We start from the raw sequence: 55898 nt of genomic DNA on the forward strand, positions 1-55898 counted from the left end.
ATATCACCCATAGCTGAAGCTCTCTGGGCAGTTTATCCTCACAATAAAGTACTTCTTCACGTAGCACAGAAGTTTGACAATGGATGCTTTGGCTGTAAGGCCAGACAGAAAGGATATGGATGGCCCGAAGGGGACAAAATGGACATTGTCACTGCCTGATGCAGGCTGCACAACATCTCTTGGCAGCAAATCCCATTTCAATCTCTCTATTTCATTGCTATACCACCCCACAGCCAAGGCTGAGGTGGCTTTAAAAGGGGGATGAGATAGGTTCACGGAGAAGATTTAAGGCTTGGTCCTCACCACGTCTAAACATCAAGATGTCCTGCAACTCCCTGCATGAATGTCAGAACACACGAAAAGCCCTGCTGGATCAGGCCCTGGGTCTGAGCAGCTCAGCATTCTGCACACACGGGGGCAAACCAGCTGCCCGCAGGATCCCTCCAGCCGGATGGGTGCAAGGCCTCCTCCTGCCCAAGCTCCTCAGCAGCTGCTTTGCACAGGCAGCCAGCATGGCTGGTTGCCATCGACAGCCTTCTCCTGCATGAGTTCATCCGCCCACCCACCCCGGTGGCTGGCATGGGGATGCTGGGACTTGCGCTGCAACACGTGTGGAAGGCCACCTGTCCAAACAGGCATGGTCCAACACTGCGAACAGAACCTTGGATACGATGGAGCTTTGTTCTCTTCTGCCTTCAGGACTCTTGTGAGGTCGCTTGAGTTAGGGTTATTCTGAAAGCAACGCCAGCCCCAGATTCGAGGGCAAGCTCAGCAACATGCCCACCTAAACTTGCGGGGCCTGAGGGCACACAGCAGCTGCAGTCGAATGAGCATCAAGTGACCCCACCCATCCCACCCCGTGTGGGTCTGAGAGCTGACAACCTAATTTTCATTGCTGGAAGGTTGCGGAAAATAAATGGCGGCAGGTTGGCCAGTGCAGACGTCAATGGCGGGTTCGGGGAGGGGACTGGGGTGAAGCCTGGCACCTAATGAAGAAAGCACGGCTGTCTCTGGGCCACTCAGGGATTTCCAGGACCCTTCAGGGAACTGAGCCTGTCCACAATAAAGGACGTTGTAGTCCAACACAACTGGATGACATTGTGTTGTGGAAGGATATGCCCATTATACCAGACAGACCCTCCAGTTGCCAAGGATGCAAGAGATGGGCTGAAGGAGCACAGACGCTCTTAGAGGAATCTTTGGCAGTAAAGCTACAGTCTCCTACTCATGGAGTAAGCCTCACGGAACTCTGTGGCCTTCTACACAGAGAGCATGCATGGAATTACGTGCAATTTTCAGAGTCCATTCTAGGGAGTGAATGGATTGACCTTAAAAAGGACTTCTAATTTGACATGCATAGGAAGGCACCATTGCGGCGATGGATTTCATTGACTAGGCAAAGAAGATCTGGGTGCAAAGAAGAAGAAATGAAGATGATTAAAGGCAGCTTAGGGTGCACTGCTATGTATGTTCGGTCAGAACAAAAATCACAATGCCCAATACACAGCATAAGAAGGCAGAATTCACTCAGGAAGGCAATCATGCTAGGAAAAGTCAAAAGCAGAAGAAAAGGAAGGCCAGCTATAGGATGGGTGGACTCCATGAAGAGCAGGGCATTTTGGAAGGCAGTCATTCCGAGATGCCGTGGTGACATGAACCACAGGACTCAATGGGAAGGTGTGGCAACAACATACCTGTGTAAGATGGTGCTGTTAACAGAGGTGCAGTCCCAAATTATCTCCATACGCCAGGTCATCATCTTGTTTTAGCGCTAGGTGGAGGAGGAGGAGGAGGAGGAGGAGGAGGAGGAGAATTACATTTCTGTATCGCCTATAGCCAAAACGCTCTGGGAGGTTCACAACATTTAAATCACGCATCCAGATTTCAGCCAGGCCTGACCTGACCCTGCTTAGCTTCCAAGGTTAAGCAGGGTCGGGCACTTCAGGCAATACAGCTAATAGAGCTAAAGGATAAGACCAGTGCAGCCCTCTCAAATCATATGCCCAAACAGTATGTTTTTATGGGCATTATGTAGCCCCACATAATTGGAGGGTACCAAGCAGAAAACTATTCATAGCTGTTTGTGCTGCAGCTCAAGGTCTGAGCAACACTCTGTTCGCTCATAAGGCAGCCTCACTTTCACGGAACAAGACAAAGGATCATCTGGGTGTGGGATAGGGGTTTTTTTTCACGATTTCATTTCTATGGCCAACATTAAATAACCTTTTGGCCTACTAAGATCTTCAAAAGGATGCACAGTTCAGAATATATTCCCAACAATCATAACAGATAAGACCAGAAGCAAGCGTTCTTGTTTGTAACCACAGGTGAACACAGTATGAAAACAAGGCTTCTAGTAATTCTCTGTTGGCACCCATGTCCACTGATGTAATTCTGCTGGGTAGATATGGAAGGAATCAACATAATTTAAGAGAGGTCTGGCTCAGTGAGGATAAGTGAATGGAAGTACAAAAGCCCACAGAGGGAATATACTGCTGAAAACCATTTTTAAAATTGTGATTAATGCGTTTGATGGTCCGTTTTGGAAATTGCACGAGACTGTGACACCATCAGTATTACAGATCTTGCCTTGTTACCTGCTGCCTTTGCCTACTGTATGCAATTTTCCCACCACTCTCTTGCTTTACATAATGTCTCTGTTTCTGTTTTAATGAAGCGGCGTGTACCTCTCCATTATATTGCACCTGAACACGTCTTGCAAGCACAGAGGTATTCCTTAGCTGCTCGGTAGTTCACCGGGGGAGAAAGAACTGAAAATAGACAAGGAGAAAATGACAGCTAGAGAAATCCTTTTTGGATGGCGTCTATGTCACCCTCCCAACATTAGTTTTCACCACAGCTGACAACACAACACGGTAAAACAGAATAACAAATAAAAATGGCTCCAAGATGCACCTGGAGAAGAGCGACTAATTTGAGGTATGCACCTCTCCCCAGCTGCAAACCGCCACACTTCAGACATCAGGGGGCACTTAGAGAAGGCAACTGGCTGATGAGCACCACTCATGGGCGGGTGGATGTGGGAGCAGCCATTCCTCCAGAGACGTGGCCCGTGGCTTGGCTCAAAAGGAACGCCTTCGCAGGGAAGCACCAGCCCCCGGAATTAAGTTCGGAGATGGGCCAGGAGTCAGCGGTCCTTTCAGTACCATTGAGACTGGCACACCATAACTGGTCCCAGTCAATACTCTAGAAGACCCAGCCTGTGCTGCCCGCAGTTTTCAGCATGACTTCAAGGTTACGGAAATGGTCGCACACAATCAGCCACATCCAAGAGACCTTGGAGTTATGCAGCTACCACACACTCAAGCGCCGCGGTCAGCGAGGGAGGTGGCGGTTATATTCTCGGGTGCACTGAGGCAGCACATTCTCACAACCGCTTCTTTCCGGGCAGCTGAGACCACATCCTCACAGAGCACACTATTATGAAGGATGTGGAACCGGAGGGATGGCCTGGGCAACCAAGTCCTGGAAGCCACAGCAGGGAAGTTCAGTCATGACAGCGAGGAGGTCCTTCAATGTCCCGGCTGTCAAGCAGCGGAGCTCTCGTGGCTTTTCCATCGTCCTCCCTGTGGGCTGAGCTAGCGCAAGCCCCGGCCCGCTTGGAAGGGCTCTGCTCATCGCACCCAGGGAGCATAGCGGTCCCAGTGGCTCATGCTTCTTCACCAGTGAGCTCTTACTGGTACTGGACTGCATTCCCCATGCTACCTTTGCCCTCTTCCCCAGTGCGGTTCTTTACGCCAGGCTCGCTTGTGAACCAGGTAGCCAACTGGCTTTGGCACAACAGCGTAGACCAAGAATGGCAGCGCTGGTCACACAAGCCGGCTCTATACCAGAGGCAGTGTGGCTTCATCAGGAGAATCATCCAGATTCCATTCGACCTGAGGGGTGGGCTATCCTAGGGGCTTAGGGTGAACCATCACTCTCTTAAGTTTACCATTGATCATACTTGTCCTTTAGGGATTGTACCGTAACACCATTTTTAAAAACATGCTGTCATCCAGATGGCGGCATTCTGGGCTAATCAACAGGCAGTTCATCGTGCTAGAAAGGACGCTTTTGTACAGCCTGAAGTGACTGATCCTGCTTTATCTTGGAAATTATGCCAGGTCAGGCCTGGTTAGAATCTGGATGGGAGACTTGAGTCCTGCATTGAGCAAGGGGGTTGGATCTGCTGGCTTTCTAGGCCTTGTCCAACTGTATAATTCTATGCAGTGCACCCTTCAGACGAATGAATGGGCCAGAAAGTAGCAATTCTGAGATCAGATATATTTAGAAGTACATATTATTTAAATCTGGATTTCTGTGAAGAATCATCCAGAAGGCCAATTCTATTCCATACAGCACTTGAATCTGCTATTTTAAACGTCTCACTTGCAAGTGATAGAAATTAATGGAACTCACTTCCTTTTAATGCATGTAGCATTGCTGGCATCTATATGGGAAAATTCCATTGCTTAAGCCCCGTTCTATATAAGACTATTTGCATACAGCAAAGTAACAGTAGCCGTTCCCATGCAGCAGGATAAACTCTTCAACTGCACCAAGCAGCTCTTGTTAATCCACTGTGGGCAAGAATCTGTTGCTTTAAGAAAGAGATGCCTGGAGGTGCATGCCGGCTCGCCTGCAGCCCGACCACACGGCTAAGCTGTGTCTCACTGCCGATGGCGCCAGCTTAATCAGCTCCACGGCATTGAGTTGCTATGTTTGGAAAGCCTTAAACTGAAGAGCAAAAGTGAGTTAAATGGGCCAACAGCTTCCTTTTGCTTAAGAGCGGAAAATAGCAACATACGCGATTTCAGCAGGTAAACGCCAAAGCCAAAACCGGGAGAAATTTTACAAGTTAGCAACACACACGAGAAAGAGTAATATTTTATTATGAAAAAGTACCAAATCTTAAACAAATTAAAATATGGCTTCTGATCTCATGCATAGCACAGTTATCCCAATGTCCTCCATCCTCCGTCAGAAACATGAATGGCTCTTACACGTGTTTGTAAGAGTGCACCTTATTTTCCTCAAACTTACATTCTTACAGGGTGTGAGTTTATTTCCACTGTCATGGCACACGTAGACCTTTACTTCTTAAAAACTGTGTAGAATCAATGTTAATACAACTGTAATTAACTAGCTGCATTGAAAGCTAAAGTTTGGTATTTTCTCCCACATATCTTACAGTTTACAGAGATATTTAAGATGCTCTTTTGCTTCAATATAACTTGGGTGTTGTATGTTTCAGTGCTAAGAGGCAATGAAGATATGGAAGGGTCTTAAGAGTGAAGATTTATATCTGGTAGAGGTTTACAAAATTATAAATGGTGCAGAATGAGTGCAGAGGGAAATTCTTTCCATCTCTCAAAATACTGGGACACAGGACCACGGATCAGCAGTAAAAGAATGAACCAAAAAGATAAGAAAATTCATATAGCACACGATTACATTTATGGAATTTGGTTTCACAATATGTGGAACTGTCCACTGGTTTAACAGGCATCAAAGACACACTCAGATTAGACATACTCATGTAGAACAAGTCTCCCAGGGGGTAACAGCCAGGACTAATCAGAAATTCCAAATGCAAAAAAAATATAACTTCTTGCACAAAAGACAGGAAAGAGGGGAGAACTGTGGCCTTCATGCCTTGTTTGTGAGCTTTCCAGAGAGTTTGTCAGACTGTAGTTGGAAACAGAATACTGTACTAAAACTTTTGTCTAATCCATCAAGGAAATAAGGCTTCTGCATTTGTAGACAAATTACAGAAGAAAAACTGTTGGCTCTTGCAGCTCCAGACTGAAATGTAGCACTTTAGGGAGCTGGACTACTATGATCTCCTGACATCTCTCACACACAAGCTGGTCCCTGTAAGAATCCATGGAACAATAAGAAAATAATCCTTACACAATTCCCATCCAATAAAGCAAGTGAGTAGCTTACAAAAGGGTTACAAAAATTCTTTCTGAACAAGTCATTCATATGCAGGATTAGTGCAGAGTCTTTGAAATAAGGAAGCAGGGCCAGTATATGTATTCAGCAGCCAGGGCAACATGTCCATTAAGGTTCCAAACACATAGGATCAGATAATTACTGTACAAAATTACTACTGATGTGATGAGGAAATATAACAAGAAACAGTTGATGGTTTGCAAATCTGCCTGCTGCTGTTTGTTCTGTGGAAAATCCTATTGAAACTTTACAGGGCTCTAGATCCGCAATATAAGGTTGTGCTTTGCTGCAGGGGTCAAGCGCAACCCCTGCATCTCCACTGAAGGTTAAGAAAGATTCTTGCCTGAAATCCTGGAGTACTGCTGCCAGCCAGTGCTAACAGCACTGGGCGAGATGTACTGATGGTCTGATTCAGTATAAAGCAGCTGCCTTTGTTCCTACTGGCCAGATTCCAAAGGTGTAGAGAAAGATCTGTGCCAAACTTCAGAACAAGGCAGAAGCATTTTCTTTTTCTTGTAAACCAAGACTTACCTAGTTGTATCGGTTTATCTCTTTATCTTATCTGTTGTCTCTCATTGAACTGCAAGGCAGACTGAGTGCTATTTTTTTCAGAATCTTGTACAAAATCCACAGCTTCTAAAAATATCAAGAATTTCCAAAGTTATCAGGAACAGAAACCCATTTCTTTGTTCTGTGAAGAGAGCTGATTGAAATTGCCAACTAATTGCAAGCAACTTAAATTGAAGGTATTCTTGACTCTCTATGAAATTGTACATGAAACTGTACATGGAATGGGCTTCCACGGGAGGTGGTTGAGGCCCCATCGTGAGGGTGTTCAAGGATAGGCTGGACATGCACATGGTGGGCATGTCGTGAGCGGAGCCAGCGGGAGCCAGGAGTCAGACTAGATGGCCCGGGAGGCCCCTTCTGACTCGCTCTGTTTCTGTGTGTCCAATACAGGTGAATTGTATTTGCATTCACAATGACAATGGTATTTTAGAAAGATTATCCATGACTATTATGCTATACACAGTGTTCAGACAGTCATTTCAGTAAAATACAAAACTGATTAAAAAGCACTCCCAGAATTTTTGTAAAAAGCATTTCCATGCATCTAGGTTTGAGCACTCTTACTGCCTGGATCACTGCAAACACCCCGGCTGGTCCAGGGGGCACCACTGGTGCCAGACTAATAGCCCCCTGAAGATCCCAAAACGTCTCAGGGATTCCAATCGTTTGGTCTCTCCACGCCCACCAGGGGAAATGTGCATTGCAAGCATTTTGCAGGTCATGAACTGAGGCACGTGAGGCAAAAGTCAGTCAGTCGATTGCACAGTTTAGAGTGACTCTTCCAGTTGCCAGCAGTGAATTGAGCACTCCTGGTCACCTGTTGTGCTTTCATAAGAATTAGAATACTGTGCATTAAACAAGCAGCAAATGAGTCACCACTTCCAGGGGAGGTGGCGGGCAGCACAAGAGGGGAGGGGAGATACTGCAGTGGCAACTGGAGGGGATTGGCTGATTCATCCACAGCAATGAGAGGGGAAAGTTCACCTCAAAGTTGTTGTCTTCTCCTTTCAGGCCACATATACAAGAAACGGCACCAAGCAGAATTTGCCAAATTTGCCATCACATCCGCCAAAATACACACAATGCTTGCTTTTGGCAGCATCTGGCATATATCCAAATTGAGCATCAGGAGTATTATCTTCTCCAGAGGGCTATAATTCATCTCGCAGCTTGGGGGGATGGTCCATGCCAAAAAAGGAGGAAGGTCTTCCGTGCACATCACGCTCCCGTTTCACAAAGGCAGTAAAGGATGAAACACAGTTTCCAATGAAATGGTCAGACTGGCCAAGAATGTACAGATCTATCTGGGCCACTTCAGGTTGCAAAAATACCACCTTTATCTGAAAAACAGGTAGAGCAGAGTTATTTATGCTGCTACTGAACAGAAGGGATTACCCCTTGGCAGTAGATGTGGGGTTTGCAAGAAGCTGTCTACCTATTCAACTTATCTCTTTATCTCTGTTTTAACTTGTTCAAACATCTTCCTGGAATTTAGAATTCCTCCAAGCGGAAGATATCCATTAACACAGAACACCATTTTTAAACTCGATCTCCTCTCCTCTCCTCTTTCCTTGCATAACCTGCCATGCAAGAGCGCATCAGAAGACCTTTGAATCAGGACTCAGCTACATCTACTGCAGCTGAACCATGTGCTCTGATCAAAACAACTGAGGCATTAGGTGAACCGAAAAGGGGAAGTATTACTAGCTTGCACATTCTGTGAAGTTGCCTCCAGTGCGAGGGCTGGGAGGGAAAAGCCAGGCCTGTAAAGCAGCTGCACAGTGTACGACAGAGTTGCTCCTTCCCTCACGGCAGGCAACTCCAGCTGCGTCACACAGGCAGCGTATCGTGCGAGGATACCATGAGCGCCTCCAGGCCAGTGATCGTGAACACGGAGGACGTTCTCTACACGTGGAAGGCCAACAGCAAGGATCAGCCCTGCACAGCAATGCCTCGAAGCAATGTGAACCCAACCCGGAGAGGGATCTGCAACCCACGCAATAATTCTACGTTTCCTTCGCCACACACTGTCAGTTTAGAGCTGTGTCACAGTGTAAAAGGGATTTCAGTTAGTTCGACATGCAGTGAGTTAGGTTGCGCCTCAGTGATTCCCTTGGGAGAGGAAGCGCTTACTGTCTTCCAGTCAAAAATAATCTCACAAAATGCAAAGGCTCCAAAATACAAGGTCAATTCAGCTCATCAGAGCACTTTGGCCAACATCAGGGAAGGCTCAGTTATGTCTCAGCTGCAGGCAAATCCTGCACCCCCCAGCATTAGTTGTACCTGGAATCATTTTTGACCCCTGACAAAAGTGCCACAGGCAATGAAAATGTTATACATGAAAAGCCTTGCTGCTGGCTGACCAGCCTCCTCAGGCCATGGGAGGCTTCAATCAACGTAAGAACAGCTCTCAGCAAGTAGCAAGTACAGGTAATTTAAAATTTAGTCCTTTCTGAGGGTATGCAAAACAATAAAACGACGTAACAATTCTTGGTCTATTGTCCTTTTCTTGACTTACTAATTTAAGATATCATAGCAAAATTTTCCCTCAGTGAGTTTTAATTGTTTGCTGGAGGTTTTAGCGCAGAAATTTAGTTTTAAAAACAAACCAGGATGATCCGCATTGAATCTTCTTTTGTTTAGGGCTATATGCTTGGGGTAGAAAAGTACACTATAGAACTAGTTCTATTCTGGGTCTTGGTTTATTGAGGAAACAAGTTAAAGGAAGGAGGCTGGGGACTTTCCACAATAGGCTACACCAGTGTCTAGAAGGGCAAATCTGCCAGACTGCTTATAAATAAATTACAGTACAAAATGTACGCTAGGCATATGCCAGTTATCTCATCATGTGGAATGATAATTAATAGGCCTCCTTATATGTACTGTGACAGAATTCTTTGAAATAAAGTTGCATTTATGTGATTTATAGGTGACAAACCATTTTCTCAACATATTCAAGTATCTGAAGATTGTAAGAAACAATGAAATAATCCCTGGATGATGAACTGCCCTACCATACGAGAGCAAATTTTTCTTGAATTCTGCCAGGCCCTGCCTTCCCATGCAAGCAATCAGTGACGAAATAGCAAGCACTGGCATCTGTGTGACAAACGAGCACAGGAAGTTTCTGGGAGCAACTTCATGGTGTTCGCCATTATCTTTACGGCCAAGATACTTTTTCGCCTATGGGAGCCTCTCCATTTACTGCAATCAGCTGGAGAAGCCCTTTGCACGCCCCTCCATCGAATGAAGAATGGTGGGTGACTGGATGTTGAAAGGCCGACCCCAAGATGCTCATTCTGCACAATCTCAGACTTTCTGCCACTTAAGAAAAAGACATGTGCCTTCTTTCAGGTACGTAGTCCTTGACCTGCAATGGTTTAATTTTAATTCTACCACTGAAGGCACAATCCCATGGCCTCCTGATGTTCTTTGAGGGCCACTATTATTTGGAGTCCCAGATCCAAGATCCCGGAGCAGGAACTCTTTTGGCCAAGCTCCTGCCCTGTTGCCTTTGCAGCGGATTTGGAAAGAATTCCCTGAGGCTGCAAATCCACCTCAGGGGCATGTGATGGATCAGGAGGGGAGAAAGCTGCTCTGAGGACTTTTGTCGATTCCTTTCAGCATCCGAACTGCCCCCGCCCCCACAAGAGCTGGGCACAAGGCACAGCAGTGGCAGAAACTGCCGCCGCCATGCCTTGATGGGGGAGAGGATGTATGCAAACCACCGTGGGTAGGTGAGCAACAAGTCACCCTGAGCACTGTCCAAGTGGGAAGGCAGGACAGAACCTTTAAACAGACGGTTTTTGCACCAGTAAGAGCTGGCCGGTGCAGCCACAGGAGGACATTACCTTTTGTTTGAAGAGCTGCCGTATTTCTGTGGAATAGGATTCAGAATCGCTAGCGATGTACACGGCTTTTGCATCTGTCTTCTTCACCCAGAGCCGAAGGGCTCGCTTGATCTCCTTCAGGCCTGGCAAACACATGTCCATGGTGAGAGGTGCTGCTGTGTCTCGATCATAGCCCACGCACTGTGGGGAAGCCATTAAGTGGGAACCAGCTGTGCCATCCTTCAACATATTGCATGCATTTTTCTAACACAGGGAGGAAAACAAGCAGTGTCACGGGCAGGTAGACTTGAGGTACAACCATACGCTCTGCTGAAGTGCACCGCTAGCAGTTATTGCAAAGGAGTGGTGGCATCCTTTTTTCAAATGTAATGCTGGCAGGGAGCGATTTTCCTTGGGACCACACTGTTTAGAGAAGTGAGGTTTAACCTGTCCCCCTTAACAGCAGCAAGAGGGCAATTTGGAATAGTTGGCTAACACAGCCAGCAGACAGGGCTAGTATCCTACCGACTGCCAGTTAGCTCCAAGTACGCTCACAGCCCTGGACAATCTGATTTAACTATGGGCTACGGTTGTCAGTGGCCACTAGCCACAATGGCTATTTAGGACTTGAGGAGCAGAAGCAGCATGCCTGCAGATCACTAATCGCTGAGGAAAAACGGATTATCCAAGGGGGTGCTGACCTCAGGCCTTGCTGATCTGCTCCAACAAGGCTTTTCTTACATTCTTAACTAGGCTCAGCACGTCATGAGTGGAGCCGGGGTCAGACTAGATGGCCAAGGGACCCCCTTCTGACTCTCTCCGCTTATGTCTATGTTCTCGCTCCTCCGTTTCATTCATGTGGAGATGAGTGCTACCAAGCTTCATTTCAACACCGGCCACTCGCATGCCACCCACAGAAGTCTACATAAGAACCATACCCAGTCTGAACCCACACGCAAATGGATTCCCACGTAGGGTCTGGCCAGCAATGAATTAATGTAGGAGCTGCCCTTCTCCACCATCTCATCAGACCACACCATGTACCGATGCAGGGGCCGAGACTCTTCCAGAACCGGAAACTGGGCTGGGGCACCCGGAAGGGCGACAACCGGATGCTCTGTGGGCGAAAACCTAGGAAGAAATGCAGCAGGTGGGTCGGAAATGGGGGCGCGCCCTTTCAGCTGTTCAGGAGGACAGAACAGTTGCCTAAGCCTGGCAACCAGGAAGCCTGTCTGGCTGCCTAAGCCGAGGAAAGGTGAGAGGTCTGCAGGTAAGAGAGCAGACCTGTCCATCCCTCACCACCACCGTCAAGTCAGCAAAGCCATTACAGAAGAACAGCACATGGGGAGAACAACGCAGAGCAAGGACTGGCACAGTAATACGGCAGTCAGCACCACCTATGGAGCTTGTATCAGGGGTGACCTTGCAAAGCACCTTCGAGCTCCTGCTGCTGAGGGCAACAAGGCTGAGGGGCAGGAGGTCTGGGAAAGGGCCGGGCCCCCAGATGTTATTCGCCCTGTCACTGGCCCATGGAGCAGTTGCTTCAGGGCAGGCTGAGGGGACTCGGAGTACAGCCTCACTAAACCTCACTCGCTGAAAAGGAAATCAGACACCTCACCCACCCCGCCACAAAACAGGACACGCTGAGCCCAAAGCATCAGTGAAGGTGCCTGCACTGATCTTCTTTTACAAAATCTTCGTAGAAGAAGCGTCAGCATACCAAAAACTATTGCTCCAGTGCTGCTCTAGTTTCACTATTCGAAAATCATTACTATTTATGTACGTACTTATTAAATTTATATCCCAGCTTTTTCTTAAGAACTCAAACCAGCTTGTATCATTCTCCTCCTCCTGTTCGCAATCAATTCTCCTGTTAACAACAGCCCTGTGAGGTAGGCTGAGTCTGTGACTGGCCAAAGTCACCTAGCTGGCTCTGTGGCTGAGTGGGGACTAGAGCCCAGATCCCGAGGCCCATAACTGTGCTCTTAAGCACTAATGTTTGTTCTTAAGAGCAAACTATGTTTGTTCAAACTATGTTTGTACAAAAGCAAATTGTGGGTTAATTAACTGACAAGTTGTTCATTACTTGAATCTAAATCAAGTATTTGCTAATACATAAACTAAATGGGATTAATGCATCAGTTGCAGATGATTAATAACCTAAAAACTACTTACACTAATAGGCAACCTTTGCTCTTTCTTCCATCCTCAGTGGAATTAATCTTTTGCTGATGTATTTTTATATTCTTTGGTTTTGATTGTGCATTCCCTACCTATTATTGTTAGTAGCAGCCTTGGATGCTTGGATGTTGTGTCCCTCTTTCCAAAATTCTTTTATACACTACAGTGGCTACGGAGGAATCGGCCTAATATCCACCCACACTTCTCCCCCAGCGTTAATGCCAAGAGGCACTTGCTACCTTGCTGGGACACGCACACAGCGGGCATGTTGTGAGCAGAGCCGGCTGGAGCCGGGGGTCAGACTAGATGGCCCGGAAGGCCCCTTCTGATTTGCTCTGTCTCTATGTTTCTATGAATGGGCTTTCATGGGAGGTAGTTGAGGCCCCATCAGTGAGGGTGTTCAAGGATAGGCTGGATGTGCACACGGCAGGCATGTCGTGAGTGGAGCCGGTTGGAGCTAGGGGTCAGACTAGATGGCCTGGGAGGCCCCTTCCGACTCGTTTTGTCTCTATGTTTCTATGTTACCTCTGGATCCAGTGGTCCTTGTAAGAGGCACTGAAGGAGAGGCCTGCAAACAGCTCTGACCGATCAAATTCCACAGCAAACTGATCCCAAAAGGGCCCGAAGGGGTTTCCATCCTGCAAAAGAAAAGGCAGCTGCTCATTCACTGCAGTGGTAAAGATGGAGGTGGGGCAGAGGAGCAGGCAGCTCTGTGGTGCTGAGGAAGCTATAAGCTCCTTCCTGGTATGTCCCACAGCTCCCCACACCCAAGCTTGTACAGATGTTCTCCAGAAACATCCCAAGGTTTGAGAAAGTAGGTATAAAGGCAAATTCTGGAACAATCCACATAGTGTTAACTAAAACAAAGTGGCCTTAGACGTGGCAATGAACAGCAGAGCGAATGAGCTGAAAGCTTTCAGCACCCATGTAAGTCCAGGGTGATGCCTGGCACCCCAGGCGTGAGAAGGATCCCCACCTTCATAGGGCAAGTCTTCTTATCAACACTTCTCTGAGCGGCTGCTTCAAAGCAGTATGCCACTCTTTTGCCAGGCGGCCAAAACACAGGTGCCAGCTTCTCCATGAACTCCTCCAAAGTGATGACCCGGTGGTACTCCAGGAGAGGTGCCAGCTTGAAGTACTCTTTGTACGGAACGTGCAGCTGCAATGGAAAGGACACAGAGACTGAGCCACATTTCCACACACGCAGGATGAATGCGCAGTTGCTCAACAACAGTGAACCCATCAGACTGAGGGAACGCAGCCTCCTTTCCGACGAGAAAGGGACAGGGACTTTGGCCATTGGTCAAGCAAGCCCACCAAGGACAAACTGATGTCCTCTTGCATTCATCGTTACAGTACGAACTCCAACTTGCAACAGAGCCCCGGCACTGGCTCATGAAGACTGGGGAGGGGTCAGAGTAAAATAATAAAACAACAGCACACACGATTCGACTTGCACCCAATGACAGCTGCTTCAGGCACTTGTGCACTGGGCAAGGAAACATGTGATACCGGAAGAGTACTCAGCGGTTGAAATGCACAGAGCCCAAATATCTAAAAGTTACTCACATTTGTGTAGGGAGGCCTGTGATACCGGTACTCAATCCAGGGGGGCACAGCTAAAGTCCGATTCACCATCTTGGCAAACGCCAAAGAGCCCAGAAAATGGTCTGCCTGGTTCCCAAATCTCCCTTGAAATAGAACATAAAGCACTGTTTCTCAGTCACCAGGCTGGGGCGGCACACCAGGCCTCACACAGCTTCGAAATGGAGAATACAGAGCTAGCAGAGTCAGATCTTTCACTACGCCGAATCCAATCAACAAGCTGGAGCGCAACACTGAACCCAAAGGCAAACACTCACAATCCCTGGGTTCCAAAACATTCCCATCCAGCACAAGCTTTTGGAAATTATATTTCGAGAAATTCCTACAGTACTTTGAATATTAAACATGAAATGAGAAGATTCTGAAGAATAAAACTGCAGAAAGTCAACAAGTAAGAACTGTCTCCAAATAACCAGAACTTAAAGCTTTACAAACATTAAAGCTTTTTATGACATGGGATTGGCAGAAGAAAGCTTTTAATATTTGAGGATTTGCAAGCAAGCAGAAAAGGGTATTAAGGCAAGTATTGATGAGAAATCTGGTGACCCAGACTTATTCACCTTTACAGCAGTAACTGAGGGGCTATTTTCAAGATTGTGATGAAAAAAAACCTTGTCATCAATTTGTAACTTTGCCATATATTTTACGAGGCACATTTTCCCAGCTTTTTCAAAATCATAGATTTAAATGTTTAATGATTTTAGTTTACTTTCCTATTTGTGTACTCCATAATGAGATGCATAGGCGATAAAAGTAAAATGTAGACAGTAATTCAGAAAGGACAGGAAAGGGAAAGATGAGGAACTGCCTGGGAGTCTTATTGTGTAACAAAGATGGGTCACCCCTAAACTACAGCACAATGGAACCCACATTTATACGAGTCAAGTGCATTTCTACTCAGAAGGCGTTTACTCCAGACAGAGGGGGCAGCCCTGCACTTACTTGCCTAAGAGTAAGTCCCCCTAAACTCAACAGGCTTACTTCTTCTGAGCTGGCCCACGCAGGACTGCAGCATGTGGCACTGCACCCCGGGCCCAGGGATGCCCCTGCGCTTTCGGGGCAGCCAAATCCTACGCACGTTTAGGCAGGAAGAAGCCGCAGGACCCCGCGGCAGAGCATTTCCGGCCTAGACGGGCCCAGCACTGCGCGCCTACCCCTAAAATACGGCGCTGCCTGCGCAGAGACGGAGCTAACGAGGCTATTCGAGGGTCCCGGGTCTCAGGCCGCTCCTCAAAGCGGCTCTGAGAAGCTGGTCTGCGGTTGCTGCCTAGAAGAAGCAGGAAACGTCCGTCCAAAACCGCTTATAGTTTACACGCTTTAAAAGCGGGGGGGGGGGCGCAAATTCTGATTACGACACCTCCGGGGGGCCGCGCCCCCGAGCCGCGGAAGGGGTGCGGGGCTCCCGCGCGCGCCTCACCCATGCAGGGGCAATAGAGCAGGTATCCGGCCGGGTCCCAGCCGCTGTCTCCGGCGCCCAGGTGAAGCAAGGCGGCCAGGAGCAGCCCGGCGGCCGCGGCCCCGCCAGGCCCCCCGAAGACAGCCATGCGCTTCCCGGCGAGGACAGAGCGGCGGGCGGCTGGGCTGAGCTGGGCCGGGCCGGCCGGGCCGGCCGTCTCCTTGGAGACCGCCTGCTCCCAGCATGACCCGCGCGGGCGGGCGGGCGGGCGCGCGGGGCGGCTTCCGGCCTGGCCCGGATGTGGCGCCATGGCGGCCTTGCGGGGCGCGAGCGAGTGCGCGAGAGGGAAATAGAGGCGGCCGCCCCGGTGGAAGTTCCGCTCCGCGCCCGCGCCCGCGCCGCCGGCCATGGGGCCTCCGCCGCCGCCCGCCCAGTCAGCGCAGCACCGCCGGGGCCCTGCGCCGCCCGTCCTGCCTGAAGGCGCCAGCTCGGGACCGCAGCGGGGAGCGACGCGCGGGGCGGGGTGAGCGCGGGGCCGTGGCGGGCGGTCCCTTCGGAAGTGCGCGGCGGGCTCGCGGGCCGGCGCCCCTTCCCGGGCCGCGTGGGGGCCGTCCTGTGCGCTTCTGCGCCCCGGATCCGCCCGCCTCGCAGCCTCCGAGAAGCAGGTTTCTGCCCCGAGGAGTTTCCAGTTGGAGGCCGCGCGCACGGGGAGGCTGCCCGGGGCGGGCGGGGCGGCAGGTGGCGAGGACCGCCAAAGGCGTTGCGGGGACGGAGGCCTCGTTTCAGCTGCCTGGAAGGGCTGGCACATGCATCCCAGAAAGAATGAATCCGAGCCTTTGAAGCACGCGGGCTATCTCGGTTTTGTGGGAAGAATCTTCTGCTGCGGCACCAGGCACCTGCTGCCTTCCCGGCTTTGGGGGAAATTGGGTTGGGAGAAGGGCAAAGGGAATTCTCTGCATTTCCTCTCCTAGAAGGACCACCGCTCAGTGGCAAAGCACAGGTTTGGCGTACTGAAGCTTTAAGGCATTCTCTGATGCTGCCATTTAATAGGATCGGATCCCTCCCTCCAACTGCCACCCAGGGAAGCTGCTGGCAGGCAAGAGACCATCCTGGGCTAGACGACCAAGTAGATTGAAGAAGGAAGAGATTAATAAATAAAGAGCTCTGTGGACCCCCCCTCCCCAAAGTCGGGAAAATCAGGGTGTCCCACAGATACTCCCCTGCTGTGGGGGAATTTGGGGTTCCAGTTCTGAAAGTGTGTGTGTTATGCTCTCCTGTGGCAAGACCCTGGGATGTAGTACCTTGAACTCTGCATGTCTTGGGAGGAATTTTAATCTTTAGTTCTTCCGTAAAACTTGATTATAAACTTTTCGCAACTGCACAAGGACTACATATCAAAATTTTAGTCAGGTAGCTTTAACTAGAGCTCTTGACTTAGTGAGAGATGAGGGCTCTCATCTTTGCAAGCTCACTGTCCCAAGTGCTGATGGGCTGTTCAGTTTCAGCGGGAGAAGGAATGGCATGAGAGATGGGAAGCACCGTGTCTCTGGCCGTATGCCCATCTCCCGGAGGAGCTCATGTGGCCTTGTCCTGTTTGACCTACTTGGATGGAAACACTTGGCTTAGCTGAATGGCTGTGTGCCCTGTCATGTTGCCAGATTCCTAGGCAGATGTGTAAGCAAGAAAATTCATACTTAAAAAAAAGCCTCTGATAGGTGATGTAAGCAGGAAATCTCACTTAAACAAGGACCAAGGGCAAGCTTTATGAATTATAAATGCAGTGGAATTCAGGACTAGGAGGCAGGCAGGTGGGCATGGGACTTTAGTTACAGCATTAGAGCCTCCAGCCTTTTGTCCAGGGGAAATTTTGGAGGGCCTGCTTCAATTTAAGATAATTTTACTCTGAGAAAGCAGCTGAGAGTTGGCTCTGACCCCATTATCTTGTGCAAATACCACCTCCTGCTTATATAAGTTATCTGTTTGTATGGTTCTTTAAAGGATATGTCCCTGCACCAAAGTACTTACAATTGAACAATGGAAGATACAGAACAAAAGCAAGATATAATTTTCCAGCTGTAAAATGAGAACAGTGAACTTGTCCTTTTAGGTCCATAAAGAGTTGTATTGAAATTATACACTAAGACTATTATGAACTTTAATATCAATTGTATACTAGAAAGGGCAGTTTAAAAAAATAAAAATAAGGTGTATATAGCCTAGTGCCATAGGGCATGCTCCCAGTTAAGTAGGTGGAGGTTTGTTACCTTTGTCTGCAAGTCTGTCCACTCTCACTGGGGAGAAAACCTCACTGAACACCATGGGAGTTATTTCTGGTGATACACGCATAGGTCACAGTGTAATGATGTATTTATAGCTATTAGTGCCAACATTTCAGATAGTTCTTATTCCTACATCTTAATTTCCTTTTAGGATAACTCACATGGGGAATGGTGTGACCTCCCAGGTGAATAGTTGTCAAGTCTGCCTGCCTGCCCGCCCCTCACTTCACTCTAGGGGCAGGGCTGGTTTGGGAACACCAACCACTCTTGCCCCAAAATACATTTTCTCAGCAGCAGTAATGCAGTTCAGCATCAGCTTTTGGGTGCACCTGAAAGACAAAACAGAGGAAGGATTGGGATAGAGAAGAGGCAGCACATGATTTAGTGCATTAACGAATATGAAAGGGATTTGTAAGACCATCCCTAATGTTTGCGTTAGAAAAGCTGGTCTTCAGGGGCCAGTAGGTATATTCTGGGCCTTACTCGGGGCAGCTCACATATATGAAGCAATAATTAGGTGGAAAACCGTGCTGGATCAGTTAAATGTCATTTCCATCACCTTTTTCAAAAGCGAGTGTCTTGCATTCATTCCAGCACTTATGTGCCAGCAAATCAAACCACAAGATAAACTGGTTGGAGTCCCAAGCCAGCACATTAAAAAAGGCAACACGATTACATTTCTGTTCCAGAAATTATGCACGTGCATGGATGTTTCAGATCATGGCATTACTCTTTCATCTGTGTACTGGGACTTCTCTTTCCAGGCCTGGATGATTCTGCAAGCTTGAGTCTAACATCTAGGAGTATTAACATTTTACTGTGTAGGATGGATGCCTAAAAGGGAATAATGACTCCTAGGGTTTCAATGGGGGCAGGGTCTTTTCCAGCTTTTTGCCTGCATGCACCTGTTTTCCTTAAACATGTCATTGTCTGTCCTAGGTGGATCCCTCTTCTTGTTGAAACTTTCTAAATGCGTGGATGTGACCGTACCAGTGCGATGCCCATGGGCAGGGATTCTACTTCATATGGCCCTCCTCCACTAGGCCTGCCATGACCGCTTTCTTCACGAGTGTCCCCAACTGGATTCAAGATGCAAAGCAGGAGGAGGAGGAGACGGGCTGGAAACTAGTGGCCAGACCCCGGGGCCGGGAGAGTGACAGCCCAGGGAAGTGCCAGTATGAGTTGTCAGGAGCCTCCCTCCCCAGCGTGGACAAGCTGAGAGCAAACCCGGAGCTGAGGCCGTACTGCTGCCCGCAGCTGCACTGTGGCAAAGCCTTTGCCTCCAAGTACAAGCTGTACAGGTACGCGCTGCCGCGGCTGACATGCTGGGTGGGGGCCCACAAGCAACCCCTCACTCAGCCACGCACCTGGCTGGGTGCTCTCAGCCAGTCGCTCTGGCTCACGGGGGTTGAGTAAAGCAGCGGGCGGCCAAAGCACGTAACTCTGTCCTTGGTGGACAGGCAGGCTGAGTCAGCTCGGGCAGTGTCCCCGTTGCAGCGTGCGCCGGCCTCCGCGCTTGCGCCTCTAGCCCCGTTGATGAGAAGCAGCAACTTGCCCTGGCATCTGCTGCTCTTGGGAGCCGGCGGGAGCCTCTGTCCCAGCTGCCATTTGCTCCTAGGAGTGCTGTGCGGTCCTGGAAGAAGACGTGCTGCCGCGGGTGGTTCAGGAACGCACTGGCCGAGCGCAGGCAACACAGGCACCCACACTCAGAGACTGCGCGTGAGGTCCGCTGAGCTGTGCCTGGTTGTGGAAATGCGTCTAGGTCGCTACTGCCTGCATGACGGCCGGCAGGAAGAGTGCTCAGCTGGGGCCCTGGTCCCCAGGCAGCCGTGAAGCTCACAGGATGACTTGAGCGTTGTTGTGGGTCCTGGTTACTGCACTTAAGAAAAAGTATTGTAGTGTTAGGAAAGTGGAGAAAGGGTGGCTGAAGCGATCGAGGAGCCGGGGCAGCTTCACTGTGAGGGAAGGATTCAGCAGCTGAGAGGGTTCAGCTTAGAAAAGGAGCGGATCCGGTGAGGCGCGCCACTTCTTAAGGAGTGTGGGTGGGAGGTGCCTTTGGGCACTCTGAACAAAATGCTGGGTCAGCTGGGCCCTTGGTCTCATCCCGCGTGGCTCTTGGATGGCCCACTTTGTGCCCAAAGACCAGGAGTTCCGCTGTAACCGTGGGGCAAGGTTATCCGTCATTGAAAGAGCTGGTGAAATGCACTGGCTCTCACTAAGTCAGGCTTCAGAGCATTTCCTTGGGGCTCTTCGGCGACCCGGGTGGCAAAAGTGGGCATGGGGGGGGGGGTTGTGTTGAATGAGACAGTTGCTTGGTGTCCTGTGGTTCCGTGAGTGATGCCCCACAGCAGGGGAGGAGCCGCCTGCCAGACGGAGCCTCCCCCAGCCCTTTTGGCGGAGCAGAAACAACATGTTTAATCTTTGCTTCTCTCCCCCTCTCGTCTGGGAAGGCACCTGGCCACCCACTCGGCCCAGAAGCCCCACCAGTGCATGTACTGTGAGAAGATGTTCCACCGCAAGGACCACCTCCGCAACCACCTCCAGACGCACGACCCCAACAAAGAGGCCCTCCACTGCCCGGAGTGCGGCAAGAACTACAACACCAAGCTCGGCTACCGGCGCCACCTGGCCATGCACGCCGCGGCCAGCGGCGACCTCAGCTGCAAGGTGTGCCTGCAGATGTTTGAGAGCACCCACATCCTCCTGGAGCACCTCAAGGCGCATTCCCGGCGGCCCTCCGGCAGCATGAAGGAGAAGAAGCACCCGTGCGACCATTGCGACCGGCGCTTCTACACCCGCAAGGACGTGCGGAGGCACCTGGTGGTGCACACGGGCCGGAAGGACTTCCTGTGCCAGTACTGTGCCCAGCGCTTTGGCCGCAAAGACCACCTGACCAGGCACATGAAGAAGAGCCACTCCCAGGAGCTGCTCAAGATCAAGACGGAGCCGGTGGACATGCTGGGCCTCCTGAGCTGCAGTTCTGCCGTGTCCGTGAAGGAAGAGCTCAGCCCTGTCCTGTGCATGGCGTCCCGGGACGTGATGAGCAGCAAGAGTTTCCCGGGGATGCTGCCCATGGGCATGTATGGAGCACATGTTCCGGCCATGCCCAGCTCAGGGATGCCCCCTTCTCTGGTGCCCAACCCTCTGCCAATGGGAATGAGCTACCCCCTGGAGTCGTCCTCCCCACCACAGCCTCCCCCAAAGTTCCAGCTCGGATCTACCTCATACTTGCCTGACAAAATACCCAAGACAGAGGTGGACAGCTGCTTGCCAGAGCTCCCTGGAGGCCTGTCCCTCATGGCCGGAGAGCCTTCCTCATCCTCTCCGCAGCCAGCCACCCTGGAGGAGACGCTGCTCTCCAAGAGCCCCGCTCTGCTTTCCGAAGCACTCTGTGCTGCTAACATGGACTTCTCCCACCTGCTGGGCTTCCTTCCCTTGAACCTTCCTCCCTGCAACCCTCCGGTGTCGTCGGGGGGGCTGGTCATGGGTTACTCGCAGGGGGAGACCCAGTCCCTCTTCACCGCTCTGCCCCCACAGGAGCCGTCAGGAGCCACGGCCTCCCTCGGCTTCGGAGCCCTTCATTCATTGCCCTCCGTCTTTTCTCCTGGCCTGGGTGCAAGCACCTTGCCACGTTTCCACCAGGCGTTCCAGTGAGGCAGCTGGAGAAAGCAGAGCTTCCCTGGGCACGTGCGGATGGACGGGGCACTGCAAGCAGGCCTGGTGAACTGAAACTGTTGCCCACGTGTTTTGGTGCGCGTCCCAGTCCTGGACAGTGAGTAGAGTCGCAGGGAAAGAACTTCAGGTATTTCTCCTCCTCTGTCCTTTCGTAAACCGGGAGCCCTGCGTCATGCTGACCCTCACTGGGGCTCCCCGCCTCATCCTGCGGTCGGAAGAGGTTGAATTGGGCCCGTCCCGTGCTGGGGCCAGGGTTCTGTTCTGCATTTCAGTATCGCGATATGCAGGGCGGGCGGAGATGACCCGCCTGGCCTCACACCCCGCTCCGCCTGTGCAGGTGGTTCTTCCCGCCGCCTGGGTGCCGATTAAATGCATCCTCCTTTGGAGCCGCTTTGTAGAGACCTGTTCCCACAGAACTGCATTTTTGTAAGCAGGGGTCCTTCCCTCACCGTTTCAAATCAGGAAGTTCCAGAAACGCCGTCCACGTTTCTGGCATAGCTAGCACACTGTTTACACAATGAAATCAGGCCACTCTGGTTTCACTTCACTACTTCTCCCATTTCTTCCCCTGTGGGGAAAATAGACTGACTTTGGATTGCTTTGGCCTTGGCCAAGCGAGGCGAGCACTCTGGATGTTTTCCCTCAGATTCCAGCGCAGGCTGGTAGGACCCGGCAGCATCACAGGCCGCGCTTGCGCCGCCGTGCTTGAGAGCAGTGTTTCCTCAAGCGCACGTGAGATGAGGAAGGGCCTTTCCTGTTCTGGCGGGAGCTCGCTGTCGGGGTGGCTTGCACACCCACAGTACCTGTTTGGTGGTCAGGCCTGGCTTGGAGAGGGCGCTTGGTCCTGGCCATTCAAGCACAACCTGGCTTGCTCCGGGGCAGGGCCCTCCCAGCCCAGGAGCACCAGGTCCTGAGAAGAGGTGGGTGGTTCGTGTCCTCCCCATGCCTGCAAGGTGTCACTCAGGAAGCCCCCAGGCCATGCGCTGAAGCGAAGGTGCCCACCTCTGGCAATCCTGCCCACAGCACGTAACCGGCTAACCTCAGGCCGGGTGGGCCAAGCTTCGACAAGGAGCGGGCTGCGGCCTCACCCTTTGCCTCGGGGAAGTTTGGTGACTTCCAGGTGGCAAATTTGAACCAATGATGTCTTTTCTGCAATAGGCCTTCAGGCCCCATTCCTGCAATGTTGGCTCGCCACCGCGAGCTGCAGCTGTATCACTGAGCCCTCGCAGATCCCCCTCCATCTCCCGGACGCCTTTGCCCCGCCTCTGGCAGGCTGCTCCCTCGCGCTGCCGCAGAAAGCCAGATCCCGAACCCAGGCAGGAACAGAGCGCAGGAGGGAACAGAGCATGGTGCGATGCGGGCCCGCCTCACGCCCCGCAGCGGCATTTGCCTGATCTGGGGCAGTCCGTGCGCGCTTCGTCTTTCTAGCAGGTTGCTGGTGTCGGGAGGGCGAGGACTTGGCTGCACCGCAGGAGAACTGGGCTCTCCCATGCCCAGCAAGCCGCTGCTCCGGCGTGTGCTGCCGCACCCCAGCATTGGCCCCTCCGCTTCCTCTCGCTCGGCGCCCGCGGGCTCCTCGGCTTGCCTGTGTCTCCACGAATACCTCGTAATGAAGCTTCTCTGCTTCCCCGTTTGTCCGAACTCCCACGCTGTCCCTCGGTGGCGTCCTCTGGGGCCTGCCTGCTTGCGTCGCACTTCAGGGGGGTCTCCCCAAGCCCCAGATATGCACCTCTTTATACCTCATATGCAGGGCAGGCAATGCCTGAGGCGCCTCTTGCGGCTGCCTTTTGCCTACCCGGGAATTCTAAGCCTACCTCTGCGCCGGTTCTTCCGGAGCAGCCCTTGGTTCCTCTGGATCCCTTCCGTAAGTTGATTCACAGGAGGTTTGCCTGCTCTCTCCTGCTGAGCCCAGCTTGCTTCAAGGGCTGGGCTCCCCCCACCGTGGCATTTTGCAAGTGTGTGTGCGGGAGCCCCCGCCCGTTCCTTGCACACTTGGCTAGCCTTTCCCAGCGTGTTCCTTCATATCAGTCCAATATTTTGTATAGATCCTTACCTCAGCAATTGCATGTGGCAGTGAGTTCCACAAGCCATGCTTCTTGACGTGTTTTAAGATGTTGCCTTTCTGATTTCAGTGAGTGCCTTGTGCTGGGTAACTAGAAGAGGTCCTAGGCTTCTCCTTATCCTTCGGTGTGTTGGATACCTCAGTTGCATCTCCTGTTAAGCTCTTCCTCCAAAACGTGTTGCACATTCTGTTTTTATGCAATGCTCATCACACCCTACCTCGACAGTTCGAAGCAGGGTGGCTTCTCTCACCCTGGGAGCTCTTCTCTTGCCTACGTCCTTTGATTGATAAAGGAGACCCGTCAGGTTCCCGTTCCTAGGCTTCTGGATGTTTGCCACCTTGACATGTGTCTCTGTGTCATTACCCAAGTGAAAAATGCTTACTCCTTCAGAGCCATCTCGGGCACCAAACTTAGTATTCACACTTATACCAAAAATGGCTCTGCTAGAAATTGGAGGAAACCGACAGGAGTTTTTCAAAGATGTAAATACGAGATGGCCGCATCAGCAGCTGCAATCGGCCAGGCAGGTGGCAGTCTGGCGTCGTGTTTCTGATGGAGACCAAAGCTGCGTGTTGCTGGAAGTCTGTAGTGCTAGGACCCCGTGGTTCAGTTAAAAGGGGGAGGGGGAGTTAGTGGCAGACTGTTCGTGGTCTTGAAATCAAAAGTTTGTTTGTTTCGAGAGCAAACAAAGAAAGTGTACGTGGAAGTGCAATGCTTCTCCAGCCTGAGCAGCAGAGAAATGTGAAAAGCGGCTCTCTGGTAGCACTTCAAGGAGAAGGCAGTGGACGCAGAGGCCGGAGCGGCACTCGGTCCCGCGTTTCAGGGCCGTTCACCGGCCGTCGCTGTTCAGAGAGCGAGTGGCAGCGCTGCCCTGGTGTCATTGCCCATGACCTGCATCCATTTTTCTCTTGCTTTGTGCTCCACATGAAGGAAGAATTTGTGTTTTGCTTTTGGAAGGCAGTAAAAGGCCGGTGTGTTCTTGCTCATACCTGCACATCTGGCCTTTTAAAGAAGGGGGAGACAGAGGTGTGAGACTCCCTTTCTCAAAGCCAGGAAGCAGCAGTTGCCTGAGCTTTACTTAAAACAGTCCCCTGGTGAACGGGCCAGCAGGCATCCAGGGAGGCCACCCGTTTTGTCTGCAGTGTATATATAAAGTTTGCCATCAAGTTCTTTGGTCAGGATGCATTGGGGGGTGTGGAGGGGGGGGGGCAGGCACAGACATCTATGAACTAGTGGGGGGTGCTTTTTCCCAGAATCTGGAAAGTCTGCAATGGGGGTTCTTCACAGTGAGATGAAAGAAGGCTCCCGGCCCTGCACCCTGGCTCTTCCTAAACTCCTGGGGGGTTGGAAGAGTTGCTTTTTCAAAAAAAGAAAAAAGTTTGCTTGGGGTGAAATTGATTGGACCTGCAGCAGTTTGCTCAGTGGCCTGATCCATTTCGCCACTGACCCATGGGCAGAGGCTACAGTCTCATGGAATTAACAGATTCCTGCTGCCACTAGCAGTTCCTGGGCCAGAGTTAACAGCAGATTAGCTAAGAAGCCCCTTAGAAATGGCTGGCTGCTCACAGCCGCTGGCATTTGCGCTTCCCAGAGCACTGGGGCCGCAATCTGAAGGTCTTGCCTGGCAGCTGCGGATACTCGATCACTTTCGGGGAGGAAGAGACATACTCCTGGAATACTTCTGGCCCTTACTGTGCCTGATGGCAGCACTTCAAGGTGAGGTAGGGACACTTCCTTTGTGTTAAACTACTGTATGTTGATTTCATTGAGCGTGTGGCTACATGAAAAGGTAACTACCTGTGTAATAATCATCCTTTCCAAATGGCATGTGGGTTTTTCATGCTTCAGTCCTGTCCTGCTCTTGACCCTAAATACATTATGTAGAAATATATAGGATTGTTTTCATGTGGTGTCTTTAATACTAGGGTGTCCATTGTGAGAATTTCATGAAGCAGGATGGGTCCTATGAGCTGAAGGGCTTTTCGTTCTTGCAAAGAAGTCAGCTTCCCCAGGACGATCCCTTCACTCCCTCACCATTCCCAGAGTTCACGACTGATGCTTGAAGTCACAATGAAATGATCCCACGTTCGTGCACTGGAACAAGGTGTTTGTCTGCCTGTGTGCTGCAAGCTGCCATGAGATCCTGTAATGAATTATTGAAGGCACAGATGCAGCCGGCGCGGCAGGTGCCAGTTCTTGCCATGCACGAACAAGTCCCCTCTGGGGACAGTCAGTCCCAGGAAGGCGGCACCTCCCCGTTGCCCCTTGGCGCCCGGGTTCGTCTTCACAGCCTCCCCGCCGAGTAACGGGCCCTTTGGCTTGCTTGGTGCCAGCGCTGTGCGTTCTCCAGCAGGGCGGCGGCCCCTTCCTTGGCCAGCCGGTGCCGTACGTCCTTTTGTGAATGCGAATACATTTCCCCACCATCTGAGGCTCTTCACGACCAACCTGAGCCATTTCTTCCCTTTGGGTAGCAAAAACTGCGGTGGCTTCATTGTACCAGTCGTCGCATAGGCTTCTCTGTGTAAATTGTAATGGCGTCCAGTCATGTGTGCCTCCCTTTAACTGGCACATCTTAATGCATTTTTTTTCCTCATTGAAATATCAAATAGCTTTGAAACTTGAGAGGAGTGCCTGCTATGTTATCCTGTCCCGGGAATCTTTGCTCCTACCCTTTTATGTTCAGAATATGCCCGTATGGGGTCTTTATTTCATGCCGTATTTTAGGGATTATGCATGCCTACAGAGACAGCTTCTAAATACATCCCTTACAATCAGTGGAATTAATTTTTAAAATACCACTATTTTTGAGACCTGCCTTCTAGAAGGTAGAAATGAAGGATGCACGCATCTCTGCTGAATTACCCAATTGCAATATATATGTCATTTTGGACTAGCATTCCACATGAATCAGTACTTGGATAGAAAAGACGCCAGTTAAGATGAGCTGTTGCCTGTGAACTCAGGAACAGCCTGGCTTGCAAGGTGTTGGCTACCTGTGCATTGAATACCTGCCTCCCCACACACTGGTGGCCCTGGGCAGGGAGCAACCAGCACCCCAGTTGTCAACAGAACTGTGGTCAAGTGGGAGTTTGCAGAGGAGCAAGGCAGACACAGGGTATCTCTTGTCGATCCGCCTGTCCTCCCGGTTTACTTCATCACTTTCTGCCTCTTCCTTGGGCCAGCTTACAATACTCCCTCTGCTGAAGCCCCATCCAAAGAAAACTGCTGTGTGCATTTTATGTGAATAAACCCAACATTTCCCTATTGTCCACCCAGTTTGCCATCATGGTTGGGCATCCTTCAGGCAAGATACCAGATCAGTACATTTTGGGGGGAGGAATTATCCAGGGGGTGGGGGGGTCCTGCCTAGTTTTGTGGTGTGCTCTCAGCCTCTAGCAAACATCTAATCAAAGCTGTTTTGTTTAGTTGTCTTAATACCTGGGAGCTGTGGTTTGGCTTGGGTTTTTTAATGTGTTTTATGTAACGTGTTTAACTGAGATTTTATTGCTCAATGTGATGCAGCCTTGCCCAGGACAGGGCCGGCCAGGACAACCCACTGCTTCTCGCCTGCCGCCTCTCCTGTGTATCTGCTGCTCGTGTGGGCTGCTGCGAGCTCTGAATTGCACTGCACCTGTGTGCACACAAAGGGGACAGGGCAGCCGCAGCGGGCCAGAGGAGTACGGGACGAGGAGGCTCAGTGACAGGTAGCCCCGACCCCCCGTGAGGAATCAAAGGCTCTTGTTGGGGTGAACTCTGCCCGGCTGTAGGCTTGGGCCCAAGCGGCTGAGCTCCGTCGCTGCAGAAGAAACATAGAAGCAGAGCGAGTCAGAAGGGGCCTCCCGGGCCATCTAGTCTGACCCCCGGCTCCAGCCGGCTCCGCTCACGACATGCCCGTCATGTGCATGTCCAGCCTGTCCTTGAACACCCTCACCGACGGGGCTTCAGCCACCCCCCGTGGAAGCCCATTCCACGCCCTCGGGGTCCCGACTGTCAGGAAGTGCTTCCTGGCATCTAAATGGAACCTGGGTTCCCTTAATAGCACCCCATGTGCCTCCAGGGTGCTTTGCACCGAGGGGGGGGGGGGGGGGGGGCGGGCAGAAGGCCTCACGGTCCGCCCTCACTGAGCAGGACCCTTCCTCCAGAGGGTGGGATTGGGACAGAGCCCCAGACTGTTCTGTCCCTGGGGTCACTTTCTGCAGGACAGCTGCCGCCCGCTCGGCCCAACAGCAGGTGGGCAATCGGCAGCCCCAAGCAGCTTGCGCCACGTGGGCCTTACTTTCTGCGAAAGCGTGTGACTGTGTGTTTACTTCCATGCTCCAGCTGTGCTGTGTAACAGCTGGATTTCTCCATCCCTGCGCCTCCGCGTGGGAGCAGGCTTCTTCGGCCTCCTGAGCCAGGCATGCCTGGTCTCCCGGGCCTGCCTCCCTCCCTCTGCTAGAGTTGCTCAGGCCATCCGCCTGCAGCCGGACTTCTCAGACAAATCTAGCACTTTTCTAAACACAGCAAATAACCTCCTCTTTATCAGAGTATTGTAGGACTTCTTCCAAGTCCATGTTTTTAAAACTGTAAAGATTGAAGTGCCATTAGGAAATGTCCATCATTGTTCAGTTAGCTTTTTCTTTTGTCTTACAGAAATTAAGTTCAAAATGAAAGAGGGTGTGTGGTTTTTTTTTAAAATGAAATTGCTTATTAAAAACGTTTGAAGCATTGGCGGTTCTTGTTTTTGGCAGTGCAGTAAAAAGCTCATTCGCTGGACTTGATGGACGCCTGGATGGCCGAGCACCTGCCCATCTGCAGTTAAGGCGGGGGCCACATAAAGGAGGGGTTTCTGTGTGTGGGGGGGCCTTCCTCCCAGGTGGGGGGAAATCCTGCAGCATTTCACCACTTTCCCACATAATTATTTTAGGAATGGGGAATACATACCCAATTGATATAATATGAAGTTATAGGGAAAGCATTTTTCCCTTCTCTGAAGCCTAGAAATGAATTGGCAGTTGTAGGTCCAAGCACCTGACGAGAAGGCAGAGTTCCCTGGAGAAATGGGACTCCCTCAAGGAAACGGGCGTCTCGAACGCAGCAGGGCTGCCGTGGATGGCACATCTCGGACGGCTTTCACTCAGGGCGGCCTGAAGTCAGAGGTGAGTTGATTGCACAGGACAAGTAGCTTCAAGCCAGACAGCAGGTCCTCCCCCCCCCCCCCCCCCCCACAGTCGCCGCTAAGCGAGTCCCCTGGCTTGGGTGGCTATAAAGGGAAAGGCCGGCCGGGCAATGAATTTCTCATCTGCTTGGGAAGATTCGCTGTCCAGGCAGCACAAGCGTTGGCTCTTACCTGCCCCGTTTTCTTGATGTCTGACAAGCTGACCCAATACCAATATATCAACTATCCCCCATATTTCTAATAATTTTTTGTGCTCTCAGTACCACCAGAGAAGGGGTTGGGTTTCTGATTTTTCTAAAGGGTAGCTGAGACACGAAGCCCAACATTCAGTACAGAAGCCATGCCTAGAAATCCTTTATAATTCTAATTAACCCAGGAGGAATAATTGCACTCCACGCAGGCTGCTGTGCAGAGCCATCCTAATCTGCATTTCCTCTGCTGGGGGGGGGCAGCTTTTCAGCTGCAGGAGGGAGGGGCCATGCGAGCGCCCCAAAGATGGGCGATTGTACCTCTGCAGAACGCCTTACGCAGCTGTCCTGTGGTGTCAGTCCTGATTTAGGAGAAAGACCTGGCACAGCAGCAGCGCGCACGTTGGCTTGTGTCTCACACCCGCTCCCCTGCAGCACAAAATGGTGGAGCAGGCAGTCCTGGGTTTGGCTGGGAGGCTCCCTTCTGAAATCCCAGAGATTCCAATCCGTGTAACTGCTGTTCCCGGCGGGTCAAAGATCCGAGCTGCTGCCGGGCAGCTCTGTGCTCTTTCTTGGAATGCCTGCTAAGCAGTTTGCAGGGAAGGAAGGAAAACCACTGCTGGAGGCGACACTGAAGCAAGCTGCACCGAGCAATCCCTGCAGAAGTGTAGTCTCTTTGGGTTCCCAACTATGGCTGCAGCTGGCCAGCCAGATTCATGAAGGCAAAGCTGCGTTTTACCCCAGAGCTGGAACTTTCCTGAGGAACAAACACACCTATAGCCAGCCTTACAGTAACAACAGTGAACAGTCCCTGAAAAAACACATCACGGTTCTTCTCACAGAGCCCAATGACTTACATGGTTGGCTGAAGAGAGTGGAGCTGCTCACAGGTCACCCGGGGCTGGTTCTCTTGAATTTGAGCCTAATATTCTAACTGTAGTAGCCATTAATGTTTTGACCTATAACCTACAGCTTAGGGCAGTGGTTTTCAACCCTTCCACAGCTGGGGAGTGGCGAAAACAGGAAAACCACCTTGTGGACTGCTGAGGCAGAAACAAACAGCACCACACACACAATACAGTATTCTGTGTATTCGTTTCCAAACACAATTCCAAAAAAATGAAAATTCTCCAAAACAACCAGAAACTGAGCAGCAAAAAATGCCAACAAAAGAACAGAATACCGAAATCCGAGCAGCGTGGCTCCCAGCCAGCTCTCACCAGGCAGTCTCTCCTGCCCCCCCCCCCCCCCCCCCCCCCGTCCCCCCCCCCCCCCCCCCCCCCGGCAGGACTGGTGCACCCCCATGAACGCAACGTCAACCAAGGAAGAGGAGGTGGAGTACAGTCAGTCCCCCGCAAGTGGGATTGCCCCCCCCCCGCCCACACCAATAAACCAGCAGGAAAACTGCAGACTGGCGGTTGAAAACCACTGGCTCAGGGGAGCTACAGTCCCAAATATTGTGGGTACAAGATTCTGCCTAACGCTGGCTCTTGTGCAAAAGTGTTTCAGGAAGGACTTTCTGACAAACGGGAGTTCCCAAAATGGCTTGCCCACAGTTGAGGAAGCAGGAAGGAGGGAACACAGATGCTGCGAGCAAGCAGCCCCCACCTCAAGTTTTCTCCAACAGGAAATGCGTGGGCTACTATGCACTATGATGGGTCCGGAGAAAGAAATCGGAGCGCCCATTGCTCGCTCACACCTGTGGCAGAACCTGTCTTCCTACCGAGTCAGTTTTGTACTTCCCTGCCCCTCACCGAACGTCCCGCCAACACAGAAAGTTGCGAGCTGCTTCCTGCAAGCCGCACCTGGAAAGCATGAGCAGGACACCTGTGGCAGGTGGCGGGAATCTGTTCGAACAACATTTAGGAAACAGACAACAGGACAACAGCATATTTATTTACAGTTGGGCTTGAACAGTACATTAAAAATACAAGGAAGATGCTGGAAGGTAAGAATAGTGCAGGTCTTGTCCAGAAAAAAAATCCCGGGTGGGGTCGAGTGGAATTCACGTAATACCCTAAAGCTAGTTCAAATCCAGAGCTCACAAAGGAATCCACAGCACAGCTCACAAGCACTACGGTTCCCGCTTGCCAGACCTTATTCTTGGCCGATGTGGCTTTGGCAAGATGAGCGAGAAAGCAACGGATGGGGGTTTGCAGTGGGGGGCGGGCGGAGGCCCTGCGGTATGCCCGCTGCCCCCACCTTGCGCCTCCCGCCGTTCTCTGAAAGCACCGGGCTGGCGAAGAGTGCTCTCGGCAACGAGGCCTTAGCAAATCCCACAGAAAGAACACAGCAGTCGGATCGCTTTGCAGTCACTGGAGGGCAAGGGTGGGGGCTCGGGAGAGGGGCATATATAAAAAGCACAACAGGGATTTTGTCATTGGCGGGAACTGCACATGGGCTTTCAGAAAAGCAATCCCAAAGGGACACCCAGAGATCCCGGAGGTGACTTCCCCCATGGCATCCTCCCCATCTGTCATAAGAACCTGTTTATAAGGTTGAAGAATTCAGGGATGGCTCAGCCCTGGGTCAAAAGATCACTGCAGTGTGAAGCTAGCCCATCTCATGACTGACTCACATTCACAGCAGAATTTCTAAAAAACCGTCCCCACTCTGTTTGCACATTAAAAAGGGTTTTGCTTGCCAAAGGAGTGGTTTTAGCCTTGCTCCAGTAATCCGGCTAGTTCACAATTCAGGATTCGGGAGAGTCTGCAACAAGCAGGCTTCCATCTGTAAGATGACAATTCTATTGTGCTTAGTTAAAGACTAATTTTTGAGAATATACATCTTTACAGTCCCAACTTTCACACCCAGTAACAGGAAACAGCAGGTGTCCATTGGTTAAGCATAGCTGGTCCCTGACCACACAGCCAGTTTACACAGGGGTCAAGAGTGAAACTGATATACTTCAATTCCTAGAGGGGTGACACTAAACAGGTGAAGAGCTACAGGTCAGCCCAAACTGCGGGGGGGGGGGTGTCCTCTGAATACTTCCTGGAACAACGTGAGTGATTCCTTTCTTGGGAAACGAATGAATGGGGTCCCTCCAGTTCCCTTCCCTCTCCTGCACGTCATAGCAGCAATTCCCAGCATCTGAGCCATGGACTCCTTGGCACATCAACAGCGCAGTCAGTTTTTCCGGACCGGGCCTCACATCCCCACCCGAATCCATGATCTACTGGGGAAAGCAGGGGAGACGCCCCAGGGTTCCTAAGCAGCCTTCTCCAGTACGCGGGCCCAGTCCATCCTCAAGAGGCAGCAGGCCTTGTCATTCTCTTTAACCAACTCTCCAAGAGGGAGTCTGCCAAGGCAGGGCAAGCGCTCGCTGCTGCTGCTGCTGTCTCCACGCGTGGCTGGGGGGCACGGCGCAGGGCTCAGGCCTGAAGGCCCCCCGGGAGAAATCGCACCCGCCTAGTTCTGAAACGGCGCCTCCGCAGCACCTGGACGGACAGGATGGTGTCGCAGGCTGCTTCTCGCAGCGCTCCGGAGACCGCCACGGCCCTTTCCTGGGCGCGGGCAGCGCAGACGCCTGCGGCACGATGAAAAAAGGATGGCCCTCCCTGAAATCTGCCCGTGTCACAAACCGGCCACCACGGCAGTCTCGTTCTTATGACAAAAAACAGACAAAAAACCTATTCATCGAAGGGGATGCTTCTGAGCTAAAAGTCCCTTATAATCAGAAGAGAATAAAAGTTAAAATGCAAAGCATCTACACACCCCTGCCCTCCAGGAGAATCCCGATTCCAAGGACCCTGTGCCAAAGATTACATTCCAAAAGTAGAACTATTTTTTATTTCTCACGTCCCGCTCCCGCTGGGTTCTGTTTCCTTGAGAAGCTCCCCACTTCCTTCCTAGGAGGAAACCGAGAGGACGGCTGTTTCGTGCCGCGCAGTGTCCAAACACCTTCAGTCTATTTTCACAGCAGCGTAAATCTTGCGGACAAACATGTAGGCTGCATAGAAGCCAATGGTCCCCGTCAAGAGCCAGAAGGACAGCACCATGAGAGCCGTGTAGCCGAAGTACAGCAAGGAGGGGATGAACTCCACGATGTCCAGCTGGAAGAGAAACGCAAGAGGGGCTCAGGCGGCCGGCCAGCTGGGGAATCCTGGCTGAGGGAAAGCAGGCCAGGAACGCTGCCCGGCCCGGCAAACGGCAGCCGAGGCACCCCCGCTCAGGGTTTCCCACCTTGCGACAACCCCAGGCCAAGGGAGGGCAGAACTACGGGTCACTACGAATAGCACAGCACCTTGTTCACGAAGTAGAAGATGGCATAGATCAACACATAGAAGGCAGACCCTCCGGACACCAGGAAAGTTCTCCACCACCACCGATAGTCCTACCAAGAGAACAGAGCCACGCTGCAGTCACTCCGCCAAGGCCTTCAACAGCGCCCTGGGGACGCCTGGCGTCTTCGGACGTCCACACGGGCTTGGCTTGCAGCATGCCGTGCTCTGGACTGCGCAGGTTTGAGGAGCCCTGTGTCACCACAGAGGCAGAGCGCCGGGGAGCTTTTCATGGCGACAGCTGTCTCAGGAACGGGAAAATCCTGCAGGCATATCCCTCATTGGTCTTAAGAGCCTCGGAAAAGCCATGCTGGATCATGTCAAAGTTCCCTCAGCCCAGGACTTCTTCACACAGTAGCACGCCAGCTGTACACAGGCGTTCCAGCCACCCAAGCTCCTCAGCAATTGGTGTACACAGCACGTACACGGGCACGGCGGAGGGAGCACCCGGCCAGCGAAACCAGCAGCCGTGGGCAGCCCCCTCCTCCATGCATTTGTCCAATCCCCCTTTACAGCCCCCCAAATCGGTGGCCGTCACTACTTCCTGCGGCAGGGAATTCCACCATTCAGCTCTGTGCTGTGCGAAGCCCCACCGATCGGCTTCCTGGGGAGGCCCCGGTTCCAGCACTATGGGAGACAAACAAGAATGTTTCCTTCTCCACTTTCTCTACAGGGAGCCTAATTTTAAATGGTTCTGTTAACCCAACGAGAAGCTGGGGGCTGAAAGTAGGTGGTGGATTAAAAATGTGGCACGCTGGCCCAGCCCGGCTCTCGCGGGGCTAATTAACCCAGGATTTGCCACTCCGTCTCAGTCCTTGGGGTGACGCCTGATCAGCGCTGAATAGTGAAACTCCTACTTCCTGTGATGCAGACGCAACACTTCTAGTGATGCAAGCTTAAGTTTCCTTTTGGCCTCAGCCAGCCACATGGTCCCACAGGACAAGACCGGTTTCTTCAGCTCCACCCTGCAGAGCTAAGGGTTCACCTGGGTTTCGCCGCTGTGCTCCCCCACCCCTGCCAAACTGCCCCTCCGATGCAGGGCCAGCTGACCTCAGCACAGAGCTGGAAGTACACCATGACGATGCTGATCTGGGAGCAGGAGACGACGAGGATGATGAAGACCAAGAAGAGGAAGCCAAAGAGGTAGTAGAACTGATTTTCCCAAATGGCCTGTATCGAGAGAGGGAGAGAGAGAAGCCAAAATGCTAAGAGGAGGACACCGGCACATAAGAAGCACCCCATGAGCTTTTACCCAGCCCGGGCCACTCTGTTGTGACTTTCCGCAGAGTCGCAGGAACGGCAGCCCCACAAGAGGGCTGAGAAGCTGTCGTCGCAGGATCCCTGGCCCACGCCGGCGGGACCGCTGTTCTTCGGAGACCTCACAGGAGAGAGCGAGCCAGGAGACTCCTGAACCTGCGTCCCCCTCGCAGTGCCGGCACCGCACTGTGACAAGGCAGCTGTGCTGTGGCAAAGCGCGCTTCCGGTAAGCAACAGACCCCCTTGTGCCACACCCACGTGTGGACTGAGAAAGCATCCGGCACGCAGAACGCTGCAGATGCCACGGAAGGCCAGGCCAGGGTGCTGGCTGTCAACTGAGAGGGTGGGAATGCAGGCACCAAACCCAGAGCCAGTCAGACAGGAGCACAGTGCCTTCACACCGGCCCCGATAAGGGGGCAGCGCAAACACTCTGGCAAGCACAAATAGCGCCGCCCGCTTGGGAGGCAAGCCGTGCAAGAACCGTCGCTCAGGCCCTGCGCGTCGTGCAGGCTAGTGCCGCTTGGGCTGGGATGATACAGGCAGCCCCCCACCGCCGCCGTGATGGGGCTGCGCCTTGTCGCCCTGCGCCTGGGCATACCGGTGGGCTGGCGCTCCGCGATCCGTGAGAACTCCCTGTGCAAGGAAGGCTCTGGGCGGCATCCCAAGCGGCTGCCCCACCGACACGGCTGATGCAGCACAAGCTGAAGCGGCTTCCAGGGCAATGCTGGAGGCGTGGGGACGGCCCCCCTCCATCCCACGCTCAGACCCCTGCCCTGCTGGCACCCCCTCCCTCGCCGACCCTCCAGGCAGTGACCTGCGAAAAGGTGGCACCAAGGGTACTTACACTGAAGATGAAGAAAAGCTCGATGAACATGGCTCCGAAAGGCAGGATCCCAGCCATGAGAATCCTGCGGAGCAGAGAAGGGAGAGGAGGTCGCTTCACAAGCCCCCCGCCGGGCTGGATCTCAGGCCGATGGCCCTCCATCCAGGGCCGTGGCCACACGGCTCCCCCAGCTGTGCCTGTGGACCAGGCCGCGGTCCATACGGAAGAGCAGCCCATGGCCGGCCACAGCCAGCCAGACGCCGGCCTGGAAGCCGTGCAGGGAGCTGCGTGTGCGCCAAGCAGCTCTTTGCCCTGAGGCCACCGGCATCCCACCCGGGGAGCGTGGCCGCTTGCCCCGGCCTGGTGGCTCAGTGGCAGGCAGCAGCGGCAGCTCCCGGTACAAGAGGACGGAGAGGCAGAACCGGCAGCCGCGCTGGAAGCCTCCCCAAGAGCAGCAGGTGAGGAGCAGGTTGGGCGGCCCTGCTGAACGGCACCGCGTGCCCAACCAGCAGGGTGCCTGAGCCCTCCAGCTCCCCTCCCTGTGCCCAAACTGGCCCTGGAAGGGGCGGCTCCCCCCCGGGCGTGGGGGCACAGAACTCCCCAAGCCTCTCTGCGGCCAGCGGCTCGCTCTCCCACTGATCACTCAGCCAGCGCAGGATCTCCCCTCACTCACCCGACAAATCGGTTCATGTACCACCTCTGCTCGGGAATCTGCCTTGGGATCTGATTGGTCCGCACGGGGTTGTCATACGGCTGCTTGCGAAACCCAAAATAGTAGCCCAGGTAGACCAGCGGCAAGGAGATGCCGAACCACATGCAGAGCAGGGCCACCATGGTGGGGAACGGGACCTGCAAGGGGCAGTCCAACCCTCAGAGCTGCCGGCCAGCCACAGCTCCCCGCTGGGGGGGTGGGGGGCGCCGGGCCCGGCGAGGGGAGCTGTCCGGGAGCACCCGTGCGCCCCTGCCCCACCCCACCCCCAGCAAAGCTGTGTGGAAGGTTCAGGCAGGCGGCTACTCCTGGCTGGCATTTCGGCAAAGGCAGAGCGAGCGGGAGCCGTCGTCCCCCAAGTCGTGACCCCCACCCTGCCCAAAAGGCCCAGAACCGAAGCAGTGCCTCAGTGCAGGAAAGGGGAAATGGGGAGCTTTATTTTATTTAAAACTTGTATGTGCCATCACCACATGCCTCGGCTAGAGGGAATTTCTGTTTCATTGAGCATTAATGTAACAGAAAAGTTTTAACGATCCGGTTAAGGGGTGAAGACCAAAGAACAACTTCATTAAAACACCCACAGCCCTAATATCGCAGATGAGGATCGACCAGCTCATTTGTGGAAGGTCAAAAAAGTGAGGCTGATCCAGAAAAGGGGGTTCAAAGGCGGGATTTTAAGAAGGGGCGTGAAGGCGGCACAACGGGAGAGAATCGGGCAGAGAAGGGGAAAAAGGAGAGGCAGCGATTCTGGGGACAAGAACTGGCCTAGCGGAAACTAGTGGGACAAGTTCCTACGGGCAGAATGCACAGTACACAGTCCCTAATGAGCAACATTATAATAGTCCCGTTTGACTACCATAGAGTGCCACGCGCTACGTCAATTCGGGAGTTGTTTAATGCCAGCTCCCCACACACAGAAGCCTCCGAACAGCAGCGGGGCCTGGAGCTTGCCCTCTCCTCCAGTCTCAGGATAGCTTTGTCGGGTATGGGGGAGTGCCATCCTGACAAAGCCGGTGCGTTGCGTGTTTCGCAGGGCCGCCGAAACGAATGGCCGGCCAGCTGAGATCCCGCATCACGGAGCTCTGCTATCCACAGGCTCACGTTTCCTCGTGTCATTTATACACAGGCCGATCTACACTCTAGTCCTTCTGGGGTACTGCCACCCACATGGTGGCCAAGAGTGCCCTCAGAGATCAGCCACCTCCTTTCTCTCTCTTCTCTCGATAAGCCAAAGCATGCCAGGACCATCAAATGTTCCCAAATCTGCATCATCGGGATGCTTTTGCTACCCATGCAGCGGAAGCATACTGGGGCCCCAACGCCCCAAGCCCTCCTGCAGCCCCTGCAAGCTGTCCGAATCCCTTTGACAGCCAGGAAGGGAAGTGAAGCCTCTTTCATGCAGAAACCAGGAAGCCAACGCCTGAGATCCACAGTTGTGGGCTGATGATGGAAAGATTCGGGGAGGGTTCCAGGACCTTAAACGCAGGGAGAGCGAGGAGAGCCCACGCAACGAGGCACAGGGCCACCTGCAGTGGCCTGTACCCTCCTCCCTGCCACACAGGGTGGTGAGAAAAGGAGGCAGACGGGATTCACAGAAATAGTTTGCCTAATTCTGGCCAGGGTGACTTCTTTTATATTGTTATTTATTTTATATTGCTAATTTTATATTGTTATTTTTGTATTTTATTGTATTTTATTTTGTGTTGTGAGCCGCCCCGAGGCTTCGGCAAGGGGCGGCATAGAAATGTTTTAATAAATAAATAATTTGCTGCGCTTACCAAATCCGGGTGTTTTAATATTTTAAACACACCACCAAGGTAAAAGACAAATATAAAAAGTACTGTGGGTCTTTCTGTGCTCCCTAAATTTATTGCGCTCCCTAAATGTCAGGCTGGGGTCCAAACAGACCCCAAAGTTTATATTTGTTATTTTTTCCAGATGGCTGCTGAGAGTTCAAGTGGTTAGTCACAGTTTTTTATGCAGCAGAGCAAAACGACAGAGCAAGACTCAAAGCAAAGCCACGAATCAACGGGATAGGTCAGAGGCCAGCAAGCGAGGCACTTGCGCCGGGAGCAGAGGAAGAGGAGGGGCAGTGAGAAGGTACGCACCGCTCCGGAGGAGTGTTTGCCCCAGATGAAGCAGTTCAGGATGAAGCATATCCCAAAGACAACTCCGGGGTACAGGGTGGCTGTCTGCAGGAGAGAAAGGAAGCTGGGCTGAACGGCCACCTGCCGGAGCGGGAGCATCAGCAGCGGTGAGTCCCGTGGCTCTGCCCCTCCAATGAAGCTCAGCCCGGAGCGTCGGCGGAGCTGGTGCCGGTCAGGTCAGGTCAGGTCATGTCAGGTCAGGTCAGGTCAGGTGGAGCCCCACTCAGCAGGCCAGGACTTCACCCCCTTCGCCTGCTCCCTTGGCAGGGACAACTTTGCCAAATGCAAAGCGGTGGCATAACCCAAGCACTGCCTCCATGGCCCCTGTCCCAGATGCAGCTGAGAAAAGCCGCCCCCATGCCAGCTGCCCATGGCAAGCCTCGGTGGGCAGGGAGCAGACCAAGGGAGTCGGGGGGGGGGGGAAGCAGGGGCAGCGCACCCCAGCCCAGAACAGACACTGGCGCAGCCGGGCTGTTTGCATGTTATCCAAGCGGCTGTGCCCGAGTTCTCCCTCCTCAATTCAGTCTCGCTCTGGTGCGGAGCCCCAGCAGTCCTTCTCCCTCCGATGACCCCGGTTCTGCTTCCAACGGCCTCGTTGTCGGCAAAGGGCTCCTTTGCGCGACCATCAGGGTGAGATGGGGCTCTCTGGAGGTGGCCCTGCCCACACCTGGCCATGGCGCCCAGTCCCCGAGGCCCCGCAGCCAGCAGGCGGGTGCCTTGACTTACGCAGAAAGCGCCCTTTTTCCACCGATGGCCTTTCAGTGTCCGATACAACCGGCCAGCAGAGAAGCCGCCAAAGACCCTGGGCACAGTGGGAGGGAAGAGCGAGAGGGTTATCCCCACCAGTCATGCTGGCGGGGCTGCCTGCCCGCGCAGGAGGCCGCACCTACCCCATGAACATGAAGAGGAAGCAGGCGGTGGTCATCAGGGCGCCCCGGCTGGAAGGGGACAGCATCCCCAGCATGGCCACAACTGCAAGGCAAGACGGAAGGGTCAGAGGCCGCCGGAGGCTGGCGTTCCAGAGCCACGAGGCCACATAACGGCAGCAGGTGGACCTGGGCCCGCAGACTAGACACGATCTGAAGCATTCACACATGTGCTCTTCTGAAACACACTTGCCCAGGTGCGGGGATGCGGAAGGAGCGGGGTGGCTCTGGGAAGCAAGCTGGCCTGGGCACCACAGCCCAGAGGAGGCCAACAGGACCGGGCACCGCAGCAGCTGCAGGCGGGCCTGCCAAAGGGATGCTGAGGGGTGGGAGCGGTCCCTGGAGGAAGGAAAAGGACACGAAGGGCTTGCGGTGGGGGCGGAAAGGAGAAAAACCCAGACGACAGGGGACTCTGCTCTCTTCCCCTTGGACTGGAGCTTTAGAAACACTTTATCTCCACCTCCTAGACAAGGCTTGGTAAAAACAGGACGCTGCCTCCCACGGTTGTCAAAAAAGAAACAACCAGGCACACAGGCGGTTCCCCCAGAAGCCTCAAAATTGTGGTACTCCAATCTTCCGAAGACCACTTCTCAGTCATCGCTGCAAAACTTGCGAGGTGCAAAAGCCAGCCAGGCCCCCTTGATAAGGCAGGGCCACTGCGCACCACCCCAAATAAACCAAATATACCCAGACAGGTCTCTGCTGTGCAAGCTAAAAACCCATTCAGGAGGAACAGCTGAGGGAGGAACGGAGCCACCGGGAAATGAGGCGGCACTGTGGGAGGGCATGAGACGGACAGAGGTTGTGCTGAAGGGCTGGCAGAAAAGGTGGGCTTTGCAGAGGGTTTCAGAAGAAGGCAGAACCTTCTGGGAGGCAGTTCCAAGCTTGTGGAGAAGTGAGAGGGGACGTGGGGAGGGCGGTCTTGAGGGTGCAGGGAACCTTTGGCCAGTGGGAACACAGGAGGGACGGTCACGGGTTGGGGAACATGAGGGCAGTGATGGAGAACCTTTTAGAGACCGAGCGCCCAAACTGCAACCCAAAACCCACTTATGTATCGCAAAGTGGCAACACTGCAATAAAACCTGAATACTGAGGGTTTAGTTCAGGAGAAACAGCTCGCAGCCAGTCCAAGCAAATATACAGATACATCCATCCTTGGCAGAGCACCGACTGGCCACGCGACAGCTCGGAAGAGTCGCAGCTAATGAGTCGTGGTTTGTAACACCATCGCCTGGTGCCACGACTCCTTCCTGAACATGCGCATGGCCCCAGTGTGCAATGTTATCCGATGCTCGGCTGCTGGGGAGATGCTGGGGCGACCTGGCTCGCGTGCCGACAGAGAGGGCTCTGTGGGCTTGCTGTGGCATGCGTGCCACAGGTTCACCACCACTGGCCTGACCCGACCCTGGCGCACGCCCCTAACCCTAATGTAGGGGTAAAATACCATTGTAAGGGGTGACTTTGAAAAAGTCTTCCTTGAGTAGCTTTTTCTTCACAGATCAACATTTCTGCCCATTCTCAACACATTCCAACCATCCACACCATGCCAGGACACCTCCTTTTTGCAACCCTAACCCAGTGATGGTGAACCTTTTGGAGACCAAGTGCCCAAACTCCAACCGAAAACCCACTCATTTATCGCAAAGTGCCAACACTGCGATAAAAGCTGAAAATGGAGGTCTTGGTTTAGAAAAAACAGCTCACAGCCAGTCCAAGCAAATATATATATATCTTTGGCAGTGCACTGACCAACGATGCGAAAGCTTGGATGAGACCTCATTGCCAGGCACCACTACTTTCCGAGCGTGCGCACGGCCCCTATGCGCGCTGTTATCGATGCCCGGCTGCTGGGGTGATGCGGGGCCACTTGGCTCGCGTGCCGTGCGTTGGCCACCACTGCTCCAGGGTCTGAGGGCAGGGGGATAGCGGAGGGCCCCGAAGACAAAGCCCCCCAGATGAGCCCAGGAAACGCAGGCCATGCAGCAGCCACGGGCTCAGTCGCCAGCACCCTTTCTCCGCCCCCCCTGTGTGTCCGAACGCTCCGCACAGCCCTCCCCAACCAGCTGCCTGCCACATGCAACTCCCGCAATCCCTCGCTGTCATGCTGGCAGGGAACCCTGGGAGCTGCCGTCCAACGGGTCCGGGGGCACTGCATGCGAACCTGGTACCAGGTGATGCCACTCACAAATAACAATCAGGATCATGCAGAAGAGCTGGATTCCAGAGCCCAGCAGGGAGCTGAGGATCATGGGATACTGAGGCGGCCGGAAGACGTCGCCGTGCACCAGCTTCCACCCGGACTCCTCCATGGTGTCCTCCTGCGGAGAAGACCCAAGACCCCGAAGCTGAACTCGGGTGTGCCGAGAGCGGCATGTGCAGCAGCGGGAAGAACGCACGGGGGCTCCTCGCCTCTGCGCGCTCCGGGCACCGCTTCCCAGCGGCAAACCCAGTTCCACAAGAGTGGGAACTGCGTCCAGGTGCTCCTGCTTCCGGAGAGTCTGCCCTGCGGGCTCCCGGGGGCATCTGCGGGTTGCAACCGCAAGCTGCACCTGAACGGTGGCGTCTGGGCACCCCGCTCGTTTCGTGGGCTGGCTCCTTCCACCGAACCTCCCCAGAGAGAAGGGCCCCCACGCCTCTCCCCACCCCACATGCGTCACCTACAATGTCGTCTTCCTTGTTGTAGTTGGCTATATCCTTCCGGAGGGTCCGGATGATGATCATGCTGAGAATCCCTGAAAAGAAGGACGCCTGGAATGAGCCAGTTCCAGCCCATCCCGCCGAGCCCCAAAGCATCGCTCAGCAGCATGTTGACTGGGGGGCATAAAGGGAGGGTGGGGGGGGGCGCAGATGCCTCTGCATGCAGCCTGGAGTCCACGCAAGCTCCCTGGACTGGGGTGGGGAGGGTCAGTTTCTCAGGAGAGTTTTGGTTCAATGGCTGCTTTTACATCGTGTTTTTTCTCCCCTCGCAAGAAGCTGCAGGAAGCATTTATAGTCCTCCCCACACATTTTTACCCTCGCAACAACCCTGTGAGGCGGAGAGGCCGTGTCAGGCCCAGAGGCACTCAACAAGCTTCCTGGAGAAGTGGCGCAGTAGAGCCTGGCTCTCCCGAGTCAGGTTGCGACAATCCCTTCGGAATCAGGCCCTCCTCCCGCCCCTGAACTCCACTCTCGGAAAGGAAGCTGAGCGGAGAGGAACCCGTTAAGCAAACCGCCAACCTTGCTCTGCGACGTGAGCGCACAAGCAAAGCACCTAAGCCACGGCACAGAAGGGGGTGCCATTTGCACGGCGTTTGCAGGGGCCGAACCCCTGGCGGACGCCTGAGCTCAACACACCCGGCAACACGTCCAACGCACAGCAGTGAGAAAGTGGGCCCAAGTCCAGGAGCCAAGCCACGGGACTCTGACGGACCCCCACCCCGTTAGGATTCTTCGCACACCCCTCCTCCTGAGCCCCAGCCCAGCGCTCTCGCCACAGCACCTCACTTTCGGTGCCCCACAGCCAGGATGCCGCGCCGGAACGTTTGCGCCAAATAGTTCTTTCTGCGCTTCGGAACGGCTGCACTAAAACTGACGGCACGACTCAGGCGGGCACGTGGCTCTGCCTCCTCCGTGTAGATTATCAGCAGCACTCTGGGAGTTCCTCGTGGTTGCCTTCTGTTCCCAGCAATGGATCTTTTCACGGGGGTTGCTCACCGAGCCAGCACGGGTTCCCTTAGTTCCTAGGCTCCCTGCACTCCCTCCTCTGCCCAGTGGCGTTCTGTCCTTCCCGAGCACAGCTTCCTCCTCTCCCCCTGCTCCCACAAGGGCCTGCCACCGGGCTCCCGTGAGTCAGCTCCCCATTCCGGAGCTCCGGCACCCAGCCTTACTACCTGGCAGCTGCTCACGCGCCCCGCAGCCCGCCTCTCACCTGAAAGGAAGAAGACGACCACGACGGAGTTGATGATGGAGAACCAGTGGATCTGCACGTCGCTCATTGTCAGGTAGGTGTCCCAGCGGGAGGCCCACTTGATGTCACTTTCCTACACGCGTCGAGACAGTTTGGCCGGTTAATGACCACGCGCAGCAGTCATTCGTTATTCCCGCCCCAGAGGGGGGAAACGGAGGCTGAGAGGCACACGCTGCTTTCGCCAGAGGTCCTCGGTGTGGTGTACAGCATAAAATGACGGCGCATCATAAACTAATTCATAGCTCACCAAATACAGTATATATTCATTTATGTTTCTAAATACAGCCTTCAATAGGGCTGATGCAGGACCCGAGCCCCAGCCTTCTCTCAGTTACGGCTTCCCAGCCGTTGGACGCCGTCCCGCTACCACCGCTCACCCTGCCATGCCCCAGCCGCCCTCTCCTTCCCCTCCCCTCCCCTCCCCTGCCCCCCCAACCCACTCCCTCACCTTCCAATGCACGGAGTAGGTGAAGAGCAGTTCGTTCTCCTTGGTGGGGTCAATCTCCTGGGGGGCCGAGCTGGCGGCTTCAGGCAGGATGCACGTGCCCTTCTCGTCGGCCCTCAGATCTGCGGGGGCAAGCCTTGCGTCAGAAGAGTCCGTGACGGGCCTCCCGGCTGGCTCCACGGCTGAGCAAGGGCCAGGACCCAGGCCGCCCCAGTCCCCGTCCCGTGCTCGTCGCCAGCACGCCACACCGTCTCACACCCATCCCGCGGGAGGGCGCCGGTGAGCAGCTGCTTTGCCACCATGTGTCCCAGGTGCTGGGCTGGACGGCGCTTGGGTCTGACCCAGCAGGGCTCGTCCGACGTGCTCCTGCCACACAGGCACCACACAGCGGCTCTCACCAGAAAGTTTAATGCTCTGCGGAATGACTTCAAAGCGGACCACCCTGTAGGTTGGCTCCTGGTTCTCCTCCACATCCTCTCTGTGGTAGTAAAGGATGAAGGAGAGGTGGTTGTGCAGGTAGAACTGAAACAGAGACGGCGGGAGACACGTTAGAGGCCCTGGAGCCGAGGCGTGCCACTCGAAGGGGGCACTGCGCACCGGCCTTCCCTAAGCTGGGGCCCTCCAGATATGCTGGACTGCAAGTTCCATCATTCCCATCCAGCACATCACAGTGAAAGGGACGCCTGCTTCTGCAGCCAACACAGGAGAGCTGCTTGCGTTTACCTAATTTCTATGCTACAATAACAGTATTTTGCACCTTCGCAGAGTCCGAGTGCCTTGTATGTGTGACGTGGTAACAATGCCAATTAGAGTAACATCTGTTCCAGGTTGCAATGCAACAAAATGCGGGAAGTCAAGTGGGGGGTGAATTCCTCTGCGAGACTCTGTACATAAAACTGAGGGTTGGCTTGGGTGCTGGCTCAGCAAAGGCCCGAGCAGGTGATCGTTACCTGCCTCCTTGTTCCCACCCAAAGAAAAAATGCCACCTGCCCCCGAGGTTTTCCAACTGGAATCCCACCAGGACATGGAGAATGAGTGTTTTAGGAGCCTTGTGACAAGCGGTGGAGGAGCTCCAGTGGAATTCACCCCTTTAAAAGCCCAAGAAGGAGACTGTCGGAAACTCTGTCCTGAGACCTACTTTGGTATCGGCAGGATATAAGTGTTTTAAATACATAAATAAGGAACGACGCCTTTTCGGCCCTCCCGGAACGGCGCCACGGAGCCACCTGCGCCTCACCTTGTTGTTGTCCGTGAATCCAAGCCGATAGCCATGCTCAAACTGAGTGTCCTTCTCCTTGTTCTTCTCTTCCTCTTCACGGTTAGAGTAGAACTCCAGCCTCGTGGCCACGGGCAAGTTGTCGGCGATGCTGCAACGACAGGCCCGCAGGTGAGACCCACCTGCCCACCGGAGCCCTGCCGATCCCAGAGGGGCTCCTGCCGAAACCCGTTCCCGCCTGTGCTCAGCGGGGAGAGACTCACAGGTGGACGTAGTATTCCTCCTGGATCCGCTCCGCAATCAGCTTGCTCTCTTCCTTTTTCAAGACGACAGGAGTATTTGGGACGTTGCACAAAACCTCACATTTTTTCTCAACGTTCATAAAAACTTGGAATGGAGTGTTGACAATCCGGTCTCCTCTGAGGACTTCCCCTGCACGTTGTCGGGGGGAGGGCGGGGGAGAGAAGGAGCATAGTTTAAAGAGAAGGGCCCAAGCTCCGGGGTGCGGCCAGCCAATCGCCGGCATCGCTCTCCAAAAACACCCCTGTCATCACAGCTGCCTAGCGGAGCAGAATCAGCAGCGGCCTGGATAACGCAGCCCCGCACGTTACGCCAACGGAACAATCCACCCACATCAGCAGGAGAACCAAGGTCTGCCGGGCAGGCACCCTCCTCTTTTCCAAGCTCTGGGGAGTGGCACTGGGACCTCAAGCTTCTCTTTTGGAGCGACCTGGGCCCTCTCAGCAAGACCCGGCTCCCAGGTGAGTGCTCTTGCGTGAGACGCAGTGGGTCCTCTTCAGATGCACTGAAGCAATTGCGTTACAGGACCACAGGCAGCTACTGGAATGCGGGGAAGGCCAGGACATCGGGTTGACTGGAACTGGTGAACAAAGCCAGAACGGGTGGGGGGGCCGGGAACGCAGAGCATGCAGCACGTGGACACCGACGTGGCACACTCAGGAAGCCCAGATGCCAAGAGCGGGGTCCTGGGATTGGGGCCTCACCCAGATTTTCAGCTTTATACGTGATTGTGACTGGGCGGCAGAACGGTAAGGAGTAATACTCGTAAGGTAGCTGGGTTCGTGAACTGGTGAGCTTCACAGCCTGGGAAAAGAGAGAGAGAAGCCGTCAGCCAACCTCATCCCCCCCACAAAAAAGAGAAATTCCACTTACAGAGGAAACGCTCGAGACAGGATATGAGGCTCCGGACACCACTGGCTGGGCCAGCAAGCACCCGCCAAACCTAACCACCCCTGGCTTTGGAAGCTTCCAGGACAAGATAAAACCACAGCTTGAGAAAATAAGCTGGGCTAGCTGGACGTCGCAGCGCCGTCGTCGCTGAAGAGACCACAAGGAAGCCCCAAACCATGTATTAGTGTTCTTGAAGAACGGAACATCCTGTAGCACCCAGCCCACAAAAATGCTGAAGAACAGAGGGACCACACTGTGGGTTTCAGTTTGCTGTGGGTACAGGGAAAACATTCTGAGAAATCTCCGCAACAGCTTTAAGGGAAAACCAATGCACCCCCGGGACATTTACATTCCAGCAATTACATTTTTACATTCCAGCAATTTCAGCAGGAGGTAAGCACACCAGTGCCTCACTTTCTCGCTGTAATCAAGGAACTGTAAACGTGTTTGACTTCAGTTAGGTTGTCTCGTGATGCAAGCAAATCCAAAACTCAGATAAGAACCAATGGGCCATTATCACAGAACTACCATGGCGTGTAAACAGGCCTACAATCATTACCTGAAGGAGTGCTTACATCCATATATGCCCGACCGCCCCTTGAGATCTGCAGGAGAGGCCCTTCTCTGGGAACCCTCCATGAAAGAAATTAGGAGGGTGGGTACTTGGAGGAGGGCTTTCTCTGCGGTGGCGCCTAAGTTATGGAATGCGCTCCCCAGAGAGGTCCGCCTGGCGCCGTCGTTATTTGTTTTTCGGCGCCAGGCAAAGACCTTTTTATTTAAGCGGCATTTTAATTGTTAATATTATTGGATTTTATCTGGCCAGGGCGGCTTATTTTATATTGTTATTTTTGTATTTTTAATTTTAATGTTTATATTTTTAATTTAATGTTATTTATTTTTAATGTATTGTTGTAAGCCGCCCCGAGGCTTCGGCGAATGGGGTGGCATAAAAATGCTTAAATAAATAAATAAATAAATAAATAAATAAAGTCCAGCTCAAAGACAAGCAGCTATTCAGTTGGAGGAGGATTCCTTCTGCTGCTGCCCAGCAGCCACAACTCTTTCGAACTTCTGTGGCAGCTTTGCAGAGCGCACCCTCCATGTCAAGGCACTGGCTAGAGTGAACCGGCCGGTCAGCTAATTCATCAGATATCACCAGCCATGACCGAACAGGGCCAGCTTTCCAAGAACTGGCCTGCACGTACAGCAACCGCCACCCCGCTAACTATTAAGTGCGAGCAAAGTGCAAGCTCGAGGGCAGCTTTCCTGTGAGCTCTGCAGCGGTCAGGATGGAAGCGGCTCCCGCCAGCTACCTGTGATGACAGCGAGGAAGCTGGAAGACAGGTGGCCACGGATGGTGAAGACCACTGCCACGTGGGCATCGGGAGAGCAGGCCCATGCAATTCAAATCCACACTCAGTCACGAAGGTCACCTTATGTCGCTGAGCCAGCCACGTGCACACGGCAAGGCCATGGGAGGGACCAATGGGTGCCGTTCCAAACTCTTCAGGGGCAGGACAGAATCTAAATGCAGCACTACAGTTCCCTCCCTTTCCCAGAGTTCATGCTCTTGTTTCCCGACAGCATTTTTACTTTTTGGAACTGGCGTATGCATCGCGGCTGAGCCCCTCTTCCCCACTGTCCCCTGAGCAGTCCCTTGGCCAGTCCACCGGCCCACCGCCGGGTCCTACCTTGATTTCTACTGGAGCATTTTGATGGAAGTTGATGGGCGCGACCCCTGGCACATAGAAGCCGTTCGTTCCACGAGAGAAGAGCAGCAAGACAAGCAGGCACGCGAGCCTCTCCTGCCAAAAATAAGTGTAAAGAGCAGATGCAGCCATCAGAGGCGACCCCACTGAGACGCAGGCACGCAGGGGCCATTCCCAGCATGGCTCGCTTGTGGGTTGGCTTGCCAGAGCTGAGCCTGACGAGCCACAAAGTTGCCACAGCAATTTTGGGTAAGTCTGAACGAAGCTGCAGAGAGGGGGACAGCCCTGGAGACCCCCTCCCATTTTCTTGCTGCTGCTAAGCCCCTTGTGGGATTCTTTCATTGACGGGAATCGAGAATTCCAGGAAACTGAATGGAGCCGGCAAATAGGTGCGACCTCCGCTCCAGAGGTCTCACCCAGCAGGCAACAGATTCCAGGCTGAGAGGTACTCTCAGGGGGAACAAGGAGCCTTCTGCTCATGAAAGAAACACAACAGGGCTGGGGAGATGCCACCACCACCAGGGTGTCCGGGAGATCCAACTGTGGTTCTCATACTTCACTATTTCCTCCACCATCTTCTTTTCCAAAAAGGAAGGTCTGACATAGGCCCTCTGCTACTCTGGGGCCTTCAGAAGCACACAAATCAATAGATTATGTTCAGCTCTGCCCCTTTCAGCTTCTTAAGTCTTTTGCTCAACATTTCTCTCCCGTCCCCAATGCCCAAGTTGAATGTTGGCTATTACTCAGAACCTGCAGTTATGATAAATGGACAGAGGCTCTGAGTGAGTGTCTGGAATTCTCTCCCACAAGAGGTAGTGATAGCCACCAACTGGATGGCTTTACAAGGGGACTGGACACATTCAGCAGGCACTAGTTCTGATGAGAATGTGCTACGACCCAGATCAGGGACTGGCTGCTCATGCACACCGGACGCTGGGGCAGACGCTCTGCTGGCGAGCTCGCTGTGGGGCACGGCTTGGCTTCCTGTGCAGAATGCTGAACCAGACGGACCCTGAGCCTGATCCAGCCTCCGTGCCCTTCTGACACTCTTCAGGCAAGGCCCCCCGACTATACATTGGCACGCTCAGGTTTTGACAAATCCAGTATCACACACAAGGCTTCGAATGGCAGGGAAGTAGAGAAAGCAATTCCTCTTAAAACTTTATACACCACCGACAAGCAAGGAAAGGCAAATGGCCATTTACCAAAAGAGGAAAAAGAACCCATCAGCCAGCGCAGGGATGCTTGTTGGTCAATTAGAGCGTCTATTAGCAGGGAGCAACGTAAAGGACTGCCTTCCTGGACCACATTAATTATCCATCCAGCCCAACCGTCCACACCAGATTATGAACTAATCGGCTTTCTCAAGAGTCTGATGGAAACACATTCCCAAAAGACACCCCCACCTCCCGAACGAGGGGGAGGCCTGCCAATGGACAAAGAGATACCGCTCCTCATTCCTGGCCATTATTCCTCAGCAGGCATGGAAGGGGATCCTCTCAAGATCCGGGAGGCCTGCACTGGTCACTCGCTCTGCACCTTTAGTCTGCAACAAGAACCCTCCTCCGATCCATCTATCGCACACTTCGTCGGAACTGCAAAGGCTGCCTGAATCTCTGCAGGCTACATCAAGGAGGTGCTTGGCTGCATTTTGGTACAACCACTCCCATCAGTCATGACCACTTGCCATGCTGGCTTGGGCTGATGGGAGCAGCCATCAGAAAGGTACCAGGTCGCCCTTCTCCACAAAGCTTCTGAGAAGTGAAATCTTTATTTAATCCACAGGAGCAAAAGAGGAGCTTTTAAGCAAGTATGAGAGGAGTTGCTGATGAGGCGCAAGTGAGACCTGCCCGTTCACATTAAAAGTTCCTTCTGTTCATATCCATGACAAAGGTAAGACGCAAGCTCGAGCTGCTAAAAATGGATTTATATAAAGAAAGTGGAGAGGTTGTAGGGAGACCCAGAAAGCAGAAGCAAGAAGACAGAGGGAAACAATCTATTTATTTTGTGAAGAATGCTTAAGGCATCTCAACCACAGGTCCTCTCAAGAGTGCTGATACAAATGACATTTTAAGACTGAATAGGAAATGAGCACAAAGTGCTAAATAAAATCGTAATTATCTGACTTTCAAGCACATTACACATGATGCAATATGGCACGGACAACTGAGAATGCAGGCACATGAATATTCAGTATGTATCATATTTCAAAGATGTGAACAAGAGCAAGCAATTTTAACAAGACAAGCATAATTTCACTTGTGCCCACAAACTACTCTCACGACAGTCAGGCTCAAATACTGGGGGACGAGGAACCTGGACGGGTGAGTAACAAAGCAACCCTCGATGTTCAACCTTACGCAACCCTAATTAAAGCAACAGTTCAACCATGTTGTGTTTAAAATCGCAGTGTCAGGCATGGAAGAGAGGCCCCAATACCCTCACAGGCACACATTCTTCTTGCTCATGTGTAAGAGAAGCCCATTCCATAAACATGATTTCATTGCAGCATTTATACATGTTTGGTCCTTGTTCTCTCTTCTGCTGCCCCACATCTGCAAGGAAGAGAGTTCAGCTACTGGGGAATGGATTGCCCTGCACTGGATATTCTCTTCACATTCCCCTTGAAAGAACATTCAAATTGTGCCTGCACCACAATGCGCAGCACTGAGAACGCGGACATGTTTCTCTCTTTCCCATATTAATACCGGATGTTAGTGCCATCCAATGCAATTGATTGACAAAAGACCCAGAACAGGGGCAAGTGCTTTTCACGCTGCACCTGATTAATTTATGGAACTTGCTAGCACAAATTAATGGAACCTGGGGATGGTCACTACCTTGGATGGCTTTAAAAGCAAATTCAACAAAAGGCATGGAGACCACCTAAACAGAATTCTCCATGATGCTACTGAATGCCAGTTGCTGAAGAACAAGAAGAGAGAATCACAGAAAAGAAAGGAACCTGAAAAGGTTACCTGGTTGAATCCCCCACTGAGGCCAGAAACCCACTGAAACAACAACCCTGAGAGGTTTTCATCCAGCTGCTGAAAGAGAACATGCCACCTTCCACAGTAACCACCTCCTCTGGCAAACAGGCCGGCGCTAGCAGGATGTTTTTCCTAATCAGCCCTTGCCTTCCCGAGGCAAACAGTTGGCCATTGTGTGGAAGAGGGTGCTGAGCTAGCAAGACCTTTGGTGTTAGGTTTACTAGCCTGCCTGTCTATGTGCTACCTCCTTTACCTGTGCTGGCCTGCCTGCCTGCCTGTACCTGTTGCTGAGGGCTTGGGCAGGAGGAGGCCTGGCACCCCTCCTGCTGGAGGGATCTGGTGAGCAGCTGGTTTGCCACCGTGTGTGCAGAGTGCTGGGCTAGCTGGAACTTTGGTCTGATCCAGCAGGGCTTTCTCATGTTCTTCCAAACTGGTACTGATCATTACTTGTTGCAGGGGGTGCGGGTGACCTCCTCCCAACATACCATGGGGAGTGTCCTTAGGAAAGCCATAAACCAAGCAGGGAGGCAGGGAGGCAACCCAGCTGCTCACTCCAGCAAGCGCTGCACAGATGCCACTGCCCTCGCCGGTGCTGCCGCTGCTGAACAGCTGTTGTCTGCATGGGTAGTGAGCAGGTGCCTGGCAGAAAGGTGGCCAGGTGTGGGAGGACAGAGTGCATCTATTCAGGAAGCCTGCTGGCATCCAGTACATTAATAGGGGCTATAAAGGGCTTCACCGTTCCCTGTGCACAGACGCTTTGTTTTTCTTTTCCGGTTTCATTCGTTGAAATGAATGAGATGTACCTTTGGTCTGATCTAGCATGGCTTTTGCTATGTTTATCAGAATAAGGCCTTTGTCACCCCTTCCCATCAAAAAGACCCTCTGCAGGAAGTAGATCAGAGAAGAACTTTGGGATGTCCTCTCACAGCCTCACTGATACTATGAATCTGCATTGTGAAAATACCAAGCTCCATAAGGTAATAGTGCAGTGGGAAAAGGCATCTATGCCAGATCTATGCACAGAAGTGCTTGTCTCTCTCTGTATGGATGTCAGCCTTGAGAAGATCAAAGGACTGCAAAATCATTGAACATGTAACCTGCTCAGAGAACTTTTTCCTGGTAGTAAAAAGGAAAGGAAAAAAAGTGCTCAGCCAGAGTTCAACTGCTATGACTCTGAGCCTGTAAAGGTACTTGTCCACCTCAAGGCATCATGACTCATAACTATTAATTATAGGTTTTTTTTCCTGTGCAAAGAATTGGCTGGTTAAATTGATTCTGGATGGTAGTAAAACAGAAGAGAAAGCAAAGCTACCCTTGGCTAAGAGGAAAACTCTAACAATATCTACAGACACACCCACAACCTTCTGTGTAGCTGCTCAAGTGGCAGTCTTCATTCAGAAATCCCATCCAGAGTTCCCCACCACAACCATTTCAGGCAAGTTGGATGCTTCACAACTGTCTTCAGACTGCAGGAACCCTCAAATCCCGCAGTACGGTCAAAGGGACAGACACAAATGCCGACCTATACGGCAGCTTTCTCCCACCTGGTGCCATCCAGATGCACTGGACCACCACTCACGGAGCACGCTGGCTAGGGTGACGGGAACTGCCTTCCACATGCGTCTGATGACAGCAGACTGGTTAAAGAGCAGGGCATCTGAGGCAGGAATGCAGCCCCCACGCTGGAGAAGCCGCTAAGCCCCTTCCGAAAAGCGCCCAGCCAAAAAGGAAAGGGCATGGCCAGGAGTCCCTCTTCCTCCTGCAGGCTTTCTGCACTGCTCCAAACCCCGCAACAGCCGCGGACCACCCTCCCAGCCCGGGCGCCTGCCCGGAGGACGCCTGCCGCTCCGGGGCACAGCCAGGCCTGGGCTCCCCTCGCCTCTCGCGCCCAGGCCGCGCCCCCTGCCCCGCGTCTCGACAGTGCTCGGCGCTGCACAAAGGGGGCAGAGCGGCCGGGCCCGCCCGCGTCCTCCGCGCGTAACCCGGGGCGGGGGCGGCTGGCGGGAGGGCCGCAGCCGCTCCGGGGGAAGGCAGGCCAGCCGCCCCGGCCCCGGCCCCGGCCCCGCCTCCCCCTCCCCAGGCCGAGCGCCCTCTCGCCCCCGGAAGTGGGACCTCGGCGCCGCCCCGCGGGAGAGCGGGCGCGCCGAGGGCCGCGACGCGAGGCTCCCCGGGTCGTGGCTCCCGGAGCGCAGCGGGCGCGAAGGACAGGGCGGAGGGGCACCTGCCTCCCCACTCACCAGCACCCCCGAGGCCGCCATCTTGGATCCACGTGTCGGCGCTGACGTCGGCGGAAGTGGCTCGCGGTTGGCCGCGGCGGCTTGTCTCCATGGAGACGGCAACAGGTCGCCGCTGGGGAAGGCGAAGCGGCGGCCTTCTGGGAAGGGCCTTCCCCCTCCCTCCCGAGAAATGGCCTCGGCGACGCCGCCCTCTCCTTCGCGGAGCGCCCGCTCTCTCGTCGAGCCTGACGCGCGAACGGGCGCTTCGCGGAGGACTTTGGAGAAGGGAGCCTTTTCCGCCTCCCTATCTCGGCTGTCGGCGCTCGAAGCCACCTCCGCCATTTCTACTGAGGGCGGGGAACCTCAACGGCGGCTGCGCAAACTGGGGCGCCATCTCTAGTGTGGGCAACTTCGCTCGGTTGGGTCGGAGCGCCTTCTTTGTGAATGGCAAGGCTGGTTCTCTGCACGGGCAGCTCGGCCCGCTGAGGGCATTTGGTCCTACATGACCGTAAAACGAGGGGCCGGTGGCGCCATCTTGCGTAAGGGCAATGGGATTCTGGCGCCAGGGCCCTGTCTTTTGGGGCTCTGGTTCCCCAACTCTAACTGGGGCTGCAGCATGTCCTTTGTTGGGTTGGGAGCTTTCCTGTGTTCCTATTTACAAAGTGTTCAGGCTTTGCAGTGCTTTTAGCCCTTGGTAAGGTTGATTTTTATTCAGAACAAGGAATATCAGAACTTCATTGTTATTGATTATTATCATTTTGCATTTATATCCTACTTTTTCCCTTGCAAGGTGTCCAAAGCAATGCTCAAGTAGTTTTTGATACCATGTTTTTTATCTGCCCTGCAAAGGCCTCCCGCTGTTGGCCTGTATCCCATCAGTCCCCAGGCCTGAAATTCAGTCCCAAGGCGCATTGCTTCCTGCCTGTGGTCTGCACATAGAGGCTGGATGGCCAGAGTGGCTCCTTCAGTTGCCACTCCTTCCAGGGGATTCTGTGGTAGTTGTACACTAGGACTGTGGGAAACAGGTTCCTGGGTTCAGACAACACAGTAAGCCATGGTGGTACAGAGGAACCATAGAACAAACTTGTGTTTCTTATCATGGTTGCTAAAGACCACACTTATCATGATGAAATAGCACAACTGGGTCCAGACAACACAACAGACCGATCGTGGTGAAAAACAGCCATTGCTTGTCATGTCTGAACACACCCACTGGGTCCTTCACATCTAACCCACAGAAGTAATACACCATGTTTGATGGTATTGAAAACCACTGAGATCAAGGTGAATCAACATGGCTGCACATCCCTGTAACTTTCCCAGCAGAGGTCATTGATCAGACTGCCCTTTTTGGTGTCAAACCCAAAGTGGAACCCAGACAGAAATGGATCCAATTAATACAAGGATGCCTAGATCCAAACTGCTATTATCACTTTAGAATACCTTCTCCAAGATGGATATTTGCAGTAATAGTAACTGTTTTCCAGAACCAGAGGGAATTGCTTAAGGAGACTCCTTTAAGGTGGTGGAAAATATTGCTTCTCCCTTGCTTGAGGCGTTTGTCACCTCCTAGATCCAATGGACCAACCCCCATCCCCATCTTAATGTAAGCAGGCAAGATAGGTAAGAGTCAAGAATGCAGCTGGTTGGCCAAGGCTGGAAAAAAGGAAGAAGTTACAAGCCCACCACTCACTGATTTGAATATGTCTCTTTGAAGCTCTTTGCTTTGGTGGTAGTTGAGATCCTAGCAAATGATACCTCAGAAGCCCTGAAATCAGTAGCAAATGAGATGTCTCAAAAACAGCAGGCTATTCCCCAAAACTAATTAGGTCTCAACTATATACTAGTCTTGAACCGGAGACTTTGCAGTCTTTGATTGATGTTTAAAGATGGATGATAACGGAGAAGAGGCGCGGAAACTGGCTGATCATGCACGGCACATGGGCTTACGCCCCTGTACAGAAAGGGGAAGAGTTTGACCTATGGACTTGGATAATCTCACGGCTACCAGATTCTGGTTGCCTAAGATACCTGTTTGACTATGGAACCATTATATTCGCTGTACCTCTAAGTCTCTGCTGTTGCATTCGAAGTATTCCCAACTGATGCACAAATCAATAGGTAGAACTTTCATTACAATATTACAATCCCTGAAAAACACTCTTTTCTAGAGCTCACCACGTGGGCATCCTTGCAGTGTAGCCGACACTGACCAGGTGCCAGTCCAGAGAAAGCTGGCACTCGACAGAACAGCAGCTCCAAGAAAGGGCGACTCACCCCAGCCCACCCCAGACCCCCTTCAGAGCATCCTCTTTGGTATGCAAATGTTGTAACTTTTTGCTTCTAGAACCTATTGCAAAGTGTTACTGTGTTACTGTAACCCTCTAATGATCAATGCTTAAAAGGGCCACCTGAGTACTGCTCAGGGCGCCATTTGGAATGAATTATTGGGTAGCTGGTTACGTAGAGGATGGGGCAGCAGAAAATAGTCGGAGCCAGAGTAGACTCGGAGCAAGAACAGGCCGCTAGAACAATCGGCAGAGCAGGGAATAGAACAGACTGCTCCACCAGCAGTTCTCGTGCCCACTTTAATGTGCCACCATCAGCACCATTAGAAGGATCATTTAGCAAGACCCTGGTCAATGGACAGTATGTTCTTGTGGTGCTGGAGCAGCAGAAACAGTGGAATATGTTCTGTATTGCAGCCTTGAGAGGGAATGCAGAGAGAAATTAATTAAACCATTAATAACAGATCTTTATGGTAATGATTCTACCACTATGGTATCTATTTGTTTAAGGAATGCATCCTCTTACGTTACTGGAGATGTTGCCCAATTTTTTAGGACTGTTGTGCAGATTTGGAAAAATGTGGCCATCTGTTCGAGTGAAAATATCATATAAATTGTACTTTAACTGTGTTTCAATTTTACTACTGCTATTTTGTTTGTTGATTAATGAATCAATGGGTTTTTAAAAAGATGCCACTTGGGGGCTCCCAGGCTGCTGACACGAACGACCTCGAAGAGGGAGCGGATCCCGTCCTCCTCCACTGCTGTTGCGGGTACCTGGCAGTGCCACTCAGGTGGTCCTGCCCACCACTTTTCGGGGGGGGGGGGGCTTCAGACAACATGCT

General features: G+C 53.0%; 3 protein-coding genes across 8 annotated transcripts; 1 reads left to right on the forward strand and 2 right to left on the reverse strand.

Annotated features, from left to right (window-relative positions):
* Positions 1-4878: 4878 nt before the first annotated feature.
* POFUT1 (protein O-fucosyltransferase 1) lies at positions 4879-15712 on the reverse strand. Of its 2 annotated transcripts, none has more exons than XM_044455642.1 (7): positions 15565-15712; positions 14112-14233; positions 13519-13701; positions 13068-13180; positions 11300-11492; positions 10383-10625; positions 4879-7871 (listed from the first exon to the last, which is right to left on the reverse strand). In XM_044455642.1, the coding sequence occupies exons 1-7, from the start codon at positions 15689-15691 to the stop codon at positions 7683-7685; spliced, it is 1170 nt and encodes a 389-aa protein (XP_044311577.1). In that variant the 5' UTR covers positions 15692-15712; the 3' UTR covers positions 4879-7682. The 2 variants fall into 2 exon arrangements, with proteins under 2 accessions (XP_044311577.1, XP_044311578.1); XM_044455643.1 differs by having other exon boundaries at positions 14112-14229; positions 15565-15587.
* Positions 15713-15956: 244 nt separating this feature from the next.
* On the forward strand, positions 15957-24747 carry PLAGL2 (PLAG1 like zinc finger 2). 2 transcript variants are annotated; one of them, XM_044455636.1, is made up of 3 exons: positions 15957-16066; positions 18762-19123; positions 20273-24747. In XM_044455636.1, the coding sequence occupies exons 2-3, from the start codon at positions 18873-18875 to the stop codon at positions 21474-21476; spliced, it is 1455 nt and encodes a 484-aa protein (XP_044311571.1). In that variant the 5' UTR covers positions 15957-16066; positions 18762-18872; the 3' UTR covers positions 21477-24747. The 2 variants fall into 2 exon arrangements, with proteins under 2 accessions (XP_044311571.1, XP_044311572.1); XM_044455637.1 differs by lacking the exon at positions 15957-16066 and adding an exon at positions 16736-17217.
* Positions 24748-30781: 6034 nt separating this feature from the next.
* On the reverse strand, positions 30782-52821 carry TM9SF4 (transmembrane 9 superfamily member 4). Of its 4 annotated transcripts, none has more exons than XM_044455391.1 (18): positions 52787-52821; positions 47542-47655; positions 45664-45763; positions 44923-45091; positions 44681-44810; positions 43842-43965; positions 43447-43565; positions 42960-43071; positions 41714-41784; positions 41238-41370; positions 39017-39098; positions 38853-38928; positions 38088-38171; positions 35944-36119; positions 35292-35355; positions 34240-34359; positions 33153-33242; positions 30782-32961 (listed from the first exon to the last, which is right to left on the reverse strand). In XM_044455391.1, the coding sequence occupies exons 1-18, from the start codon at positions 52805-52807 to the stop codon at positions 32812-32814; spliced, it is 1935 nt and encodes a 644-aa protein (XP_044311326.1). In that variant the 5' UTR covers positions 52808-52821; the 3' UTR covers positions 30782-32811. The 4 variants fall into 4 exon arrangements, with proteins under 4 accessions (XP_044311326.1, XP_044311325.1, XP_044311323.1 ...); XM_044455390.1 differs by having other exon boundaries at positions 41214-41370; XM_044455388.1 differs by lacking the exon at positions 52787-52821 and adding an exon at positions 52094-52338 and having other exon boundaries at positions 41214-41370.
* Positions 52822-55898: the final 3077 nt, after the last annotated feature.

This window comes from Varanus komodoensis, unplaced genomic scaffold (genome assembly GCF_004798865.1).
Source record: "Varanus komodoensis strain SLA01 unplaced genomic scaffold, ASM479886v1 scaffold8, whole genome shotgun sequence".
NCBI classification, from domain to species: Eukaryota; Metazoa; Chordata; class Lepidosauria; order Squamata; family Varanidae; genus Varanus; species Varanus komodoensis.

Excerpts from the sequence above, each read along its gene's own strand:
- POFUT1 (XM_044455642.1), bottom strand. The coding sequence starts at position 15,691 with ATGGCTGTCTTCGGGGGGCCTGGCGGGGCCGCGGCCGCCGGGCTGCTC. Across the intron at positions 13,702-14,111 it reads ACAGGCCTCCCTACACAAAT|CTGCACGTTCCGTACAAAGA; the intron begins GTGAGTAACTTT and ends TTTCCATTGCAG. Across the intron at positions 13,181-13,518 it reads AGAAGACTTGCCCTATGAAG|GATGGAAACCCCTTCGGGCC; the intron begins GTGGGGATCCTT and ends TTTCTTTTGCAG.
- PLAGL2 (XM_044455636.1), top strand. The coding sequence starts at position 18,873 with ATGACCGCTTTCTTCACGAGTGTCCCCAACTGGATTCAAGATGCAAAG. Across the intron at positions 19,124-20,272 it reads TCCAAGTACAAGCTGTACAG|GCACCTGGCCACCCACTCGG; the intron begins GTACGCGCTGCC and ends TCGTCTGGGAAG.
- TM9SF4 (XM_044455388.1), bottom strand. The coding sequence starts at position 52,168 with ATGTGGAAGGCAGTTCCCGTCACCCTAGCCAGCGTGCTCCGTGAGTGG. Across the intron at positions 45,764-47,541 it reads ATGCTCCAGTAGAAATCAAG|GCTGTGAAGCTCACCAGTTC; the intron begins GTAGGACCCGGC and ends CTCTTTTCCCAG. Across the intron at positions 41,785-42,959 it reads GGTCGTCTTCTTCCTTTCAG|GGATTCTCAGCATGATCATC; the intron begins GTGAGAGGCGGG and ends CCTTCTTTTCAG.